The sequence below is a fragment of the Somniosus microcephalus genome, chromosome 27, assembly GCF_052327205.1.
Source record: "Somniosus microcephalus isolate GS21.2 chromosome 27, FLI_Smic_1.0, whole genome shotgun sequence".
NCBI lineage: Eukaryota > Metazoa > Chordata > Chondrichthyes > Squaliformes > Somniosidae > Somniosus > Somniosus microcephalus.
The window spans coordinates 20,097,124-20,163,518 of NC_141013.1; the positions used below are offsets into that span (position 1 = coordinate 20,097,124).

The following is a 66,395-nucleotide window of genomic DNA, read 5'->3' on the forward strand; positions in this document are numbered from 1 at the left end:
ACTGTTCCCTTTGGGGAACTGTATGAAGTGGTGGAAGGATTTCTGGCCGCGATTAACGCTCCTTCCGTGACCGTAACCATCTTCATACCAGCCATTAGGGTGGTTAGTCCTATGGCGGGAGGGTTTTACGGGCTCCCACAACCCATACGAGGTGGGGGGGGGGGGGGGCCACCCACACCCACGGACGCAAGTATCTCGCTGGATGTCAACCCAGAATTTAGAGCCGGAACACCGACTCCAAGGTTAGTGGTTATGTTACTGGACTAGTAATCCAGAGGCCTGAACTAATAATCCAGAGACGTGAGTTCAAATCCCACCATGGCAGTTGGGGAAGTCAAATTCAGTTAATTAAATAAAATCTGAAATAAAAAGCTAGTATCAGTAATGGTAACCATGAAACTACTGGATTGTCGTAAAAACCCATCTGGTTCACTAATGTCCTTTAGGGAAGGAAATCTGCCGCCCTTACCTGGTCTGGCCTATATGTGACTCCAGCCCTACAGCAATGTGGTTGACTCTTAACTGCCTCTCTGAAATGGCCTAGCAAACCACAAGAAACAATAATAAGAATAAAACCGGATGGATCAGTTGGCATTGACCTCGGCACCGGCTTCGGACACAACAACGGCACACCCAGCCCAGTCGACCCTGCAAAGTCCTCCTCACTAACATCTGGGGACTTGTGCCAAAATTGGGAGAGTTGTCCCACAGACTAGTCAAGCAACAGCCTAACAGTCATACTCACAGAATCATACCTTACAGCCAATGTCCCAGACTCCTCCGTCACCATCCCTGGGTATGTCCTGTGCCACCGGCAGGACAGACCCACCAGAGGTGGCGGCACAGTGGTATACAGTCGGGAGGGAGTGGCCCTGGGAGTCCTCACATTGACTCTGGACACCATGAAACCTCATGGCTTCAGGTCAAGCATGGGCAAGGAAACCTCCTGCTGATTACCACTTACTGCCCTCCCTCAGCTGATGAACTCGTATTCCTCCATGTTAAGGAAGCACTGAAGGTAGCAAAGGCACATAATGTATTCTCTAAGGATAAGGGGTAAGCCATTTAGGACTAAGATGAGGAGGAATTTCTTCACCCAGAGAGTGGTGAACCTGTGGAACTCTCTACCACAGAAGGCAGTGGAGGCCAGTTCATTAAATATATTCAAGAAGGAGTTGGATATATTTCTTAAGGCTAAAGGGATCAAGGGATATGGGGAGAAAGCAGGGACCGGGTACTGAGTTTGGATGATTAGCCATGATCGCATTGAATGGCGGAGCAGGCTCGAGGGGCCGAATGGCCTACTCCTGCTCCTATCTTCTATGTTTCTGGGTGGGGGACTTCAATGTCCATCACCAAGAATGGCTCAGTAGCATCATTACTGGCCGAGTCCTAAAGGTCATAGCTGCCAGACTGGGCCTGCAACAGGTCATAGAGAACCAACACGAGGGAATTGACCTCGTCCTCACCAATCTACCTGTCGCAGATGCATCTGTCCATGACAGCACTGGTAGCAGTGACCACCGCACAGTCATTGTGGAGACGAAGTCCCGCCTTCACACTGAGGACACCCTCCATCGTGTTGTGTGGCACTACCGCCGTGCTAAATGGGATAGATTCAGAACAGATCTAGCAGTTCAAAACTGGGCGTCCATGAGGCGCTGTGGGCCATCAACAGCAGCAGAATTGTATTCCACCACAATTTGTAACCTCAGTGCCCGGCATATCCCTTACTCTAGCATTACCACCAAGCCAAGGGACCAACCCTGGTTCAATAAGGAGTGTAGAAGAGCATGCCGGGAGCAGCACCAGGCGTACCTAAAAATGAGGTGCCAACCTGGGGAAGCTGCAACACAGGACCACATGCATGCTAAAAAGCAGAAGAAGCATGCTATAGACAGGGCTAAGCGATCCCACAATTAACAGATCAGATCAAAGCTCAGCAGTTCTGCCACATCCAGTCATGAATGGTGGTGGACCATTAAACAACTAACGGGAGGAGGAGGCTCCATGAATATCCCCATCATCAATGATGGTGGAGCCCAGCACGTGAGTGCAAAAGACAAGCGTTTGCAACCATCTTCAGCCAGTAGTACCGAGTGGATGATCCATATCGGCCTACTCCTGAGGTCCCCATCATCACAGAAGCCAGTCTTCAGCCAATTCGATTCACTCCACGTGATATCAAGAAACGGCTGAGCGCACTGGATACAGCAAAGGCTATGGGCCCCGACAACATCCCGGCTATCGTGCTGAAGACTTGTGCTCCAGATCTAGCTGCGCCTTCTGCCAAGCTGTTCCAGTGCAGATACAACACTAGCATCTATCTGACAATGTGGAAAACTGCCCAGGTATGTCCTGTCCACAAAAAGCAGGACAAATCCAACCCGGACAATTATCGCCCCATCAGTCTACTTTCAATCATCAGCAAAGTGATGGAAGGTGTCATCGACGGTGCTATCAAGCAGCACTTACTCACCAATAACCTGCTCACTGATGCTCAGTTTGGGTTCCGCCAAGACCATTCAGCTCCAGATCACATCACAACCTTGGTCCAAACATGGACAAAGGAGCTGAATTCCAGAGGTGAGGTGAGAGTGACTGCCCTTGACATCAAGGCAGCATTTGACCAAGTGTGGCATCAAGGAGCCCTAGTAAAACTGAAGTCAATGGGAATCGGGGGGAAAATGCTCCACTGGCTGGAGTCATACCTAGCAAAAAGGAAGATGGTTGTGGTGATTGAAGGTCAATTATCACAGCCCCAGGACATCGCTGCAGGAGTTCCTCAGGGCAGTGTCCTAGGCCCAACCATCTTCAGCTGCTTCATCAATGACCTTCCCTCCAACATAAGGTCAGAAATGGGGATGTTCGCTGATGACTGCACAGAGTTCCGTGCCATTCACTACTCTTCAGTTAATGAAGTAGTCCCTGCCCGCATGCAACAAGACCTGGACAACATTCAGGCTTGGGCTGATAAGTGGCAGGTAACATTCGCGCCACAGAAGTGCCAGGCAATGACTATCTCCAACAAGCGAGAGTCTAACCACCTCCCCTTGACATTCAACGGCATTACCATCTCTGAATCCCCCACCATCAACTTCCTGGGGGTCACCATTGACCAGAACCTTAACTGGATCAGCCACATAAATACTGTGGCAATAAGAGCAGGTCAGAGGCTAGGTATTCTGTGGCGAGTGTCTCATCTCCTGACTCCCCAAAGCCTTTCCACCATCTACAAGGCACAAGTAAGGAGTGTGATGGAATACTCTCCACTTGCCTGGATGAGTGCAGCTCCAACATCACTCAAGAAGGTTGAGCCTATACTCATTGGAGTTTAGAAGAATGAGAGGGGATCTTATTGAAACATATAAGATTCTGAAGGGGCTTGACAGGGTAGATGCAGAGAGGATGTTTCCCCTCATGGGAGAATCTAGAACTAGGGGACATAATTTCAGAATAAGGGGGCACCCATTTAAAAAGGAAATGAGGAATTTCTTCTCTCAGAGGGTCGTGAATCTTTGGAATTCTCTTCCCCAGAGAGCTGTGGAGGCTGGGTCATTGAATATATTTAAGGTGGAGTTAGACAGATTTTTGAATGGTAAGGAAATCAAGGGTTATGGGGAGCGGGCAGGGAAGTGGAGTTGAGGCCAAGATCAGATCAGCCATGATCTTATTGATTGGCGGAGCAGGCTCGAGGGGCCAAATGACCTACTCCTGCTCCTACATCTTATGTTCTTATGTAAGAAGCTTGACACCATCCAGGACAAAGCAGCCCGCTTGATTGGCACCCCATCCACCACCTTAAACATTCACTCCCTCCACCACTGGCACACTTTGGCTGCAGTGTGTACCATCTACAAAATGCACTGCAGCAACTCGCCAAGGCTTCTTCGACAGCACCTCCCAAACCCGTGACCTCTACCACCTAGAAGGACAAGGGCAGCAGGCGCATGGGAACACCATCACCTCCAAGTTCCCTTCCAAGTCACACACCATCCTGACTTGGAAATATATCGCCGTTCCTTCATAGTCGCTGGGTCAAAATCCTGGAACTCCCTCTCTAACAGCACTGTGGGAGTACCCTCACCACACGGACTGCAGCGGTTCAAGGAAGGCGGCTCACCACCACCTTCTCAAGGGCAATTAGGGATGGACAATAAATGCTGGCCTTGCCAGAGACACCCACATCCCAGGAACAAATTTTTAAAAATGTCCTGCATCAAATTCTAATCGGATTCCTTTTTCAGTTAAATGCCAGCTTGGTGCTATTAGTAACATTCTCAGCCCTGAGTCAGAAGGTTGTGAACTTTAAGGCCCACTATGGACTTGAACACATCATTTAAGCTGATACTTCAGTGCAGCATCTGAGAGACGTGCAGCCTTTTGGATGAGATATTAAACTGCCTTTTCAGATGGACGTAAAAGATCCCATGGCTCCATTTGAAAATGAGCAAGGAATTCTCGTGGTCTGGCCAACATTCCTCCCTTAACCAATTCCACCAAAAACAGTTGATCTGGTAATTCATTCATTTATGGTTTTTGAGACCGTATAAGTACATGAACTGTCTTAGGTTGTGATGTTCAACTACTCTATATTGTTCTCGAGACTTACCTCAACTCTAACCTCAGATGAACACCCCTTTTTACATTAGCATGATGTTTCAAATTAGGCTACGTTAACATGGTACAGCTCTGCCACAGAATGATATGTCAGTTCTGAAACTGAGAGTCAACCACAGGAATTTCTTGGTCACAACTAGAAATATATGGTTAGCACAACAGAGGGGGAAAAAATCCTCTGTGAGAAGCAAAGAAAATTGGAAGGTGGCATTGGCTTGCATCTCCTAATTAGATTCCCAGGAGCTGGTCCTTGAGCAGCAAAGGTAGTATTTTGGAATTTGTCAATGTCTGCCTTCTCATTGAGAGTTGGGTGCCCGGATTGGGAGCTTAACACCGGGCAGAAAATGAATAAAAACTAGGAGAAAGAAAGCAAAAACCTGCAGCTTGTAAGTCTCCCCAGAGGATTTCAGATCAACTGTGTCAGCTCCTGATCACTGATATTGCAGACACACCCCACAATTGCAGTGCCCCAGGACAATGGAGCAGTACAGCAAGGAGTTTTGCTGAAATACTGAGAGCTGGGATCCGAGGGCTTCCTGGATAGTTCAGGCGTCTTGGAAAGTCCTCATTAAAAGCTATTCGGAAGGAGAAACCTTTACCACCACCCCTCTCCCCACTCCTCGTGTCTAAACTTTAAGACTAATGTATGGAAAGCTAATGATCTAAGGAGTGTACTGATGGAGTGACATCTACTTTTGTGGAAATTATAATGTGTATTACTGTAATAAGGAGATTGTGCATTAAAACCAAGATTACTACTTTCAGTCCGTGTGTGTTAGTGTCTTCCAGTGCTTAGGGCAATTCCAGCACCAGTCAATACACAGAACAGTTGCAGTTTTACTTTAAGGTATTGCACACTATTTGCCAATATTTATCACTCAATCAACATCACTAAAACAGATTATCTGGTCACATTGCTGCTTGTGGGAGCTTACTGCGCGCAAATTGGCTGCCGCGTTTTCCACATTACAACAGTGACTACACTCCAAAAAAGTACTTCATTGGCTGTAAAGCGCTTTTTTGAGACGTCCGGTGGTCGTGAACGGCGCTATAGAAATGTAAGTCTTTCTTTTCTTTTCCGAGCAGTGGACTGGAAGAATTGACGGCAAATTGCTGGTTTACCCTGAGGAAGTTCGGGGTGGATAATAAATGGCGGGCGCCAGTGTGCTGAAATGCTTCGAGCGCCCACTCCCCGTATTATCAGCGCACGGAAGCCGAAGAGTAACAACACGCCCAAGGTGCAAACACACCCCAGTGTGGGCGGGGAGCCTGCGCACCAGCTGTGTGCTGGTTTCATTAGGCTCTCAATTTGAATAGAAATTAGCTGGCCACCACTCGGGCGGCCATGAAAAGATTTTCTTCAAAAAATTAGATCACCCCATGTATTGGCGCTCTTTTTTTTGAGTCAAACATATTTATTTAAATATGATTGTACCTGTTACAACTCATCAATTACGTAATAAATCCATTACATTCATTAGCCGCAATAAAACAAAGCCTTGAGAACAGCTTTAAGGTTAACAGTATAAATGCAGTGATAAATTTTACAGATAAATCAATAATATTAACAGTACAGGTACCCTTAGAGAAAAAACAATTTTACGCCAGTCCTATTGCAATCTAGCAACTCCTCGCTTTTACTTGGTATTATCTAACCATGTAATATCATAGTCCTTATACACAGTCTTCAGCTTTTCCACGGAAAAGGAGCCATCCACTTTCTCAAAACCCATGGAAACACCGAATACTCGAATTTGTATTGGCGCTCTTCGCACATCTGCCTTGTTGCCTGGTATCTTCCAGCACCATTCCCCAATAGCCAGGGAGCTAGCAGCCTTTGTCGGCTATTGACACCTGACATTGTGGCCCTGACACATCATCAGAGACACACCCAGAGTGCCGCGGCATAATCTAAATGGGATTGCACGATATTATCTAGTGAGGTCATCTTATTTGTTGTGTAGCTACACGCAACACCCCCACTGCATCAGCAGCTCAGGGGCTTATTATCTGCCGAGGTGTAAAGTGTGGGGGAATTATGTTGAAACATACTTACTGAAAAGTCACTTGAAATCTAAGGTCCACTGCCAAAAATTCTACAGAAGTTTAGCAATCCAAAAAAGCAGAATGTAACAAAATATACAAAAGGCCAGAGAAGATACCTTCAATGCTATTAACATATTAGAAAGACCGGTTTTACTGTCAGCTCCAAAGTGCAGGATTTTCAGCCAGGTCCCATGGATTGGCAAAAGAATCATTGACGTTGTTTCCAACTTCACCCTCAACCCACTATCTTTCGTTCTGAGAAGAATAGAGTCGCATGGTGAAAAAGTGGAGCTGCTGAATACAATATTTGCTGCAATCCAAAACAACGCATGTCCAATTAAATGTAGGAACCCAATCAGCAAGTCAAGATCAGGCACAAGAAAGTCAGAAAAGCACTTTGAAGTGCCTGGTCCAGAATGGCGTAAGTTCTGCCTGAGGAATTTGTTGCTCCCCAATCAGGTCCATGTAACACAGTGAGCAAAGAGTTAAACCCAGGATTTTTAACCTGCACACCCGTGTCAGTCGACCGAAAATGAATCCAGTATATAAGGGCTTACTCCAACCAGTTAGGTGAGTTCAGTTCAAGGAATGTTGTACGGGTAAGCAATAATTATTTGGCCATTTGCAATGTGCTTAAACTGTAAACAGCTAACCAAGAAGGAGCTGCTGCCAATGTTTTATTTACAGCAATGTAGGATCTGGATGTCCATTTGCCTTCACAGTACATTTGCTTTTATTGGCCAATTTGTGTGTTAATCAAGATAAAGGATTTTCTCTGTACTAGGCTGAGTGGTGGCGAAACCCACTACTACCAGGATAACTGCAAGCACCCATGGAATGAGGACACCAATAAAGGGTCATCGACCTGAAACGTTAACTCTGTTTCTCTCTCCACAGATGCTGCCTGGCCTGCTGAGTATTTCCAGCATTTTCTGTTTTTATTTCAGATTTCCAGTAGTAAAAATTTTAAATGATGATTTTGAAATTTGGGTCAATAAAGCGGATGGTGTCCTAAAGTGCCCAGCAGTCATATAAAACTTCAGGTGAACTGTGTGGTTATGTTTCATGGTCATGTGGGCACTCACCAAAGTTCCAAACATGGGTAAGCAGCCAGAGAGACCCTCTCCTGACAATCTTATGCAGCCTGATTAAAAGGTCTCAGATAAGTGGGAGGCTTAAGAAGATAAGTGGCCTTTCCCCCGCCCGCCCATCCCACAGAAAGCCACTGTGTCCTTGGGGCTGGAGGTCTTCTAGCTGCTTTTTTAAGGCAGCAGCAATAAGGCCTGGCAGTAGGCCCTTGTCAGAGGGTGGACCTGCAGAGCAGGCATGTCGGAGCCATGCTGATGACCTGAACCCACAAACCTAGGCTCGCACCCTGGTGTGGGAATATCTGGACCATTCTCTTTTTCCCCAGATGTAGGTATCTACTCGGGTTGCCAACTCTGGTTCAATATATTCATCACATGACCTCCTGCCTCCAATCACCACTCCCCCATTGGTTGTCCAACATGTCCATCCTCACGGCGCTCCACCTTCCCACGGCCAATTGGAAAGCGAAAAGACTCTTTGTTACCCAATTAGATGATTCTTGGCTGTCAGTCAAACAGCCTTTCTTCCCACCTCCAATATTTTTAGAACTAATAAGCAAAAGTATTCAAAGAAAATGATAAAAACACACTTTGTTTTTAATGCCCCGATGATTTTTCTCCTGGGTTGTTCACAGCCGTGTCCTGGAGATTAATCCTCAACTCCTGAAGACTCCAGGCCAATCCTGGCGGGTTGGCAACCCTCGTGTCTACACTGCTGTCTGAGCATAGCTGAACCCTTGAACAGCATTCACATTTAAGGATTTTGTTTCCACCATAACTGTCACTGGTTCTATGCACTTTGCACTGCTCTAACAATCGTATACTGCCACAGGGACCCGTACTGCACAGAAGATGTGAATTTGTTGAGCAAGACACCAGTTCAGTCTGCCTCTGGCTGCATCTCTGCCCATGCTGCATAGCCAGGGGTCATAGCTGAACTCTCCCACCCTTAGAAGTCATTTTGCATAGGATAAGATCACCCTGTTGTCTAGAGACACATGGGATTTGCATAGGTTGTGTCTCTGTGGTCATGTAAAAGTTAAATGGGTAGAGTGCGTCCTTGAGCTATTTAACAGCAATGTCTCTCTGCTTTAAAAAAAAACCAATTTTCTCTACAGTTTCCCAGGGGTGCGTCTGCAGAGGCAGCCACAGAGTTTGGGGAAAATCCTAAATAATCCAGTGTATATCCAAATCTATAATACTCAGTCTTTGTTCTAAGTGCGGGCTAAGCACGATGCTGAACATATATTAAAATAAGCAGCATGTTAAACGTAGATTAGAATGTTGGGGGAAAAATTCAGTTGTTTGCGCCTCCCGTTAGCGCCTTAAGAGGGCGCTAATGGGGCGCAAAGCAACTAGCGCCCGGGTGCGGCGATGTTTCTGCTGCTCGCGAAATTAACTAGGCATTTTGCGGCGGTGCTAAACACTACCGCCACGATCTCCTGCGCCGGCAGATCGTGACGTCAGTCGAGTGCACAACGCCCCGGTAGCGCCCCGGACCAGATATTGAATGGCGCCCCCTGCCTTACCGCCTGCCGCTAGCAACGACAGGTTGAGGGGAGCGTTTTGCAGTCAGAAAGGGACTGGGGGAGCGCTATTTAAAGGTGACCACTTCCTGCCTTTTTTTGTTGGTGACATTTTTGCACCACGCATTCTGAGAGAGAGAGAGAGACTTCTGGAGCGATTCAACGCTGTGTGAAGGAGTTTTGAGTACTGAGCAGCACTTTGCAGGTTTATTTTGATTTGCCCTTCCTTGCTTCACCAGCGCTCTGAGGTAGCGCCTCGCTCCTCAGACTTTGCGCCTTAAGACAGGTGTGAAGCGCCTGATTTAGCGCTCCAATCACCTCCAGGGGCGATAAAAGCCAAGTTTGCCGTCAGAGGCGATAATTAGCGCCAGGCGCTAAACTTTGCGCACGGCTGATAACGGCGTCCCAAACGGGGAGATACTGAATTTTTTGTTCTAAATGCGGGCTAAGCACCATGCTAAACATATATTAAAATAAGCAGCATGTTAAACGTAGATTAGAATGTTGGTGTTTTATAAGAAATAGCCAACAATTGACCGTGTGATTTTCCGTTTCAGCTCTCCTGGCACACCTGGAAAGCATAGCGGGAAATGTTCTGCCCCCGGCAGATTACTTTCCAAAAATTAACGTTTGGAAAATCATGGGCAGGTGAGGCAGGATTTGCCAATATGCTTTCCTGGTATGTACCAAGAGTATTGAGGTGGAAAATGCAGGCCAATCCATCACAGTCAGCTAAACAGATGCACTCACATCGAGTAGTCCCAAAACTGTTGCTAGCCACGCTGTTTGTATTGCATTGTCGACCCCGCAAGGAGAAAAGCTGAAGAATTAACCAATCAATGTGATTTAGTGCAGTGTAACCTGGTAACAGAATGGTTAAGATACCCATTCAGTTCATTTGCCAGACACTAGGGTTTACCGAGGAGGTGCAGTGTCTCGCCTCAGTGCGACAGGAATAAGTAATACTTTAGTGTACATACAATTGAACCGTCTCTCTCTCTCTGTCTCAGCTTGTTCTCTTTATAATGAGTAGTTTTTATTTCGGTAGGTTTTGTAGTGCGCAGTCAGCATTTAAGCAGAAGATCAATGGCTCCAATTCTCAACTTTGAAAGTGCTCTTCAATTAAATCTTCATCTGAATGGTTTAATTCAATGCTTCATTGTTCAGCAACAAGTGTTATCTAGCTAGGATGAGTCAGTTTTTCTTGAAACAGCCTTATGTTCACCCATTATACCATTGAAGCGAAACTGAATTTTGTTTCTAATTAAACACACAAAAAGCCTGTTACTGTGAGGCTACAGGAATTTTCCAGTTGTTTTCCCCCTTAATTGGCCTGTGTTTTATCTTTGTTTCGCCCCTCTCAAGAGATTACATGGCTTTCGGATGGGGTGGAGTGTGGAGTGCATACTAATACTACTACTACTTTCGTATGACGGGGATGTCTAGTTTGGCTCTCCATTCGATGGCCTCCTGAGATGCTGAGTGGCGAAATGAGGTGCCTCCCGCAACAGATCTCAGTGGGCAGGTTGATGTGATGTGTTCCACGGTCTGGGACTCGTGGCCACAGTCGCACGTCGGGTCGTCCCTCACCTTCCACTTGTGGAGCAGGTGGCCACATCGACCATGGCCTGTGTGGATTCAGTTGAGTGCATATATTGTGATGTACAAGGCATTGCAGCTGTGTGGGACAGACTGGATGGACCAGAGGGTCTTTTCCTACCAACAATTGAAGCTGGGTAGTAGTTTAACTAATACAACCCCACAAATGGTATAGGAGTTACTGGACAAGTACATAGGAAAGAACATAAGAACAGGAGTAGTCCATTCAGCCCCTTGTGCCTGTTCCGCCTTTCAATTAGACCATGGCTGATCTGTATCTTAACTCCATTTACCCGCCTTGGTTCCATATCCCTTAATGCCTTTAGCCAACAAGAATCAATCAATAGTACGATAGCAAAATACTGCAGATGCTGGAAATCCGAAATAACAACAGAAAATGCTGGAAAAACTCAGCAGGCCAGGCAACATCCGTGGAGAGAGAAATAGGGGGTGATTTTCATTCCGAAGTCGGGAAGGAGGCGGGACTACAACTTTTGGGGTTGTAGTCCCGCCTCCATCGAGATGCGGCCAATCCACGCGGTTTTAACTTGATTGACCTTGTTGAGCCCGCCCAGCAGGCTCAGCAGGTCAATTAAGGGCCACCCGGCAACAGGTGACATCACACAGACTGAAATTTCATCTGTCAAGACGTTTTGACAGATGAAATGTCAGTGTTTCACAGCTGTTTGAAGCTGTCAAACACTGACACTCATGCCCCCATCACTCACCTGAACACCGACATCTCGACCCCTCCAAGCCCTTCAACCCGACTGCCCGACTCCTCTAACTCGGCGTGGTTTGGAGCCGTCGGGAATCCCACACTTCAAGCTTTAAAATAGGGATTAGGCTAAAAACTGCCTGTTAACTACCTGTTAACAGGCAGTTAATTGGCACTAATCCCTTCCCGCCTCGGGTAGGCGGGTCCCAGTGCGGGGCGGGTACCCGCCTCCTTTGAAACTTACATGGAGGTGGGTTGGGGGGCGGGATGGTGTCGGGACCCCCGAATTTGGGACTTTAACCCCCCGCACGCCTCCAATCCCGACTCCACGGGTCAATGAAAATCGACCCCTGACGAAGGGTTTCGACCTGAAACATTGACTCTGTTTCTCTCTCCACGGATGTTGCCTGGCCTGCTGAGTTTTTCCAGCTTTTTCTGTTGTTATTTCGGATTTCCAGCATCCGCAGTATTTTGCTATTGTCTCTAACTTCATGCTGGGCATCAAGAGAACTGCTACATTGTAAGACTGTGATAGATAATGTCAGAAGTCAAATTATTTCACCTGAGGCCAAATTAATAGCAGGTGGCAGTGACTGAATGATGCCAACAGCTTCTACAATTTAGAGGATCTTTAACAAGATTAGCAAAGTTATTTAAGAATCAATCAATGGCAGTTTTGAAATTTTCAATTGACCTAAACTCAACAGCTTTTCTGGGGCAAGAGTTCCAGATTTCCACTACCCTTTGTGTGAAGAAGTGTTTCCTGACATCATCCCAGAACGGCTTAGCTCTAATTTTAAAGTTATGCCCCCTTATTCTGGACTCCCCATCCAGAGGAAATAGTTTCTCTCTAGAGGTCATAAATATAAGATTGTCACTAATAAATCCAATAGGGAATTCAGGAGAAATTTCTTTACTCAGAGTGTGGTCAGAATGTGGAACACGCTACCATAAAGAGTAGTTGAGGCAAATAACATAGATGCGTTTAAGGAGAAGCTAGATAAGCACTTGAGGGAGAATGGAATAGAAGGATATGCTGATAGGGTTAGATGAAGAGGGTGGGAGGAGGCTCGTGTGGAGCATAGATCAGTTGGGCCGAATAGCCTGTTTCTGTGCTGTAGACTTGATGATGTAACTCCATGCACCCTATCATATCTTTTAATCATCTTGTCAAAGTTCTGATGACAGGTTCGACCCGAAATGTTGACTCTGTTTCTCTTCTCTTCGATGCTGCCTGAACTGCTGAGTGTTCCCAGCACTTTCTGTTGTTGTTTCGGATTTCCATCATCTGCAGTATTTTGCGATATGATTCACTCTTAACTGCCCTCTGAAGTGACCACTAGCAAGCCACTCAGTTGTGTTAAACCACTTGAAGAAGGCCCACTACCTCCTTCTTACAGCAACTAGGGATGGGCAATAAATACAGGCCTTGCCAGCAATGCTAGGGTTGAAAACCCTCCAGAATTATCCCGGTGTCTCCAGGACTTAAAGATCAATCTCCTGGGCACTACTGCATTAAGACAATGGTGTGTTTTTTCTTTCATTTTCTTTGAACAGTTTCGTTTATTAGTTATAAAAAATATTGGAGATAGGAAAAAAGGCTGTTTGATTGGGCGGTTGGAGGCGGAACAGAGTTGACACATCCCGAGAATGAATTTTTAAAAAGTAGGCTAGGGAAAACATGTTACGAGAAACATGACTGGTAGCCAATTGGCTCATCTTTTGACAAATAATAGACACAAGTGCAGGAGTGAAATTTGTCATGTCCCTCTGTTTTCGTACCTTATGAACCTATCATGACATAATAGAGGTTAACATACCACATGGGCATCACACATCTAGCTAACAGCTAGCTGAATCAATGGCACATGGTAGAAAACACAACTGACAACTTTAGTCAAGCCTATGTGGCCACCAAAGCTCAGCAGTGTGACTGATGCATCGTGCTGGAGTGTCATTAGGGTGTTCTTTTGACAGGACATTACCAGTAATGATAGCTACAGGTTATGTTGACTGTAATTTTAAACCCACATCATGGTTAAATGTGTGAGACTGTGGCACATCAATTATGCACCAGTTATAGATAATGCGATGCACAGTCCAACCCGCACGGCAGTGAATGTCAGCAGAATTTAGAAAAGATAATTAAGAGAGTCACACATCCTACATGTGAGGTCCCCAGGATGCAGCAAGGACAAAAGGTCCCCTAAACATCAATAACTTCTTTGTGCAGATTAGGCAGCATAACAGTAATATTCACCCAGAGCCAACTGTAATAAGGTCAGATGTCTCCTATACCTGAGACTTTAACCCTGGTGTTTGCACAGGAAGAATAGAGAGATTATATATGGGCTAAAGAGCAGGACAGATTGATAAAGCACTTGTAAATGATAAAAGAAATATAATTATAAGTTTTGTATAAAATTCAGATTGAACTTATGTTAAGAATATGAGCGATGCTATTAGTACATTACTCCTGCTTCTGAGTTTCCATAAGCTGCTAACTATTTAACGCATAATGTTTTCCATTTTCCCAAGGTTGTTTCAGAGCAAAAATGAATGAATGCACTTTAGTTGCCTTCATTTCCAATCCTGGGGATAATGACCATTGGCATAACGAGGAAGCCAAGCACAGACTGCAGTGGCTATACAGACTGCTCCAGGGCGATGGGGCTGGCACACAGACAAGCTCTGCTCTTTTGCATTTCACAGTTTAAAAAAAAAGGCAAATTAATATTTTTTAAAAACTCAAAGCACAGTTTAGTTCTTTTGCACATTGTTAATGGTAGAATGACAAACAATGAGATGTTGGAAGGGGTGCTCCTCCGTCCAGGCTCAGCTACACGGCTATAAACTCCCTAAACTGATTGTAATAACCGCACTTGTGCAAATTAAGTAAAATACTGGTATTTCGAGAGGGCTATTCGGCTATTGCGCAGAACCGTGTAAAAGCCATAAGTAAATTGACGTAAATGCAGATTGCACCACTTTGCACATTTTATTTGGCTTTTCCTTAATAGCTTAAGAGCTTTATCATCCCTCTGGACTCTTGTCCCCTCAGTTAGATCTGTATAAGGTGATTAAATCCAAATAAGCTCAGTGTATAAGTATATAAGTACAATAAACTGCATTTACAAGCATAAAGCAGTCTGCAAACTTGTAGGCCTAGAAATTCAGTAGGCTTAGCGCCCCATTTGGGGCGCTGGAGGGCCTAGCGCCGGAGTTATGGCCAGTTGGCAAATTCAGTGGGGCCCTTCCGTCGGCGTTACACCGGTTGCGCTGCACCGGCACCGATGACGTCATCGGTGTGCGCAGCGTCCCAGTTGCCGTGGTGATGGGCCCCAGCGCCGAAATTGAGTTGCAGCCGCCTCGCCCGTGGCAGCCGCAACTAAGACTTTGGCAACCGAGTCTTGCAGGAGTTAGCGCCGGCGCATTAAGGTCGCGCGGCGGCCGGCCGCTTTCCCGCCGGCCGCCTGCCCGCACCTCCCTCCCCGGACTCCTCCACCGCCCCCCCGCGGAACAGATGCGTCTGGCCTGCAAGCCCAGCACTTGTCCGAGGTGCCGGGCTCATTTTTCTGAACATTTGAACGGCCAGCGGGCGGGTGCAGGCAGCTCCTCCTTAACTGAAGGAGGAGGCCTGCACTTCCCCAGCCTGCCGCACCGCATCGGGTGCCGCAGCGCCGGAATTGCGCCGCAATGCGGCACTCAGCGCCCATTTCGAGGCGCTGACACCCTCTAGTAGCGCTGGCAGCCGTTTGGGCGCGGCGCTACTGAATTTTTGGCGCGCGCAGGGGGACTTAGCGCCGGCGCTAAATTTCCGGTGCTAAAGCCCTGGCGAACCCACAACCGAATTTCTAGGCCGTAATGTTTTAATGCCACTACTTGATTTGCAGTCTGAATAGAGCAAACAGAGCATGAAACCTACAACTAAGAGCAAATGAATGTGTGTGTGCTTTTATTGCACTTTATTAAAAGTCTGTTTTTGAGTGGAATTTAATGTCCTCAGGTCAGAGGCTGGGTATTCTGCGGCGAGTGTCTCACCTCCTGACTCCCCAAAGCCTTTCCAACATCTACAAGGCACAAGTAAGGAGTGTGATGGAATACTCTCCACTTGCCTGGATGAGTGCAGCTCCAACAACACTCAAGAAGCTCGCCACCATCCAGGACAAAGCAGCCCGCTTGATTGGCACCCCATCCACCACCTTAAACATTCACTCCCTCCACCACCGGCGCACCGTGGCTGCAGTGTGTACCATCTACAAGATGCACTGCAGCAACTCGCCAAGGCTTCTTCGGCAGCACCTCACAAACCCGCGACCTCTTCCACCTAGGACAAGGGCAGCAGGCGCATGGGAACACCACCACCTCCAAGTTCCCCTCCAAGTCACACACCATCCTGACTTAGAAATATATCGCCGATCCTTCATCGTCGCTGGGTCAAAATCCTGGAACTCCCTCCCTAACAGCACTGTGGGAGTTCCATCACCACATGGACTGCAGCGGTTCAAGAAGGCGGCTCACCACCACCTTCTCAAGGGCTACTAGGGATGGGCAATAAATGCTGGCCTTGCCAGCGACGCCCACATCCCATAAATGAATTTAAAAAATGTTTTTTAATTCTGCTATTCACTGATAATCAATGTAATTATTAATGGGTCCCTGACAGAGAGGATTGTATATGGTGCTGTTCCTCAGCACGTCAGTCAAAGCCAAGAGCATTCAGCAAATCTAAGCACAGTTGACAAGAAGTGGCTTGTGAATTTCCTCCCTTGTACTCGTAAGTACTGGAACACTCTAACGTGACACATTCAGCTTGTAGTGTAAGGTATAAGGTAGTGTAGTGCAAATTAATGTGTTGTAGAGAACCACCAACGATATATATTTTAATGTATGACTTTGACTCCTGTCTAAAAGTTGGTAATTCCGAGTCTTTTTCTTATCAGTTTTATTTTCTTTCTGAATTCTTCTTCATTTGATGATATCTAAACCACAGGGGCTGCGTTAGGACCATGCATCCCGTGCAATTGCACAGGGTCCTGAGCCGATCGGGGGCCTTGAGAGGATGCCTACAAGGGGACATCGACAGGCTAAGTAAGTGGGCAGAGATTTGGCAGATGGAATACAATACTGGAAAGTGTGAGGTTATGCACTTTGGCAGGAAAAATCGTAGAGCAAGTTATTATCTTAATGGCAAGAAACTGGAAAGTACTGAAGTACAAAGGGATCTGGGGGTCCTGGTGCACGAAACTCAAAAGGTTAGTATGCAGGTGCAGCAAGTGATTAAGAAGGCCAATGGAATGTTGGCTTTCATTGCTAGGGGGATAGAATATAAAAATAGGGAGGTATTGCTTCAGTTGTACAAGGTATTGGTGAGGCTGCACCTGGAATACTGCGTACAGTTTTGGTGTCCATACTTAAGAAAGGACATACTTGCTCTCGAGTCAGTACAAAGAAGGTTCACTCGGTTAATCCCGGGGATGAGGGGATGGACATATGAGGAGAGGTTGAGTAGATTGGGACTCTACTCATTGGAGTTCAGAAGAATGAGAGGCGATCTTATTGAAACATATAAGATTGTGAAGGGGTTGGATCGGGTGGATGCAGGGAAGATGTTCCCGATGATGGGTGAAACTAGAACTAGGGGGCATAGTCTTAGAATAAGGGGCTGCTCTTTCAAAACTGAGATGAGGAGGAACTACTTCACTCAGAGGGTGGTAGGTCCATGGAATATGCTGCCCCAAAAAGCTGTAGAAGCTACATCATTACATAAATTTAAAACAGAAATAGACAGTTTCCTAGAAGTAAAGGGAATTAAGGGTTACGGGGAGCGGGCAGGAATTTGGACATGAGTCTAGGTTCGGATCGGTCATGGCCCTGTGGGTAGCGGAGCGGGCCCAGGGGCCGTGTAGCCTGATCCTGCTCCTATTTCGTGTGTCTAATTCTGTTAGATTCAGGAGATGGTTCTGTGATAGTGGATTGGCGGTTAGGATCAGATCAGCCATGATCTTATTGAATGGCGGAGCAGGCTCGAGGGGCCGATTGGCCTACTCCTGCTCCAATTTCTTATGTTCTTATGTTCTTATGATGCAGTAAAGGGTCTCTCCGCAATGGTAATAGCTGATCCCTGATCATTTTGTCAATTATTTTTTACATTACCTGTTGTAAAACATGCCGTCTGACGATCGTACATGTGCGGGTCTGACACCCGATGTAGGATCCCTGCAAGGCAAACTCTGCTCCTGCTTATATAAGGTGATTAAATCCGAATCATTGCTGAGTGCAGTAAGCTGCAGTGTTGATGGGTAGCTACACTTAGCGTGGGAATGTTACTGAAGCTCCCTCTGCTTTTACTGCCCCTTTCCTTTCATGCCTTGCAACTTTTTAAGAAGTGTTTCTTGTAGTTTATTTTGTCAATCAAACTTTTTTCTCCCCCCACAATGTTAACAGGTCATATATACTCACTTGGCCCAAGTGGATTCTGAATCATTACTGTTACATTTCACTTACAAACAGTGCCCAAGCCTTTTGCCTTTGTTGGCTGCTGCGATGCGTAGCATGCAGCCTCGTAGAAAGTTTAAATCAATGTTTCCTTTAATGTTCATATATCTCAAGCTAATGACGCTAACCGATCTTGGTGTTCTGATTCAGGATTTATCTATCCATGACATAACGGTGTTAACCCTTTGCAAACCTCTGGGCTCAGGAATTCCAAACCGTGCAAACCTGTGATTAAGTAATAGAAACAGGAGTACAAAAGCAAAATACTGCGGATGCTGGAAATCTGAAATAAAAACAGAAAATGCTGTAAATACTCAGCGGGTCAGGCAGCATCTGTGGAGAGAGAAACAGAGTTAACGTTTCAGGTCGATGACCTTTCATCAGAACTGGAAAAAGTTAGAGAGGGAACAGGTTTTAAGCAAGTGTAGGGGTAGGGAAAGGGGGGAGGGGAGGAAAGAACAAAAGGGAAGGTCTGTGATAGGCTGGAAGGCAGGAGAGATTAAATGACAAAAGGGATGATGGTGCAAGGCAAAAGGAGATGGTAATGGGACAAGTAAAGAAACAAAAGATGAGTCTAGAAGAGGTGTAAATGAGAATGACAGAATCATCAACAGCTGCTATGTGAAAAAATAGGGGCCGAGGTTATGGTCTGAAACTGTTGAACTCTATGTTATGCCCAGAAGGCTGTAAAGTGTCTAATCAAAAGATGAGGTGCTGTTCCTCGAGCTTACGTTGAGCTTCATTGGAACAGTGTAAGAGGCCGAGGATGGAGAGGTCAGAGTGGGAATGGAGCGGAGAATTAAAGTGACAGGTGACCGGAAGCTTGGGGTCCCCCTTATGGACTGAACGGAGGTGTTCCACAAAGCGGTCACCCAATCTCCGTTTAGTCTCCCCAATGTAGAGGAGACCGCATCGTGAGCAGTGAATACAGTATACTAAATTGCAAGAAGTACAAGTAAATTGTTGTTTCACCTGGAAGGAGTGTTTGGGGCCCTGGACAGTGGGAAGGGAGGAAGTAAAAGGGCAGGTGTTGCATCTCCTGCGCTTGCATGGGAAGGTGCTGTGGGAAGGGGAGGGGGTGTTGGGGTAATTGCGGAGTGGACCAGGATGTCGCAGAGGGAGCAGTCCCTTTGGAATGCTGAAAGGGGAGGGGAAGATGTATTTGGTGGTGGGATCACACTGGAGGTGGCGGAAATGGCGGAGGATGATCCGTTGAATGTGGAGGCTGGTGGGGTGAAAGGTGAGGACAAGGGGAACCCTATCGTGGTTCTGGGAGGGAGGGGAATGGGTGTGAGCAGAAGTACGGGAAATAGAATGGACACAGCCAAGGACCATGTCAACCATGGTAGAGGGGAATCCTCGGTTGAGGAAAAAGGAAGACATGTCGGAAGCACTAGTATGGAAGGTGGCATCGTCAGAGCAGATGCGATGGAGACAGAGAAACTGGGAGGACCAGGTAGGCCATTCAGCCCCTCGAGCCTGCTACACCACTCAATTAGATCCTGGTTGATCTGTCTCTTAACTCCATTTACCCACCTTGATTCCATATCTCTTAATACCCGTACCTAAAAATAAACGGTAAATCTAGCGCGGTTCCACGCACCTCTTACACGCAGCCAGCGTCTGTCAGAAAGTCACAGCTCTGTTACCACTTGCTTTCCAACCCGATGGTAAAATTTACCCTTAGAGGCACAAATAGAACTGAGGTAACTGGGCCTCGTGGGCTGGGTTGCCAGGAGTTTATGTGGTCCATAGGCTGTGGTTTAGACCTCCCTGTTTTAGAGCATCATCCTTTTAGAGCCTCCCATTTTGTTTGGCTTCCTTTCTAATTTATGTGCTTTGGAACATAAGCACATAAGAAATAGGAGCCATTCGGCCCTCTGAGCTGGCTCCGCCATTCAATAAGATCATGGATGATCTTCTACTTCAACTCCACCTTCCCCTTGGAAGTATTGTCCTTCCAGTTCCAGGTAATGCACGTAGAGCTGTACCAGTCTATTTTCACTTGAAAATAATAATGCCTATGGGGGTAATGCCCCTGCTCCATCATTTAAATGTCAGTTCAGGGAGCCCTCTGCACCGATCCAGTTAGGCTGCAAACAAACAACACTTTTGTATTATTGTTACAGACACTAAATCAAATAATTCACAAAAAGCAGATGCATTTATTTAAACGTAAATTCTTATTTAGCTTATCAACAACAAGAATAGTAATATGCATATCCTCTGAAAAGCTTTGATCCCAAATAATACAAGTCTAATTAAGCTTGCTAAACATTGGTGAGACCTGCTGAAAGAAATGTCAATTCGCAAATATCACTACAAAGATTTTTATTTTTAAATCAGATTTTGAGCTTCACTGGAAGAAAATGAAACTGATTTTGAGAGTCTGAGCGTACAATTTAGTCAGTCTGATGGCAATCTTATTTAATTGCTCGCAGTAGTTCCAAGGTACAGAACAGCTTTGTTTTTGTTCCCTCTGCTACTGTCCCGCTGCAAATAATGGCAGGTTTTTGTCTGGTCCTACATGCTAATCACACTACCGTGACTGTTTAGTGAGTTCATGCAGCGCGACTCAAATCCTTTAATAACTGCGATGCATTTTACAATGCAGAGCTCTGTACATTGAAGACTTTTAGAACGCCGTAGCACACTTGTAAAGAGGCCAAACCAACCTACTGCCAACAACAACAGAAAATGCTGGAAACACTCAGCAGGTCAGGCAGCATCGTGGAGAGAGAAACAGAGTTAACGTTTCAGGTCGATGACCCTTCGTCAGAACTGGAAAAAGTTGGAGAAGTTACAGATTTTCAAGCAAGTGTAGGGGCCGGGAAAGGGGGGGAGGGAGGAAAGAACAAAAAGGGAAGGTCTGTGATAGGATGGAAGGCAGGAGAGATTAAAAGACAAAAGGGATGATGGTGCAAGGCAAAAGGAGATGGTAATGGGACAAGTTAAGAAACAAAAGATGACTCTAGATGAGGTGTAAATGGCAATGGCAGAATCATCAACAGCTGCCAGGTGAGAGAAAAAAGAAAACATGGGGGCCGGGGTTATAGTCTGAAATTGTTGAACTGTATGTTGAGTCCAGACGGCTGTGACCTATTGCCAGATACCTGCTGGTATTATTAAACAGTGGGATCTCTTGCGCCCAAAATACCACCAGACTGTACTTTCTGTCTGCCCCCATTAACATGCTACATTAAAGGCGCTATATAAATGCAAGTTGTTGTTGTTTATTAAATAGCAGGCGCACTGCAGAAACCAGAACTTTGAATTGCAACCCCCTCAGGAAGGTACCATATAAGCATCCAAAGCAACTTTCCCCTTTTCTAGATAATTGCAGCAAGGCTCCTGTGCACGATTTTTGGCACAGCACACAACTGGCTTACACTGTGGCATTTAAGTGTTGAACGGTCTGCTAAAATCCCCAGCACTGTCTCCATTACCTACATTAGGCAGTTAAGAAGGCAAATGGTATGTCTCGTGCGTGCTTTCAAGAAAAAGACTGCTCACAACCGCCAGGAGTGAATATGGACTGGTGGGGAGCACCATAGGTGAAGCAGCTAACCCAACATGGGGAGACCTATTTAGCCCTGAGTGAATGGAGGGAGTAGCGGAGGGAGAGTTCGGAGGAGTACGGCCCCAATCCAGCAGGTATCATCCTCTTTCTTTCATTTTCCATCTTCAGCACTTTCTTTGCTGCAAGTTATTTTGAAGCAACAATCAGCGATATTGTGGGAAAAAGTGTAGTAAACAAGCAGTGTTAAGATGCAAAATTATCATCATCCACAGCAAGGGAATCTAACACAGACGGCAAAATGCAAGTAAATATGAAGGATTTTTTAAATATATTAAACTTTGAGGACAAAGACCTAACTATAAGAATCCAACTCTAGCAGGACAGGCCATGGAGCACTGAGAGCAGAGAATCCCTAAACAATGGGAATTTCAAGCCAACTGGCACTGACCCATGGCGAGACCACCTCTTGCCAGCTGAGCTCCTCAGTTTTGGGACAATCTTAAAGCCCAGCAACAGCAGCAAGAAAAAAAAAACCCACAATAGCTGCTCAATATTGTTGGGTTTTGCTTGGGGGGTGGGGGGGGGGCAGTCTATTCATTGTGTCCGCGTGTTCACTTCCCAGTGACCACTTACAGCAAATGAAAAAAAAATAATTCAACACAAATGCAAACTATAGCTTTAAAAATGATGGCACATTTATTTATTGCTTCACTACCCCAGATCTACCCATGTGATGATTCCATCACTCTGCCATAATCCTCCTTTGTCAGGAGGTTGGACAGAGATGACAGATCGGTGAATACGTGCCAGCTATTATGAATGAAGAGATGGCTGATGGCTATCTTTCTGAATGCACAGAGCTGCTTATAGAGGGGCAACATCAGCAGGAGCACAGCTATCAGGAGACTTGCAGCGCAGACATTTGGATAGCTGAGAATGAGTTTCAGATGCACTACTGGCTTTGCTGATATGCTACAGCGCAATTCTCCAAATGCCTGCCATATCTTCCTGCTTTGAACTATAGGCTTTGAGACAAGGAGGCCTGGAGGGGGAAAAAAAAGCTTAGTGGGAATTGCATTTTAAAAGTGTCCTTTGCGAAGGGGGCACAATAATTCCCATTCTTTTTAATTCCTTGTGAACATGTTTCCCTCCTTAGGCACCTAAAGCTGTGGGAAATCCAGCTGCTTATAACACATTAAGTAAAACAGTACGGCTGCATAGCCCATAAACCTCACAGTTGGTAGTAACCAGATGCCGCTGTGTACTCGGGGGAAATCACCCTTCCAGATAACAATGACCATCTTTATTGTTTGTTTAAACCTGTTAAGAAGGGAGAGCAGACTGGAAATGAATGCTGGGAAGATAGGACTTTGGAAACGTGTGGTTAAACAAATTATGACATTCTTGTAACAAGCGTAATACAGTAATCATGGGGGACTTTAATCTACATATAGACTGGGCAAATCAAATTTGCAGTGATAGTGTGGAGGACAAATTCATGAAATGTATGCAAGATAGTTTATTATATGCTATTTTAGATCTAGTATTGTGCAATGAGAAAGGGTTAATTAATAACTTGTAGTGAAGGGCCTTTAGGGAAGAGTGACCATAATATGATGGAATTTTATATTGAGTTTGAAAGTGGTTTAGTTAAATCCAAAATTAGGGTCTTAAATCTAAGCAAAGCAAACTATGTAAGTATGAGGGACGAGTTGGTTAAGGTAGATTGGGAAACTACATTAAAAGGTATGATGGTAGAGAAGTAATGGCTAGCATTTAAAGAATTAATACATAATTTACAACAAATATACATTCCTTTTAAAGTACAAAAACCCCACAGGAAAAGTGGTCCAACTGTGGCTAACAAGCGATAGTATTAGATCAAAGGAAGAGGCTTATAATGTTGCCAAAAAGAGTAGTAAGCCTGAGGATTGGGAGGATTTTAGAATTCAGCAAAGGAGGATCAAGAAATTGATAAAGAAAGGGAAAATAGAATATGAGAGTAAACTAGCAAGGGACATAAAAACGGATTGTAAAATCTTCTATAGGTATGTAAAAAGGAAAAGATTAGTGAAGGTAAATGTGGGTCCCTTACAGGCTGAGACAGGAGGAATTATAATGGGGAATAAGGAAATGGCAGAGAAATTAAATAAATACTTTGGACTGGATTTTGCCAGCCAAGACAAGTTGGGGGCGGGACTGCTGCCTTCCGGGTTCTAGCCCCGCCCCCAGCGACGTCTGATGAACCCACGTTATTTTCCCTTGATTGGCATTGTACTGACCAATTAAGAGAAAGCCGGTGACAGAAGATGTCAGTGTATGACACTTCATCATTCGCAAATGTTTTGACAAATGAATTGTCAGCGTTTAACAGCTTTGAGAAGCTGTCAAACACTGACAATCTCTGTTCTAAGGTGAGCCCTTGCACAAAGGCTCACCAACACCTCACTCCTCAGCAGAAAGCATCTGAGAATGCAGCAGCCATTCTATCATCTCTGCCGTTGAGGTGGGGCACCTCCGGATCCTCAACAGTTGAAGCCTGCAGAAAGAAGCAAAGGTAAAGAAACTTTTTCAAACACTTTACACTCACCTCTCATAATTACCTGTCCACACTTGCACCCATCACTTACCTCTACAGCTGACATATCCCCTCACCACTGCAGACTCACTGCTCACCTCGCTGACCCTGGCGAGGTTCGCAGCCATCAGGAAGCCCACAATTGCAGGCGTAAAATGGGGATAAGCCTCAAAACTGCCTGTTAACAGGCAGTTAATTGGCTCTAATCCCCTTCCTGCCTCGAGGACATGGGTCCCTGCACAACTCAGGGACCCGCCTCCCGGGAAGATGGCACAGAGGCGGGTTGGGGGCGGGTTCGGTACCCGCTCCCAGTTTCTGCCATTTTCCCGGCAGACCCACCTCCTCAGGGCTGGGAAAATTCCCCCCGTTGTGTCTGTGTTCATGGAAGAAGACACAAAAAACTGAAATAGCGGATGTTGTAAACCACTTTTATCGTTCACTACCGTTACACTATGGTTATCACTGTTATATCGTTACACTATGGTTATCACTGTTTACACTGTTGTATCACTACACGAGGTCGCCTCTTGTCACGCTGTTATACCTGGGCTGACCACTGCTGACTCCGCCCATGGCTCCACCTACTTGCCCAGGTATAAAGGTGGTCGACTGGCTGGTATTCCCCCTTTGTTGGATCCGATCACCCACGAGGGTGGGCTCTGTTATTTAGCCAATAAAAACCTATAGTTACTGTCTTAACTCGTCGCTTTTCATTGGATGAATTGATAGGTATATCAGTGGAGAACCAAGGGTCCAGCGAGAATGAGGAACTGAAAGAAATTAGTATTAGTAAAAAAATAGTACTGCTGAAATTAATGGGACTGAAAGCTAATAAATGCCCTGGACCTGATGGCCTACATCCTAGGATTTTGAAAGAGGTGGCTATAGACATAGTGGCCTAGAAATTCAGTATAGCCACTTTTGGGGCAGTAAAGTCGGGCGGGCGCTAAAGTTAGCGCCCGCCGGAAAGTGGAGGCCACTTCGCCAAAATTCAGTAGCTTTGGCCAAGGAGTTTGGGCGAGCGCTGAAACTGGCGTTGCACTCCTATCTTTAGGCGCTAAGCCGGCGGTGCGGACTGATAACGCCGAGGCCGGGCGCAGCGCAGGTGCGGTCATGTTTTGATTGACAGCAGACACCCTGACGCCGGCCAGCTCTTAAAGGGGGAAGGGTCGACTTTGTCTGCAGCCACGCCCTGGATAGTGGAGCCCTGCAGCTAGGCCTGAACACTGCTGGTGGACCCAAATAGCGCCTGAAGCCATGCAGAAGGCCCGTGAACGAGCGCAGCGCTTCTCAGAGCATGCTTTGAGGGTGCTGCTTAGGGGGTTGGAAAAGAACAGAGAGATCTTGTGCCCGGACAGTGGCAAGAAGGCTCCCAGGAGGCAGTACAGGAGAGCCTGGAGGGAAATCGCCCTGAGGGTGTCAGCCAACAGCGATGTCCCCAGGACTGCTGACCAATGCCGCAAGAAGTACAACGACCTCAGTCGGTTGGTCAGGGGGAGTACCCTTTCCAGTGTCCTCCTCATCCTTGCATGTGCACCTCACATTATGGGCAAAGGGACCTCAAAGGCCTAATGGCCAGCCCTCCTCCCGCAGCTATGGCACTGGCATGATCATCAATAGCACTCTCTGCACTTAACACACTGGCCAAGCTATTCGACCATGGGATGCAGTGCACACAACAACAGGGCACCACACTGTACTTAGAGGCCGTCCTTTCTCTTGCAGGCCAAGCTGGCGTGGAATTTGAAGAGCCAGACTGTCACCGGGGGAGGCCGTCCCCAGTTCCAGCAGCTCAGTCAGCTGGAGGAGAGCGTGGCTCGACTCGTGCGTGGCCGGGTGACTGGCCCCGTTGCTATTGGAGATGCCGACCCTGTGCTGGGACCCAATGGTAAGGACATGACCGTTTGGACCTCTCTGGTTCCCCTTGCGCTTCAGATCTACATCCTTTGCCACTGTCCCACCAATGCGCATAATGGCACCACTCATGCCTCCCTCGCTGACGCCCTGTCCTCACTCTAAAGCTACTCTTGTGCCTTCCTGCTTTCAGCTGGTGAGGAGAAGGGTCGGGCAGCACGGCGGCCTTCTCCCCAGAGGGGGGAAGTGTTGCAGGGGAGGGCAGTTGCTGGGCCCAGTTGCGTCCAGGCACGCGGGAAGGGTCGGGCAGCTCGGCGGCCTTCTCCCCAGAGGGAGAGTCCGCCCTCCAGTCCGGAGACGGTCTTCACCCAGGAGGTGCGCCTCCTTGATGAAATGTCCGCGGCCTCGGAGCGGCGCCACAACGAGTTCATGGGGGTTGTGGGACAGTTGCCTCAGGCCATTGAGTCCCTGGCTCATAGTGTGGCCAATTTCGGGGACTCACAGGCCAGGGGTGTCGAGCAACTCGCGGCAGCACAGGCCAGGGGTGTCGAGCAACTCGCGGCAGCACAGGACGCGAGTCGCGAGTTCATGAGTGGTGCCGTCCAGACACTGGCTGATCTGATGCGGGCACAGACCAGGGCAGTTCGCGCACTCACTTCTGCCACACTCGCTGTGTCACGGAAGCATCGCCAGGGCACCCGCCGCCCTGCTGCAGCACAGCGGTCTGGCCTTCACCAGATTGCAGCGCTTGCTGCAGTGCCAGGCCGGCCGAGTGCCAGTGTCTCTGGCGACCAGCGAGCGCCTGGCATCAGCCAGCTTGCCCCCATTGCTGCAGCTGCCACTGCCACTCCCCCAGCCAAGGTGTGACGAGCTGCTGGAGAGACTGATGCTGGCCAGCCACAGCTGCAGCAGTCAGCAGCCCGCCCCTCCAGGGCCGGACCTCGTCTAGGCCGACCCCCAAGGGCATCTGCCGTCACGCATTGTGCCCCTCAGGAGCCTTCCCCCAGCCTTGCAACACCCACAGGGCCCAGGTTGAGGCGGAGCAACAGGTCGGGCAGGGGCCGGAGAAGCCTGCACAAGGACTCGCCCTCTCGGCACACCAAGTAGAGTGTGTTGCCAACTGTTTTTTTTATATGGGGGTGTTTGTGTTCTGGAGGGGGGGGCTTATTTTGGTAAGGCCGAAGATGAAGGCAAATGTTTTTTTATATGGGGGTGTTTGTGTTCTGGAGGGGGGGGCTTATTTTGGTAAGGCCGAGGATGAAGGCCAATTGGAAGGACAATTTTTGTTATTCCTCCCCAGGTTGTGGGAGTGAGATATGTTTTTGACTGTTTTTTGGGGGTCTTGTCTGTTTTTCTGTTTCATGTGGGAAGGGCCCTGAGTTTGTTAAATAAAGCTTTTTATTTATTCAGCTTGTCCAGGTGTCATGTTTCAAGTGGTTGTTGCGTTAACCGGCTGAGGGCTTGCGGAGCGGCTGCATTCAGGTGCGTTCATTGCCACAAGCCATTCCCTGACAGGGGGCCTAGAAGTGTCGTTCAATAAGCCGCCGGCGGACGGCCCTTGGACCTTGTGGCTCCCTCCTGGGCTGGTACTCCTCCTCCTCCTCCTCCTCCTCATGGTCCTCCTGCTCGTCCTCCTGAGGTGGTGGTCCAACGCGAGGTGGCAGTGCCTGAGTCCTGCGGCTAGCCAGGTTGTGCAGCATGCAGCAAACGACGACGAGCTGGGAGACTCTATCCGGCGAATACTGTAGAGATCCGCCGGAACGATCCAGGCAGCGGAACCGTTGCTTGAGGACGCCAATCGTTTGCTCTATGATGTTCCTTGTGGCTTGATGGCTTTCGTTGTATGCCTCCTCCGCAGGGGTCCTGGGCGCGCGGAGTGGGGTCATGAGCCATGTACACAAAGGGTAGCCCTTGTCCCCAATAAGCCATCCCCTTGGTGGAGGCTGTGCCTCGAACATGTCAGCCACAGTAGTCTGGCGCAGGATAAATGCATCGTGGCTGCTTCCTGGAAAGCAGGCATTGACAGCTAGGATGCGCTGCCTGTGGCCACACACCAGCTGTACATTGAGGGAATGGTAGCCCTTCCGGTTGCGGTAATCCTCGGCATTGTCGATAGGTGCCCGCATAGCCACATGCATGCAGTCAATGGCGCCCTGCACCATGGGGAAGTCGGCGATCCTGGCAAATCCGACTGCACGCTGCTCCTGCCTCTCTAGGGTCATGGGGAAGGAGATGAATTGGTGTCTCCTTGCGAAAAGGGCATCGGTGACCTGCCGGATGCAGCGATGCACGGCGAACTGGGAGATGTTCGCTATGTCCCCAGCAGCGGCTTGGAAGGAGCCGCTTACATAAAAGTTCAGAGCCACCGTGACCTTCACTTCCACCGACAGAGACGTCCTGCACATCAGCTGTGGACGCAGATCTCTGTGAAGCAGCTGGCAGATCTCTGCAACCAGCTCCCTTCTGAAGTGCAGCCTCTTAACACAATGCGCGGCAGTCATGGTGAGATAGGACACCTGCTGCCGGTATTCCCTGAGTGGGTAAGGCCTACGTTGCCGACGCCTGATGGCCCCTCTGCGTCTAGGCATGGCTGGCCCTCTCACACAGCGTCTGCGAGCCCTTCGCACATAATGCTGGAACTGAGGGTTGGAACCCCATGCAGCCCCCATAATAAACTTGCAAACAGTGAAATCACAATGAGTCTAATTTCCAAGCTCTGGCCAGAAGCCAAAAACACCTCTCCTATGTTGTCCCAAATCAGTAAGGTCTGTTCCTTGGTCTCTGTCCAGAAATCCAAAGCACTAAAGTCATTGCAGCAAAATGGCTGGCCTTTATAGTTCAGTCTAAGTGCCCTTTAATTAGCGCTCCCCGAGGCCCGCAGGGCCTCTGCTGCGTTCCAGTTCACAGTTCTTAACAGCGCCACACCCACATTGGGCGGGCGCCACTGAATTTCCGGTTTGGGGCGCACAAACAGCGTTGCACGACGAAATGACGTCATAAGCTGCGCGCGCAGCAGAGCGGGCGCAAACACTTTGCGCCGGCGCTAAATGTCAACTGAAGTTGGGCATAGGCGCAGATCGGACTGTGCCCGGGCGCTAAGTGCCTAGCGCTGGAAATCTACCCCTCTTAAAGCGTTAACGGCTGGCGAACGCTACTGAATTTCTAGGCCAGTGGATGCATTGGCTGTCATCTTCCAAAATTCCATAGATTTTAGAATGATTCCTGTGGATTGGAAGGTAGCAAATGTAACCACACTATTTAAGAAAGGAGGGAGAGAGGAAACGGGGAACTACAGACCAGTTAGCCTGACATCAGTAGTAGGGAAAATGCTAGAATCTATTATTAAGGATGTGGTAACAGTACACTTAGAAAATAATAGTAGGATTGGGCAGGGTCAACACGGATTTATGAAAGGGAAATCATGTTTGAGGAATCTTTTAGAGTTTTTTGAGGTTGTAACTAGCAGAATAGATAAGGGTGAACCAGTGGATGTGGTGTATTTGGATTTTCAGAAGGCATTCGATAAGGTGCCACACAAGAGGTTATTAAACAAAATGAGGGCTCATGGGATTGGGGGTAATATACTAGCATGGACTGAGGATTGGTTAACGGACAGAAAACAGAGAGTAGGAATAAACGGGTCATTTTCGGGTTGGCAGGCTGTAACTCGTGGGGTACCGCAAGGATCAGTGCTTGGGCCTCAGCTATTCACAATCTATATCAATGATTTGGATGAGGGGACCAAATGTAATATATCCAAGTTTGCTGATAATACAAAGCTGGCTGGGAATATAAGTTGTGAAGAGGATGCAAAGAGGCTTCAAGGGGATATGGACAAGGCAAGAACATGACAAATGGAATATAATGTGGAGAAATGTGAAGTTATCCACTTTGGTAGGAAAAATAGAAAAGCAGAGTATTTTTTAAATGGTGAGAGATTGGGAAATGTTGGTGATCAGGGGGACCTGGGTGCCCTTATATGCGAATCACTGGAAGTTAACATGCAGGTACAGCAAGTAATTAGGAAAGCAAATGGTATGTGGGCATTTATTACAAAAGGATTTGAGTCTAAGAGTAAAGACATCTTACTGCAATTATATAGGGCCCTGGTGAGACCACACCTGGAATATTCTGTACAGTTTTGGTCTCCTTACCTAATGAAGGATATACTTGCCATAGAGGGAGTGCAACGAAGGTTCACCAGACTGATTCCTGGGATGGGGGGATTGTCCTATGAGGGGAGATTGAGTAGGCTTGGCCTATATTCTCTAGAGTTTAGAAGAATGAGCGATGATCCCATTGAAACATACAAAATTCTTACAGGGCTTGACAGGGTAGATGCAGGGAGGATGTTTCCCCTGGCTGGGGAGTCTAGAACCAGGGGTCACTGTCTCAGAATAAGGGGTCGGCCATTTAGGACTGAGATGAGGAGAAATTTCTTCACTCAGAGGGTGGTGAATCTTTGGAATTCTCTATTGCAGAGGGCGGTGGAGGCTCAGTCATGGAGTATATTCAAGACAGAGATCGATAGATATTCGGATATTAAGGGCATCAAGGGATATGGGGATAGTGCAGGAAAGTGGAGTTGAGGTTGAAGATCAGCCATGATCTTATTGAATGGCGGAGCAGGCTCGAGGGGCCGAATGGCCGACTCCTGCTCCTATTTCTTATGTTCTTGCAAATAAATTTACCAATAATTACAGTGACCGTGCATGAACCCCCACCTCCCCAACACCCCCCCACCCCGTCCCCTTCATAACTATTTCAGAGTGGAATTGCTTTTAAATGTTATAGCCAGATTTATTTTTTTTGTATTCTCTCTCGCTCGTGCTCTCTTTCTCGTTTCCTTGCTATTGGACACAGCACCTTACAAAATTGCCCCATGTCCACAGCAGCTTTTAATGTAAGGCAGAACCAAGCTATGCCCAAGGGGCAATTTGGTCTCCACAGAATGCCATTGTTCCAGCTTTCCTGACAGGACGCCTCAGGATAAATTTTCTGCCTGCACAGTCCTAGTACACAGCCTTGTCCCCACCCCCGGCGTATAGGGAAATTACATGTGTGCCGTCCATGAGAGTTTATGTGTAATGAATTAACAAGTGGAAAATCGTGGGCCACGTTACTTCCTGATTATCTACTGCCGACGGGCATGGCTCCGAGGCAGGGTTATGAAAGTGGAAAATGTACCCTTTCATGCCAGTAAAATACTTCCTGTTATCCTCCTAAACATACGATAGAGCATAAATCTTCCCAGTAATCATGTCCTCGGGTTTTCAACTGGAACGTTTTCAACCTTTTCATAGTGCCTTTCATACACAGAAAGACATCGCAAAGTACTTTAGAGTGAGGGGAGAACGTGCATTCCAGAAAGAACAGAAAAGGAGATGGAGAGTTAGGCCGATGGCACATTTGAAGAGAAGGGTTTTTAAAAGCAGCGACATAGGTGGCAAGGTAGAGATGTTTAGGGTTGGAGTTCCAGATACGAGGCATGTAATGACTTAAAGAGTGATTGTTGATGGTGGAGCAGAAGGAGTTTGAGACAAGGAGTAGAACGGTGTCAGAAGAATGGAGGGTGCTTGCCAGAGATCACTGGGGTATGGAGGACAAGGCCATGGAGGGATTTGAAAATGAGAAAGAGGATCTTAAAATCGCAAAAACCCAGTGGAACTTAACAAGGTCCAGGGTCCTGGGAGCGTAGAATTTGTGTGGATGAGGACATGGGCAGCAACATTGTAAATGAGTTGTAATCTGTGCAGGGTAGAGCTGGTGAGGCTGGCTGGAAGACCATGTGAGATGAGGGCATGGGTTAGAGTTTCAGCAGCAGTGGGAGAAGAACATGTTCCTAGTTGAATAATAATGTTCATTTTACATACTTCTTTAGCAAAGAATTCAGTTTCTTTCTTAGTGAAGCACTTCTGGAGCTTATTACCCTGGTCACCGAGCAGTTATTCTTCATTCCACTGACAATGTAGAATACATCCACTTAAACGTGGCCTTGTGTCTCATCTGTGTATGTTATTCATTCACACAAAAGGCCAAGTCATGCAAAAACTCCGCAGATGGCAATATCACCTGAGCACATTGGAACATTGTGTCATAAAGGGCTGGTGATACTGCAAAAGGCTTCCTGTCCACTTCTCAGTACTTTGGAACTTATTATCCTGTTCTGCTAAAATGCCATTCCTATATGCCTTAAATTGTTAGGTCATTTCTATGTAGTTAGAGGGGGTCATTTTGACTTTGTGTGATAGTGTAAAATGGGTAATAGTGAATCGGCTGCCCATTTGACATCTCTCCCGATTTTTATTTCTATTGATTTCACTGGATAGGTTTTCATTGATTGAGGAATGATTTTATTTGTTTGAAAGATAACTGAAAGACAATAAAGGAGTGAGTTTATAAGTCTCTGGTAACTGGAACAGCTCATTCAACTCTCTGTGTAATAGATTTTAAAAAAAACATGAATGCTGAAAATATGAAATAAGAACACAAAATGTTGAAAATACACAACAGGTCAATCAGCATCTTGAACGAGGAAAATGCTTAATGTTTCATTTTGGGGGTCTTCATCCAGACGACTTTCTCTTGCAGATCCCGGCGGGCTTGCGTGCATTTTCAGCATTTTTCGGATAATATCCTATTTGTCCAGTTTCTTCTCTGAAGGGTAAAATTGAAATTCAGCCAAGCATTTAACAGTTAAATACCAGAGGAGATCTAAAGCTACTCATAGCTAATTTCCATCTGATCTGAAAGCTGATATTTATTTGGACTGCAATAAAATATTACTGGGCTGCCCAGTGAAAATATCTCCCAGGGACACAGATTAAAGCACCTTTTCACTTGCAGAGACTTGCACTCCATTCTAATTCCATTCTATTAAATCGTAGAGGAAGGAGCTTTCCGACTCAGTGCTGTTGAACTCTGTAATGCAATCTGAACTCGGTATTACAACTTTGCCACAGGAGTCCACGTAACGTTTACACATGAGTGATTAAATGAGTGTGTTATTTTGGTCTGCTTTAAGCTACTTAATCTCTATTATGTGTTGAACTACCAGCCCTGGTAACCTTCAAATGGCAGCCTCATACTCTGTTCTGGTGAGCCAGTTGCCTGAGCCGTTTAAATGAAGCACAGTTCGAAGATGGTAAAAGGTACATGTTATTTGTGTCAGACATGGAGATTTCTAGACTCTGGACTCTGAATTGTAAATAATCTTCCTCTAAAAGTTAAATTGCAGTGTCCCTTTTTAAATGATTCAGACTCAACCATATGCGAGAACTCTGTACACTTAGGCCCCAAACCATCTGCAGCCGGGCGGGCAGATAGCAGAACCCAGTTACGCTGGGATTTCTCCACATTTTGTACTGCTCCTTTAAGAGAGGTAGAGAAGGCCATGGGCTGACCCCATCCACCCACCTGCCACACCCACTTCAAAAAGATACAGCTGGGAAAGTTCCGCCTATTATGTGCTTGGTAGGCCTGAGTCCATTGAGCCTTTAAGAAAGGCTTCAGGCTTTTCCCAGACTTAGCTAGTCAATCCCAGAGGGGATCAGTTATCTTGTTTAACTGGCACACAGCTCACGACCGGAGCTGAAGCTATTTTCACTTCCCATGGCGCTGCTTAATGCCCCTGCCCTAGTCAGATAAAAGATCCTGCTCCCCGATTTATCAAAATCCATGACAAGGCCTTGGACAACGTGGACCACTTTCCAAACCTCGGGAGCCTACTGTCAACAAGGGCAGACGTCGATGACGAAGTCCAACACCGCCTTCAGTGTGCCAGTGCAGCCTTCGGTCGCCTGAGGAAGAGAGTGTTTGAAGACCAGGACCTCAAACCCGGCATCAAGCTCATGGTCTACAGAGCAGCAGTGATACCCGCCCTGCTGTATGCCTCAGAGACATGGACCATGTACAGCAGGCACCTCAAAACACTGGAGAGGTACCACCAACGCTGCCTCCGCAAGATCCTGCAAATCCATTGGCAGGATAGGCGCACCACCGTCAGTGTTCTCGCTCAGGCCAACATCTCCAGCATCGAAGCTTTGACCACGCTCGATCAGCTCCGATGGACGGGTCACATCGTCTGCATGCCCGATACGAGACTGCCAAAACAAGCGCTCTACTCGGAGCTCCGGCACGGCAAGAGAGCCCCAGGTGGGCAGAGGAAACGCTTCAAGGACACCCTCAAAGCCTCCTTGAAAAAGTGCAACATCCCCACCGACGCCTGGGAATCCCTGGCCCAAGAACGTACAAAGTGGAGGAGAAGCATCCGGGAAGGCGCCGAATACCTCGAGTCTCTTCGCCGGGAGCAAGCGGAAGCCAAGTGCAAACAGCGGAAGGAGCGCACGTCAACCCAAGCACCCCACCCACCCGCCCCTTCAACCACCGTCTGCCCCTCCTGTGACAGAGACTGTAGGTCCCGCATTGGACTCATCAGTCACCTGCGAACTCATTTTTAATGTGGAAACAAGTCATCTTCGGTTCCGAGGGACTGCCTAAGAAGAGAAGTCAGATAAAAGATCCCAGCCCTGGGATTTGGGACAGAGTCTCTGGCTTATGTTAGGATGGACAGGGTTCCGCATTGGTGGAGTGGACACCTGAGCTTCACGGCCTTAAAAGCCAAGGGCCCAGGTAGTCTGTGCTTTTGTACCCCACTCTGTAAACACGTGGATCTGCCACACACCACGCATGCCCTGCCCATTGGCACACAAAGGTGCCAGGTCCTACCTTAATAAAGCTCCTACGTGTTTCAGGAGAGAGCACTAGCACCCCAGTTTCGAGACCTACCTGCAAATAGCATCAAGTGGGCAATGGGTGGGCAATTTCTTTTTCAATTTTTAACTGCCAGCTGCCCTGTTTCCCAGCGTAAATGTGACGGCGTCAGTTGAAAATCAACCTCATGGCCCAAAACTGGTTTAGAAACGGCAGACTCAATTTACCCACTGTTCCCTTTAAATGAACTATTATTCACTGCCGATTCCCTAGCAAGCCTGGACCCCCATTATTTATGGTTGAGCCTGTTTCAGGCAGGTGCTTCCTGCTCCCACTTCCCTGGCCCAGAAATGCGCACGATCTGCAAAGTGCGTGGAGACCTGCCAATCCAGATCTCCAGCCACAGAAACAATTGTAACATCCGGGCTACAGTGTTTAAAGGCTATGAAGTAGCTTCTTGGGTCACCTGCACTAATTGTAAAGGTGCAGAACGTGTGCACGGGATCAGAAAATTGAAGAATCAGGCATCAGACAAATTTTGACTCCACATCGCCCTTGGGCCCTAAAGTGGGTCCACTAACAGCACAATATCATTTGGGGGAAAAAAGCAGCTCAATACTTTCAGAAAAGCCTGGAACAGATGCTCCAAGGCCATGCCTTATGATGCCAACCAACATGACATTGATGAAGACATTAAATAGAATGAGCAACGGTTTTTCAAAGGAGTTCGGTGCAGTTAGACTCTCTTGCACTCTTACACCGATCTTTGAGCTGAAGTACACATCCTGGAAGAAATCCAAGAATTGGCCTGGCCCTCCAAATTCTTCATGACAATTACATGGTGTGCTAAGTTGAAAGCCTTAGGGGGAAAAATTCTGTTGTTTGCGCCTCCCGTTAGCGCCTTAAGAGGGCGCTAATGGGGTACAAAGCAACTAGCGCCCGGGCGCAGCGATGTTTACGCCGCTCGCGAAATTAACTAGACATTTTGCGGTGGCGCAAAACACTGCCGCCACGATCTCTTGCGCCGGCAGATCGTGACGTCAGTCGAGTGCGCAACGCCCCAGTAGCGCCCCAGACCGGATATTGAGTGGCGCCCCCTGCCTTACCGCCTGCCGCTAGCAACGACAGGTAGAGGGGAGCATTTTGCTGTCAGAAAGGGACTGGGGGAGCGCTATTTAAAGGCGACCGCTTCCTGCCTATTTTTGTTGGTGATATTTGTGCACCACGCATTCTGAGAGAGAGAGAGAGAGGCTTCTGGAGAGATTCAACACTGTGTGAAGGAGCTTTGCATACTGAGCAGTAATTTGCAGGTTTATTTTGATTTGCCCTTCCTTGTATCGATTTAGAAGAGACTGTGGGGGCTGCACTCTGAGCTCTTTCCCTGGGTCTCTCCATTGTTCTTGCCAGCAGATTTGATGTACAGGTCTCTCCAGGCTGAGATTCAAGGCTGCAATGAGCAGGATGTGGATGGAGAGCAAGATCGACCCTTCCCTTTAAGATAAAAACAGAAAATGCTGGAGAAACTCAGCAGGTCAGGCAGCATCTGTGAAGAAAGAAACAGAGTTAACGTTTCAGGTCGATGACCATTCGTCAGAACTCTCCTTTAAGAACTGGCCGGCGCCAGTGTGTCTGTGTTCCATTGCTGACTGACATCACATGAGCTTCGCCAGCGCTCTGAGGTAGCGCCTCGCTCCTCGGCCTTTGCGCCTTAAGACAGGTGTGTAGCGCCTGATTTAGCGCTCCAATCACCTCCAGGGGCGATAGAAGCCAAGTTTGCTGTCGGAGGCGATAATTAGCGCCAGGCGCTAAACTTTGCGCACGGCCGATAATGGCGCCCCAAACGGGGCGATACCGAATTTTTCCCCCTTAAAGTCAATGAAAGCACCATCAGTTGATGATTTCCCCTGAGCTTTACAATACTTTGTAATCTCATATAAAGCTGCAACCTGTCCTACACATGCCTTGTGAGAATAAAATCCACCCTTTTCCTTTCTGCTGACTCTTGCTGACCATCAATGCATGCGATATGTATGCTGTGACTGCCTGCTTTAAGAGTCACTGATGCATGTAAGATTTCTCCATAGTTTTCAGGTTCATTAGATGAAGATAAAAAGCATAACTGCACTCTGCAACACCAAGGGTATGCATGCCTCAAACCTATCTGGCTCACTTTAGGTGAAGGGGTGATTGAATTGAGCTGTTTAAGATGATCAAAGGAGTTGATCAGGTGGATAGAGAGAAAAGCTATTTCCTCTTGTGGGGGAGTTCAGAACAAGGGGGCATAGCCTTAAAATTAGAGCTGGGCCATTCGAGGGTGATGTCAGGAAGCACTTCGTCACGCAAAGGGTAGTGAAAATCTGGAACTGTCTCCCGCAAAAAGCGGTCAAGGCTGGGAGGGGCAATTGAAAATTTCAAAACTGATATTGATAGATTTTTGTTCGGCAAGGTTATTAAGGGTTACAGAACCAAGGCGGGTAAGATGGAGTTAAGATACAGATCAGCCATGATCTAATTGAATGGCAGAACAGACTCGAGGGGCTGAATAGCCTACTCCTGTTCCTATGTTTCTAAGTTCACCAGTGAAATTTGGGAGTGGGATTCTCCCCGTTCACTTCCACATAGGGCATTCATTGGGAAGATTATCAGGTAGGGTGATCCTGGCTGGTCAAGTAGTAGTCTTGTGCTGGTAAGCTGTACAGGTTTAGCTGGTTAAGTGCCAGCAGTACCCATGTGTATATTTGAGAGCCCCTGAGCCTTGGCTCCGCCTACCTGTGCCTAGGCTCCCTGGACTTGAGTAAGTGGCGAGAGAGTGTGCGCTCTACATATGTGGATCTCTTCAGTAGTTTGATTGGAGGCCTTTAAACAAGACGATGGGTTTTTGCAAATGTCAAACATCATGCTGCCCAAAACAAACTCCACAAATACTGGCAGCCTTCCTTCAACTCGTGCAAATGGTTACAGTTCACAAGTGAGCCTCAGCAGTGAGTGTCAACAGGCTATTGCGCCATGAAGGCATGATTGATTCCTGGGATGAGAGGGTTGTCCAATGAGGAGAGATTGAGTAGATTGGGCCTATACTCTCTGGAGTTTAGAAGAATTAGAGATGATCTCACGATTCTGAGGGGGATTGACAGGATAGATGCTGAGAGATTGTTTCCCCTAGGGGGCATAGTCTCAGGATAAGGGGTCACCTTTTTAAGACTGAGATGAGGAGGAATTTCTTCACTCAGAGGGTTGTGAATCTTTGGAATTCCCTGCCTCAAAGGGCAGTCTTTGAGTACATTCAAGGCTGAGATCGATAGATTTTTGGACTCTAAGGGAATCAAGGGATATGGGGATATGGCAGGAAAGTGGAGTTGAGGTCGAAGATCAGCCATGATCTTATTGAAAGGTGGAGCAGGCTCGAGGGGTTGTATGGCCTACTCCTTCTCCTATTTCTTATGTTCTTATTACATCCAAGGCAATCCTGTCCTCACACATGTTCATTTCCACAGGGGTCACTTTTAGTCATCAAGTGAAGAAATCCTGTCTGTGTTTTCCCCTCCCTCCCTAGCCCATTTATGTTGAAGACAACTGCAGCATCTCTACTACTGCCCAGGCTGACTCAGGGATCAAACTGTTTGATCAGTACCACAGCCTCAGCTTTTTTCTCAAAGGGACAGGCACGCCCTTCTTAATCCAGCAAAAGAGTCAAAAGCCTCTTTAAAATAACTTGTTTTTTTGTGGTACAAAACAAACCAGCAAGCATAATTAGTATAAAAGAAAAATACTGCGGATGCTGGAAATCTAAAATTAATTCTCCGCTCCACTCCCACTCTGACCTCTCTATCCTCGGCCTCTTACACTGTTCCAACGAAGCTCAATATAAACTCGAGGAACAGTACCTCATCTTTCAATTAGGGACTTTACAGCCTTCTGGACTCAACATCGAATTCAACAATTTCAGATCCTAACCTCTGCCCCCATTTTTCTCCAGACGGTGGCTGTTGGTGATTCTGCTATTCCCATTTACTCCTTTTCTAGACCCATCTTTTGTTTCTTTACTTGTCCCATTACCATCTCCTTTTGCTTTGTACAATCATACCTTTTGTCATTTAATCTCGCCTGCCTTCCACCCTATCACAGACCTTCCCTTTTGTTCTTTCCTCCCCTCCCCTCCCCTCCCCCTTGCCCGGCCTCTGTACTTGCTTTAAACCTATTATACCTCTAACTCACTCCAGTATCTCTGTTTCTCTCTGCATAGATGTTGCCTGACCTGCTGAGTATTTCCAGCATTTTCTGTTTTTAAAAGCATAATTAGTAGCTGTCACCACTCAAGAAAGCTATAAATAAAAGGCAGAGAGAGAAGCCACAACATTTACCTCAGTTACATGTGCAAATATTACATTTAATGACAAGTGCAGACCGACCATCTGAGAAATCGGGAGATTTCCCTAGTGCCCAGTGGAAGGGCCCATAGCGCTGTAATATTGGTGCCCTCTTTTCCATGAGAATCCTGAAGAATCCCACCAACATTCGGGGGAACCAGCCCTTCCGCATCTCCCCCCCCCCCCGTTTAATGAGACACTTCAGTAATGCCTCCGTGTGGGGTGAAGTGGGGAGGCACTGGGGCAGGCTGGATGGACCAGCAGATTTTTTCCAGCCTGTCATTTTCATATGTTCGTAATGTGACTGACTTTTCTTCTGTCCCAACCAATAATCTATATCTATATCAATGATTTGGTTGAGGGGACCAAATGTAATATATCCAAGTTTGCTGATGATACAAAGCTAGGTGGGAATGTAAGTTGTGAGGAGGAGGCAAAGAGGCTTCAAGGAGATATAGACAAGTTAAGTCAGTGGGCAAGAACATGACAAATGGAATATAATGTGGAGAAATGTGAAGTTATCCACTTTAGTAGGAAAAATAGAAAACCAGAATATTTTTTAAATGGTGAGAGATTGGGAAATGTTGGTGTTCAGAGGGACCTGGGTGTCCTTATGCATGAATCACTGAAAGTTAACATGCAGGTACAGCAAGCAATTAGGAAAGCAAATGGTATGTTGGCCTTTATTACAAGAGGATTTGAGTAGATGTCTTACTGCAATTATATAGGGCCCTGGTGAGACTACACCTGGAGTATTGTGTACAGTTTTGGTCTCCTTACCTAATGAAGGATATACTTGCCATAGAGGGAGTGCAACGAAGGTTCACCAGACTGATTCCTGGGATAGGGGGATTGTCCTTTGAGGAGGGATTGAGTAAACTAAGCCTATATTCTCTGGAGTTTAGAAGAATGAGAGGTGATCTGATTGAAACATACAAAATTCTTACAGGACTTGACAGGGTAGATGCAGGGAGGATGTTTCCCCTGGCTGGGGAGTCTAGAACCAGGGGTCACAGTCTCAGCATAAGGGGTCGGCCATTTTGGTCTGAGATGAGGAGAAATTTCTTCACTCAGAGGGCGGTGAATCTTTGGAATTCTCTACCCCAGAGGGCTGTGGAGGCTCAGTCGTTAAGTATATTCAAGACAGAGATTGATAGATTTTTGGATATTAAGGGAATCAAGGGATATGGGGATAGTGCAGGAAAGTGAAGATGAGGAAGAAGATCAATCATGATCTTATTGAATGGCGGAGCAGGCTGGAGGGGCCAAATGGCCGACTCCTGCTCCTATTTCTTATGTTCTTATGTTCTTATGAAAGGCTTGAAGTGCCGATTGAGGTTTTAGTGTGCCGTGTTAGCATGTGATTAACTTATAACGATGTTGACAACATTTTGAGAGCTCCAGGATACTATCAGTCGGAATACCAAATCTGCCTATTTTTAGTATAATTACAGGCATGCAAGTAAAGAGTTGCTCTCAGGACCTGTGAGTTGCTGAGCTGCATTTAGCATTAGAAATGGATGGAGTGTTATTTTGATAAGAAGGGGCATAAGGCAGATGAATGGTACAAGGAGATCCAGAACTCAAAGTACTTGCTGTAGTTAAAGGATTTATTTCTTTTCACTTCGCAGAGCAGTTTTCAGGTGGTTCAGTACCTGACGGAGCCAAGAACAGTCCGTTCTGAAAGTTCCCTTTAAAAATATAATTGTTAGCTGGCGAGGAACATTTGTGCTGTTGTAGGTGTGAGTTTCAGGCTATTTTTATGCATGGCATAATTTGAACAAAAAAAATGAAGCATTTTTAATGGAAGGGGTAATCTTTGACTCAGTTACACATCTGGGCTGCCACTCGTGTGTCAAATTGGAGTACAGTGCAACAGGACAACTTCCCAGGTGACATGGCCCTTTAGAAAGATCAACGTTTTATGTCTTGGAAGATAAGAGTAAATTTACAAGCTCTGTGCGGTGACAGGGTCTTACGCACAGCCAGTGCAGATCAATGGGTGGAAAATCATGGGTAGTGTGCCAGTGATTTTCAGATAGAGAATCATAAAGTAGAATCTTTTACAAATATTTATCTAGTTCCCCTTTAAAAGCTATTATAGATTCTACGTACAGCACTGTTTACAGCAGTCCATGTCCTAACAACCAAAAAAAATGCTGCTAATCTCTCTATCGACCTCTGTCTTGAATATACTCAATGACTGATCCTCCACAGCCCTCTGGGGTAGAGAATTCCAAAGATTCACCACCCTCTGAGTGAAGGAATTTCTCCTCATCTCAGTCCTAAATGGCCGACCCCTTATCCTGAGACTGTGACCCCTGGCTCTAGACTCCCCAGCCAGGAGAAACATCCTCCCTGCATCTATCCTGTCAAGTCCTGTAAAAATTTTGTATGTTTCAATCAGATCACCTCTCATTCTTCTAAACTCCAGAGAATATAGGCTTAGTTTACTTAATCTCTCCTCTTGGTGATCATTTTAAATTTATGCCCTATCGTTACTGACTAACCTACCAGTAGAAATGCTTTTTCTGTAGGAACGGAGGTTCCTATCGAAAAGACTGAGTTCGACTCAGGCAATCAAAACAATGAACTTTAATGGAACAAAACAGGTTTTAACTAGAAACTGCTGGAATACATCGAATACAGGTCTGCTCTCCTTGAAGGCTCCACGAGGACTGATCCTCTGGTCTGAAAGCTGACATCATGACATAATCACGTTCTTCCCGCCATTGGGGAATCACGTGACCAACGGCATGACGTCATCACGTTGAAACCGCACTGTAAAGGTAACTAGACATTGTACAGTCAAACAGTGTAATTAAAGGTACAGACACAGACTGTAACTACATTGCTGTTAAAGGAATTATGTACAACCGCTCTGAGTCCTTTGGTGGCTCCGCCACATGCGCCCCCCCAGAATTGTCTTTAACAGAAAAAGTGAGACGAGGGGGAGGTCTGACAAGTCTGTCTGATCGACTTCGATAACCTGGCAGAGGAAGTTGATGACTGGTGGTCGAGCTGGCAGGCGATTGTGCTTGAGCAGGCGCGGCGAGCGTGGTCGAGTTGGCGGGCAGCTTTGGTTGATCTGGCACGGTGGCTGCGGGCGGTCGGCCACATTTCGGCGGTTGAGCGACGACGACTGGGTGGTCCAGGTCCAGGTGAGCCGGCTTCAATCGGTCCACCGAAATGTGATCCGGCTTTCCTCCGATGTCGACCGAAAAGGATTTGTCTCCTGGTTCGATGACGCGGAATGGACCGGTGTAAGGGGGCTTGAGCGGATCCCGGTGAGCGTCGTGGCAGATGAATACATACTCAGCATTCTTCAGTTCCGCTAGCACGTGGGAGTTCTGTAAGCCGTGATTTGATGTAGGCGAAGCATCTGGCCGCCTCCTGGTGGCTAACAAGTTGCTGGGAGGCAGACCATGGCTCTGTAGGAGAAGGGAGGAAATCCCCATGTACTCGGAGAGGCTGGCCGTAGACGAGTTCAGCTGAGGACGATTGCAGGTCTTCTTTGGGCGCCGTACGAAGACCCAAAAGGACCCATGGAAGTCTGTCCACCCATCCTGCACCTTGAAGACTGGCCCGAAGGGCGGCTTTAAGCGACCTGTGGAATCGCTCGCAAAGGCCGTTCGCCTGTGGATGATAGGCGGTGGTGCGATGAAGTTTGGTGCCGAGCCCCTGAGCTACAGCGTTCCAAAGCTCCGAGGAAAATTGTGGCCCACGGTCAGAAGAGATGTCCGCCAGTACCCCGAAACGGGCAACCCAACAGGAGATGAAAGCTCTAGCGACGTCTGCCGAAGTGGTGGAAACCAAAGGAATTGCCTCTGGCCACCTAGTGGTGCGGTCCACCATGGTGAGGAGATGAGTATAACCCTGAGAAGGCGGAAGTGGCCCCACAAGGTCCACATGCACATGGTCGAAACGACGCTCCGGAACAGCGAACGTAGCCACTGGAGCTTTAACATGACGCTGGACTTTGGCCTTCTGGCAGACTATGCAGGTATTAGCCCAGTCACAGACATCGAGGTGCATACCTTTCCAGACGAACTTCATCGACATAAGCCGTTGTGAAGCCTTCATCCCAGGGTGTGACAACCCATGTATGGCATCAAACACCTTCCGGCGCCGTGCGACTGGCACGATAGGTCGGGGAACGCCCATGGAGATGTCGCAAAGGAGCGTGGCGCTTGTGGCCTGGAAAGTGACGTCGGTCGCTTGGAAACTAGAGGGGACGGTTCTGTATGATTGGACCTCAGTGTCCGAGGCCTGATCTGCAGCCATGAGGGCGTAGTCGATCCCCAGGTGAACCGCGTGGACCGTCGTACGGGAGAGGCAATCCGCCACCAGGTTGTCCTTACCAGACACATGTTGAATGTCCGTGGTAAATTCGGAAATAAACGTCAAGTGACGTTGTTGATGAGCGGACCACGGTTCAGCGGTCTTGGCCATGGCGAACGTTAGAGGTTTGTGGTCGACAAAAGCTGTGAAGGGACGTCCTTCCAATAAGAACCGGAAATGGCGAATGGCTAGGAAAAGGGCCAGTAGCTCCCGATCGAAGGTGCTGTATTTTTTTTCATTTTTCCGTAGTTGACGGCTGAAAAACGCCAGCGGTTGCCACGTGCCGTTGACCCACTGCTCTTGCACTGCGCCGATGGCGTAGTCTGACGCATCCGTGGTAAGGGCGATGGTGGCACCTGGAAGTGGGTGCGCTAGCATGGTTGCGTTGGCCAAAGCGCTCTTGGTGTTGACGAACACCTGGTCCATCTCAGCTGTCCAGCTGATTGGATCCTTACCGGACTTGCCCTTGAGGGCCCCGTACAAGGGTTGCATAAGCTGAGCCGCCTTAGGGACAAAACGGTGATAGAAGTTGACCATCCCCAGGAACTCTTGCAAGGGCCTGACGGTTGGCGGGCGCGGGAAAGAGGTAACCGCTTCCACCTTCGTCATTAAGGGGACGGCGCCGTCCGATGTTATGCGGTGTCCCAAGAAATCGATCTGCTGCAGGCCGAACTGGCACTTGGCTGGGTTGATGATTAAACCGTGCTGGCTGAGGCACGTAAAGAGGGTACGCAAATGGGAGATGTGCTCTTCCTTGCTAGCACTGGCGATGAGAATGTCGTCAAGGTAGACGAAGATGAAGCGTAGGTCTCGGAGCACGGAGTCCATTAAGCGCTGGAACGCCTGTGCTGCGTTCTTCAAGCCAAACGGCATCCGCAGGAACTCAAAAAGGCCGAAAGGGGTGATGACTGCGGTTTTCGGGACGTCTTGCGGGTGTACGGGAACCTGGTGATACCCCCGGACGAGGTCGACTTTAGAAAAGATAGAATTTCCCGCCAAATGGGCCGAGAAATCCTGAATATGCGGAATCGGGTACCGATCAGGAGTGGTGGCGTCGTTCAGGCGTCGGTAGTCACCGCCTGGCCGCCAGCCACCGCCCGGTTTCGGAACAATGTGGAGAGGCGAAGACCAGGGACTATTGGATCGGCGAATAATCCCGAGCTGCTCCATCGTGTCGAACTCCGCTTTCGCAGCCGCGAGCTTGCCGGGTTCGAGCCTTCTAGCCCGCGCATAAACCGGGGAGCCAGTAGTGGTGATATGATGTTCAACACCATGCTTCGTGGCCGAGGAGGAGAAAGTGGGCCTTGTCAGCTCCGGAAACTCTCCGAGGAGCTGAATGAAGTCATCTGGAGGAGGGAAGGCGCAGGCAATAGAGCGTGCCACGGTGGTACCGTGGTAGTACGGAATCGAGTGGAAGGTGGCCGCGTTGATCAACCGGCGGTGCCAGACATCGACGAGGAGGCTGTTGGCACACAGAAAATCCGCCCCTAGGATGGCCTGTGAGACTGTGGCCGTGACGAATTCCCAACAGAAGCGCTGACCGCCGAAACTGACTTGGACCTGCCGCTTTCGGAAAGTTCGAACTGCTGCGCCATTAGCTGCTACGAGGGAAAAACCGTGGTTCCCAGCCTGCATATCGAGCTTCGATGCAGGTAGAATGCTACACTGCGCCCCGGTGTCACAAAGGAAACGTCGACCCGATAGGGAATTGGTGATATAAAGACGTTTCCCTGTAGATCCGACTGCCATCGCAACCGCGGAGCGCCCGTTAGACCCAGTCCTCCTTCGCCAGGAACACTGCAGGAGCTTTGTTGGGTTTTTTTGGGGCGAAAAAGTGCAGGGGGAGCGGCAGCATCGTGCTTTCGTGCCAAAACGGGTGTGGTAGGAGCACCAGCCCGCTGCAGGAGGAGCTGGAACCACGTCTGTGGGGGATGGGCACCTCGTGGCCGCGCAGCACTGCTGAGTTACCGTGAAAATCTTATCAGCTTCGGCCGCAAGCTCGGCGCAGTCTGTAATGTCGGATTTGGCTAGGGCAGCCTGTACCTGCTCCGGCATTTGGTAGAGGAAAAACTCCCGGAAGAGGAAGCATTCCGGTTCGGCACCCAAAAGCGTGAGCATTTGGCTCATGAGCTCAGACGGTTTGGAGTCCCCGAGGCCAGGCATCATGATGAGCCGGCGAGCGCGCTCTGACTTTGAGAGCCCGAAGACCTGAAGCAACCGCGCCTTAATCGTATCATACTTGCTGTCAGTAGGAGGACTACCAAGGAGGCTGATGATCCGTGAGGCAGTTGCGCTGTCGAGGGCGGAGACCACGTAATAATAATGGGTCTGATCCGCAACGATGTTCCTGATGGCGAACTGGGCTTCAGCCTGGATAAACCAGGCGTCTGGTTGTTGCTCCCAGAACTGTGGCACGGCGTTCGTGTCCATGATGAATCTTCCACGAAAATTGTTCGTAGAAGTCGGGGTCACCAATGTAGGAATGGAGGTTCCTATCGAAAAGACTGAGTTCGACTCAGGCAATCAAAACAATGAACTTTAATGGAACAAAACAGGTTTTAACTAGAAACTGCTGGAATACATCGAATACAGGTCTGCTCTCCTTGAAGGCTCCACGAGGACTGATCCTCTGGTCTGAAAGCTGACGTCATGACGTCATCACGTTCTTCCCGCCATTGGGGAATCACGTGACCAACAGCATGCTGTCATCACATTGAAACCGCGCTGTAAAGGTAACTAGACATTGTACAGTCAAACAGTGTAATTAAATGTACAGACACAGACAGTAACTACATTGCTGTTAAAGGAATTATGTACAACCGCTCTGAGTCCTTTGGTGGCTCTGCCACATTTCCTTATTTACCTTATCATAATTTTGAACACCTTTGCTAGGCCTCTTAACCTTCTGTGTTTTACTGAGAAACTGTAGTTCTTTTCTATTCTCTCCTCATACCCAAATACTGTCATCCCAGTGAATCTCTTCTGCACACTTTCCATGGCCTTGATAATTTTCCTAAAGTATGGCACCCAAAAAAATGGACACTACATTCTAACTGTGGCCTAACCAAAGATTGGTGTAGGTTTAGAATCACCTCTTCGCTTTTATATTCTATGCCATTATTTGTAAAGGCGAGGATCCCATTTGCTTTTCTTTTACAGCTTTATCAACTTTTCCTCCTACTTTTATACAGTTGCTGTCTGAATGTGAGGCCCCAGCAGTAGCATAAGATTTCACAAAATTTACCCAATACTGTTTATTGCATTATTTTTCATTGCTAGTTTTTTGAACAGATTTTCTCTCCAGCTGGGCTGAGGTCTACAGTACCTCATCCAAATTGCCATTCTTGATATATGAATCTGGATCATGAGTATTGCCAAGCTGTTTGACAAAGGAAGGCATCACAATCAAGCCTGATCTTCTCGCTTTCCAGCAGGGGTCATTACATAACGATTAGAAGTAGGAGCTTCTCCAACAAGCGAGAGTCTATCCACCTCCCCTTGACATTATCATCGCCAAATCCCCCACCATCAACATCCTGGGGGGTCGCCAGTGACCAGAATCTTAACTGGACCAGCCACATAAATACTGTGGCAACAAGAGCAGGTCAGAGGCTGGGTATTCTGTGGCGAGTGTCTCACCTCCTCACTCCCCAAAGCCTTTCCACCATCTACAAGGCACAAATAAGGAGTGTGATGGAATACTCGCCACTTGTCTGGATGAGTGCAGCTCCAACAACACTCGAGAAGCTCGACATCATCCAGGTCAAAGCGGCCCGCTTGATTGGCACCCCATCCACCACCTTAAACATTCACGCCCTCCATCACCGGTGTACCGTGGCTGCAGTGTGTACCATCTACAAGATGCACTGCAGCAACTCGCCAAGGCTTCTTCGGCAGCACCTCCCAAACCCGCGACCTCTTCCACCTAGGACAAGGGCAGCAGGCGCATGGGAACACCACCACCTCCAAGTTCTTTTCCAAGTCACACACCATCCTGACTTAGAAGTATATCGCCGATCCTTGATCGTCGCTGGGACAAAATCCTGGAACTCCCTATCTAACAGCACTGTGGGAGTACCTTCACCACACGGACTGCAGCGGTTCAAGAAGGCGGCTCACCACCACCTTCTCAAGGGCAATTAGGGATGAGCAATAAATGCTGGCCTTGCCAAGGGGCCCACATCCCATGAATGAATTAAAAAAAAGTAAACCTGGCTGTTTTGTTCCTTGACCTGGTGACTAAGAGATCAACTGTAGTGCCTCACTGTAGCCTTAAGCTAAGTTCAAGGAGCTCTGCACAAACCAGGAATTGAATGTGGGATCTTCCTGATCTGCTTGGCTCAGTACCATGTAAGCATTGCATTTATCCACTGAGCCAGGGAATCTTAAACTAAAGCCTGGATTTTCCTTTTTGCTTACTATTGGCATTGTTGGCAAGTTTTGTAAGAAGGAGTGAGACATAGTGAGAGAAAGTGTGTGACAAGCATACAAGCAGATTGGCAAACATACAGCAGAGAAAGAGAGACTGACAGAGAGAAAGACAGTCAGAAAGATACAGAGATAACAAGAGAAAGACGCACACCCACACACAGTAAGGAGACACAAACAGCGCAAGGCAAACTGAACCAAGGAGCAGGATAGAACTAGAGAATGTGAAAGCGGCCTGGTGAGGCGGGACTTCCAGCCGTGAGTCTGCCCCATCCCTGACCCTGCTCCAAATCGGAGGCATGGGTTCATTGGCATAAAGGGAGTGTATGCCCACTCCAGTTACAGCACTCCCGTTTATGGCACTACCCTCGGGAGCTAGGAGGTGCGGAGTGGCCACTCCGTTTGGGAGCAAGGCTAGCCAGTCCAGCCAAAAATCAAGGAATGTACAAAAAACAATCAATTTGGTCGTAGCCGCTTTCCTAACAGTAAGGAAACTGGCATTACGGGCCCCACTACCGTCACCATACCTTGGCAACAGTAGGGTGCTTGTTGCATGCAGGTATGGCGTTCATTGAGAGCTGAGAAGGTGAAATGGGTGGGGGGTTTCTGGTGAGCAATATCATCCTGCCAATCCCCACTCCTCTTCTGAAGTCAGGATAGGTTGGGGGCGGGCGGGGGTGGGGGTGGGGAGGGGTGCAGGCTAGTTTTCCCTATTGCAACACCCTCCCATGGGCCAAGAATTTCAGGGTCAATTTTTAAATACGATGTCCATGAGCAAAGCCACAGGGGATCAGCCATTCTAATAATATTATTCAGGTCAGCAGCTCTTGAGGCAGTCCTATGGCCAGCCCACTTGACCCCCGACCCCCGACCTCAGTGAGGCAATAATGTGACAATCACTGGAGTTCCTTTTACAGCCAAAATCCTAAACACCGAATAGCTCAGATTACAGCCTTTTGCCCAGCACTGATGCACTGCGGGTGTGGCTGAGTTGGCAGATACTCTGTTTGTTTTACTGTAAACTGTTCAGTCAACAGAAGGAAAAGTTAATCTCCACAATTAGATTTACATTCAAGTTCCAAGTGCTTCGAGTGAACCGTTCTGTTCCATTTATATCTGACACATAGCAACTGTATCCATAATCTGATCCATTTTTATGTAAATATTAAAGCCTGTGTCTCTTTTGCAAGATTTGTGTGTATGTAATACTTGCACTTAATTGATTAATGGATTAACAAGACTGCCTTCTTCAGTTCTTATCTGTATTTGTGTAGATCCAGCTGATGTTCCTCCATCACTCTATCTTTGCCACATCGTAAACGTAGTCAGTGGTTACTCCACCCAAGTCTACGTTGCCCATAAGAACACGGATCAAAATAAACCCTATAAATCAACCCAACCACTGTGCCTTAAAGGGGCTGCTGCTGTCTGATGGTGTCTTGCCAAATCCCTGTAACAGAGGAACATGCTGTGATGCAGTTTGTGACATTGGCAATGTCAATGTGTTACTCATTACATGTACCACTTTAAACATTCTGATGTTGAGTGGAAACCATTGGTAAAACCACACTGGAACAAGTTTATGCTGCCTCAGTGAGGAAAATGTCCCCAAGTTTATTCCTAGCTGTCCCACAAACTCAACCTGACTGCACCCTTTCCTGTGTGATTGTACGCCTTACGTGACTTGTAATCTATCTGATCAACACTGAATGCAGGTGAGTGCCTTGGGAAATTCTGAGTAGAATCCATTTATATCTAGGGCTCTCTTCCAGGTAGGAATGAAGAGCAGAGAAAGATAAAGTGCATTGGAAAGTTTCATTCTCAATCTACTTATCCAAGTAGGTGAAGAAGAAGGCAGATGCTTTCTCGTTCTGGCGATGACAATTTGAACAGACGGAAGGGGAGAGGTTGTCTATATATTGGCATTCCTTGTTCCTTCACTTCACTGAAAGTGGCTGATGCTGCTCTCTTTAGAAATGTAGTCATTTTATTCATAGAATACTTTTATTGTTAGGCTTTTTCAAAATTTCAATTTCCCCTCCTCTCCTGAAGGAGGTGACTAATTGATGGGTTCGTTTATTTCCATGAGCACTTGCAGTGTCTTGCCCAAGCGGTGATTCTTCATGTGCATGCCTAGACAGTGAGACCCCGATAACTCCCTCCGCCTGCCGGAAACCGGGCGGGGAGGGTCGGTTAAAATGACGGAAACGATTTACCCCTTCCGATCCTGCTGCCTTCCCGATGGTCCCGAATATTAACCTGTTCTTTTGAGCAGGCGAGCAGGACACCTATCCCAGGCTGGCAGGTCCTCTTTAGATATGCAGATTGGGGCCTGATGACATAATCGGAACTCGATCTGCTACTTTAGTCTGTGGCCTGAGGGGGGGAAGTGGGGGAGAGCAGCGACGCCTTCCCCGTCAGGTCCAACCTATCAGGCAGTGGATCGTGGGCCAGAACAGGTCCTGGAGCTAAGTCGTTGAATTTGGGTGTCAGCTGTGGCTCAGTGGGTAGCACCCTCGCTTCTGAGTCAGAAGGTTGTGGGTTCACGTCCCACTCCAGGGACTTGAACACAAACATCTAGGCTGACACTCTAGTGCAGTACTGAGGGAGTGCCGTGCTGTTGAAGGTGCCATCTCTCAGATGTGACGTTAAACCAAGGCCCTGTCTGCCCTCTCAGGTGGATGTAAAAGGTCCTGTGGTGCTATTTCGAAGAAGAGCAGCGGAGATATTCCTGGCCAATATTTATCCCTCAATCAACATAACAAGAACAGATTATCTGGTCATTATCACGTCACTGTTTGTGGGAGCTTGCTGTGCGCAACTTGGCTGCCACGTTTCCCACATTACAACAGTGACTACACTCCAAAAAGTACTTCATTGGTTGTAAAGCGCTTTGGGCCGTCCGGTGGTCGTGAAAGGTGCTATATAAATGCAAGTCTTTTCTTTTTTTCTTTTAGGTTTCCTTGTGGGCCAAGAAGTTTTGAGGCTCCCTTGCCCCAGCCTTCCCCAATCACCTTGACACCGCACCACCCCCCCCCCAACCCATGACCCCACCTCTCTACCACTTACCAGACTGCTGGGGACCGGTCCCGCAGATCGCTGTCCTCCTGCCTATGATCTTCCGCTCCTGCCTACCAGCCAGCCAGCCAGCCAGCCAGCATCTGTCCTGGATCAGGCAGGACTCCGGTGAAAGTTATGCTAATGAAGCCCAGCCGTTAAGATTGGCCGGGCCTCCACGACCCCAGACTCCTCAAGGCTTGCGCGCACCGAACGGCACAACGCCCCCCCCCCCCATTAAAATCGGTCCTGAGTGTCACTCGGCTATTCCTCTGTGAATGATGTCATTCTTCCCTTACCCAATACATACTTCCAACAGATGTCTGTAGGTAGTGACCAAGAGTAAGGAAAACAGGCAGAGAAAGAAGTTGCTTTTATATAAAAAAATAACTTGTATTTCTACAGCACCTTTCACAACCTCAGGATGTCTGAAAGTGTTTTACAATCAATGAAGTACTTTTTAAAGCGTAGTCACTGTTGTAATGTAGGAAACGTGGCAGCCAATTTGCGCACAGCAAGCTCCCACAAACCGCAATGAGATAATGATTTTTTTTTTAGTGACGTTGGTTGAGGCATTAAATGCTAGCCAGGACACTGGGGAGAACTCCCCTCAGTAACATTTTATCACAACTCTCAGGACATACCAAAGTGCTTCATATCCAATTAACTGCTTTTTGGAGTGAAGTCATTTTTTTGTTATTTAGATAAATGTGGCATTTAATTTGGGCACAGCAAAATCCCCAAGGAGAAATGAATGGCCAGTTGATCTCTTTCTGTTGGAATTGATTGAGGGAGAACCGTTGACCAGGACACCAGAACTCCTACTCATTGAATACCGGATTGTCATAAAAACCCATCTGGTTCACTAAAGTCCTTCAGCGAAGGAAATCTGCCGCCCTTACCCGGTCTGGCCTATATGTGACTCCAGACCTACAGCAATGTGGTTGACTCTAAACTGCCCTCTGTGGTTCAAAAAGGCGGCTCATCACCACCTTCAAGGGCAATTAGGGATGGGCAATAAATGCCGGCCTTGCCAGCGACGCCCACATCCCATGAACGAATAATAAATGTAAGTGTCAGTTGTGGCTCAGTGGGTAGCACCCTTGCCTCTGAGTCAGAAGGTTGTGGGCTCAAAGTCCCACGCCAGAGACTTGAGCACAAAAATATAGGCTGACGCTCAGAGGTGCCGTCTTTCAGAGGAGACATTAAACCGAGGCCCCGTCTGCTCTCTCAGGTGGATGTAAAAGATCCCATGGCAGTATTTTGAAGACGAGCAGAGGAGTTATCCACAGTGTCCTGGCCAATATTTATCCCTCAATCAACATAACAAAAATAAGATTATCTAGTCATTATCACATTGCTGTTTGTGGGAGCTTGCTGTGCGCAAATTGGCTGTCGCGTTTCCTACATTACAACAGTGACTACACTTCAAAAAGTACTTCATTGGCTGTAAAGCACTTGAGGTGTCCGGTGGTCGTGAAAGGCAAGTCTTTCTTTCTTTGGTTTAATGACTCATCTGAGTTCAGTGCCTCTGATAATGTGGCACTCCTGCAGTACTACACTTCAGTGCTCAGGTCCCAGACTGTGGTTTGAAACCACAACCTTCTGACTCAGAGGCAAGAGTGCTATCAAGTCTGAGTCAAGCTGAGATCACCTAAATTAGCAAAGACTGGGAATAAAACATGGAATATTGTAAAGTTTTAAATTACAAGCTACCTATTAGCATAGAATTTCAAAACACCAAATCACTTGCTATTGCTTTACATTTAGCTTTCCCAATCTATGCAATGTTCCCTGTCTAACAGGCTAGGCAGGCTACCCGAGTCCAGCCTCCTGTCCTGTGGGGAAGTGAGAGCCCAGTCTCCAGTTGGTGTCACCTGCTGATAGCCCGCTAAATCATGAGTTCATTGTGCAGAAGAATTTGAGATTGAACTGAATCGAACTGCTCTGTGGTACAGTGTGTCACTACACAGGGTACTGCTTATTTTTTATTAATCAGATTGATGCTATTTAATACATTACATCTCATCTATGTAGCTAGCAAACGGGCTTGGATAGTAAGTCATAATGTGACATACTGCAAAGTGAGCAAAAAGTAATAAAGCAGCAGATAGATATAATAATGCAATTATAATTCATTCTGTAGCATGAACAAAATCTCAACAATGGATCTCAACAACACTTCTATGCTGAAGGGAATACTAATTCCCTGACCTCATCAAAACGACTTTCAATGTAGTCATGCTTACCCTGAATGTTCTTTTCAAGATCTCACCAAATTATAATGGAGGTTAAGTCTCTATGCAGGTTAACCCTGGTAGTTTTGTCAACACTCTGTTACCTTGATGCTTGCACTATGCACCAAAGAACTTGAAAAAGATCATTTGGCCCACATGTACAATTTACCTTACAATGAATTCAACCTCATCTATTTAATTTTCTACAGCAACATGCGGCATAAATATCCCTGATCCCCAGATGAAGTCAGGGGAAAAAACGCTGTGTATTTAACCATCTCCATTGTCTAACCCTGGCTTCCACTGATAACTGCCTCTCCCTTTCCCTGCTCGTGTGGTTCAACAGTGGCCACTGTGTTTTAAATCAATCAGAGGAGGGGTAGCAGCAAACTGCTGAAAACTGACCTCATGTCCCTCATTCTCCAAGCACTGCTCACCACAGTCTGAACTGACAGCTGGGCTGCTACAGTTTTGCAGCAACCACAACCAGATTCCGCACTGTGAGACTGTCGGTTCTGTGGTAAGTCAGTCCAGGGTTTGGGATTCATCTCAATCAATTATAATAAAATACGGTGTATAATTAGTGCCACACTGGTGGATTTTGTGTAGAAAACTTGCTGATTTTTAAACTTTTTTTGGTAGCAACATGCTCTACACATTTAAAATGGTTAAATATTCCTTCACTTTCTCCAATGCTCAAAACCAACTTGATACACATTAACAGACAGGACATATGGTTTGAATGTTTTATTACAGGACTGTTTCACATCTTTGTAAAAGAAAGCCAGGACTTTTCCCCCTGTATGTTTTCGCTGGACCTCTTCATGGTCCATGGTGCCAGAGATCGTTATGACGAGGTAGGCAAACTGACAGGAAGGCAGTAGGTCCTTTTACCGCCTTTCTAGTTCCTTTACTTGAACTTCAAATCTGGGGCTAACGTTCAGTCCTGTGGGATTAACAACAATTTTTCCACCCCTGTGGTCAACAATAATCTCAAACTCTCCAATATAGCCATGCTTGATCATTACTGTCAGGGATCTCACAATCACTTTCGAGCATGGCCAAATGAGAACCCAGCACTTTCCACATTTCTCTGCATTGTTGATGTTTAGGAACTTCGGAACAGGAGGAGGCCATTCAGTCCCTCGAGCCTGATCCGCCAGTCAATTAGATCATGGCTGATCTGTACCTCAACTCCGTTCGTCCGCCTTAGCTCCATATCCCTTGAAACCCCTTACCCAACAAAAATGAATCGATCTCTGTCTTGAAAGCTCCAATTGTCCCAGCATCCACAGGCTTTTTGGGGGAAGAGAGTTCCAGATTTCTATTACCCTTTGTGTGAAAAAATGCTTCCAGATTTTCCTCCTAAATGGCCTATTTTTAAGCTTATGTTCCCTCGTTCTGGATTCCCCCCACCAGGGGCAATAGTTGCTCCATATTTACCCTATTGAATCCTTTTAAACACCTCGATCGGATTACCCCTCAATCTTCTAAACTCAAGAAAATGCGGCAAGTTTATGCAACCTGTCCTCATAATTTAACCCTCTAAGCCCCGGTATCATTCTAATATGGTGGGTAGGTGGGGTCAAGGCTAATGCTGAGTAGGTGGGGTCAAGGCTAATGCTGAGTAGGTGGGGGTCAAGGGATATGGTGGGTGACATGAATCAGTCATTCATGAAAGAAAGACTTATGAAATAATACTGAGCGGCCTGCAGTTGGCGCTGTCCAGGGAGAGTATAAATACTCGGGCACGGGCCCAGCTTGCGCAGGACATTCTTAACAGGAACTAGTGAAGGACACAACTAGACCTCCATGTTGTAAAACAGTTGATTAAAGCTTTGTTTAACACTTCGACCAAGTGCCTAGTAGTTTTCTTACATCAGTGGGTAAGTGGGGTTGAGAGATATGGTGGGTGCCTAAATGAGGGTCAAGGGGGTATGGTGAGCAAACAGGTAGGTAGGGTTGACCTATGAAAATGACAGGCTTGTGAGCCTATTTGCTCTTACAGCAATTTTCTATTTCAAGTCCCTCCCATTCGTGTGTTGGGAAAACGAGGTGGGTTGTTTGAGTACAGGAAGAATTGGGCTCCATTGGGACGTGGCTAAGGATTACATTTTGGTCAGCAATCTTCTGCTACAAAAAAGAGTTACAACATTTTGGAGAATCTGCCCTGCACCCCCCTCCGAGGCCAATATATCCTTCCTGAGGTGTGGTGCCCAAACCTGAATGCAGTGCTCTCGATGGGGTCTGACCAAGGCTCTGTATAACTGAAGCATCACTTCTCCTCCTTTGTAATCCAGTCCCTTTGAGATAAAGGAGGCTGTTTGTAAGGGCATTAGCAAAAACATTCATGCAAACTTCTTCAGTCCGCAGTAATAGCTGCCACTTATCACGTAGCTTTCTCCCCTGATAGAGGATCAGCCATGATCATATTGAATGGTGGAGCAGGCTCGAAGGGCCAAATGGCCGACTCCTGCTCCTATTTTTCTATGTTTTTTCTATGTTTCTATGTCACAAAGCAGCTGTGGCAGATGAGTATTAGGTAGTAGGCAGCCAATACCTAGTATATTTTTCCAGTTCTGACAATGGGTCATCGGCCTGAAACGTTAACTCTGTTTCTCTCTCTACAGATGCTGCCTGACCTGCTGAGTATTCCCAGCATTTTTTGTTTTTATTTAAGCTTTCCAGCCTCTGCAGTGTTTTGCTTTTGTCCTAGTATATCAATATCTGGTACTCTGAATCAGAATGTTGTGAATGGACAGCAGTCTTCTAATCTTCATTGATTTACAACTCATTAATCGCCATGGTTTTCACACCTTGCTCAGTTGCCTTCTAAACTGGACTCAGTGTTACTGATTAAGGAACTGAAATCAAGGGGGGTATTTACATTTCTCACCGTGCACATTTCAGATGTAGACACTTTACAACCTTCCAGACTTAACACTGATTTCAATAACTTCAGATCATAACCACTGCTCCTATTTTTTCAGACAGCAGGTGTTGATAATGGTTCTGTTGTTGCCATTTACAGCTCCTCTAGACCCATCTTTTGTTTCTTTACTTGTCCCATTATCACCCCCTTTTGCCTCACACCATCATCGCCTGTCATTTAATCACTCCTGCCTTCCACCCTATCACAGACCTTCCCTACTGTTCTTTCCTCCCCTCCCCCCCCCCCCCCCCACCATTTCCCTGCCTCTGTACTTGCTTAAAAACTGTTACATCTCTAACTTCTCCCAGTTCTGACGAAAGGTCATCAGCCTGAAATGTTAACTGTTTCACTCTCCACAGATCTGCTGAGATCTGCCTGACCTGCTGAGTATTTCCAACATTTTCTGTTTTTATTTCAGATTTCCAGCATCTGCAGTATTTTGCCTTTGTTCAGACGTAGGCTTATTGTGCAAGATATGAAATGCATGGAAATGTACAATAATTATGTCCTGACACCACTCTGATTCAGAACACTAGGTATCGGGTCCAATACAGTCGTAAAGGGGAAAACTGGGCAAGAAAAACAAGGGGAAATCAGCGGCTGCAAGTGGAAACTCTGTGGCAGGTGCTAAGGTCTATGACAGTGGAATCATGGAGCATTAGTGGCCTTAATAATAATTCCTAAACCTTTTCACCAATCTTTGCCACTGAGTCTTCTAAACAGTCCTAAAAGAGTTTTTTTTTAATTCATTCATGGGATGTGGGTGTCACTAGCAAAGCCAGCATTTATTGCCCATCCCTAATTGCCCTTGAGAAGGTGGTGGTGAGTCGCCCTCTTGAACCAGTGCAGTCCGTGTGGTGAAGGTACTCCCACGGTGCTGTTAGGGAGGGACTTCCAGGATTTTGACCCAGCGACTGTGAAGGTAACATGATATATTTCCAACTCAGGATGGTGTGTGACTTGGAGGAGAACTTGGAGGTGATGGTGTTCCCATACGCCTGTTACCTTATCCTAGGTGGTAGAGGTCGGGGGTTTGGGAGGTGCTGTCGAAGAAGCCTTGGCGAGTTGCTGCAGTGCATCTTTTAGATGGTACAAGAACTTTTGCCAGCCAAAGTGATGTAGTGATCCCAGTCTCCTGGTCCAGTTTTACTAATGTAAGAAGTCACACAACACCAGGTTATAGTCCAACAGTTTTATTTGAAATCACAAGCTTTCGGAGCGCTGCTCCTTCGTCAGGTGAAGTGGAGAGATGCATAAAGACACAGCTTATATAGTCAGAGAATAATGCCAGATGATTACAGGTAATCTTTCTAACTGCCATTTATCACACCTCGGCAGAGAGATAATCACAGCAATCAAAGGTGTGAATGGTGTCCAAACAGGTCAGTCAGGAAAACATTACATCAAAGAACAATGAGGTGGGGTCACAAGGGGTCAAATGTTGCAGATGCTGGGGTCTGTATGAAAAACAAAAAACAGACAAAAAAACATTTTTTTTGCTGGAAATCACAGCAGATCCGGCCGCATCTGTGTAGAGAGAGCAAGCCAACGACGACTCGAGTCTGGATGACCCTACATCAGGTGGGGTTACCTGTAATCATCTGGCAGTGTTCTCTGACTATATAAGCTGTGTCTTTATGCATCTCTCCACTTCACCTGACGAAGGAGCAGCGCTCCGAAAGCTTGTGATTTCAAATAAAGCTGTTGGACTATAACCTGGTGTTGTGTGACTTCTTACATTTGTCCACCCCAGTCCAACACCGGCATCTCCACACCAGTTTTACTAAAGCTGCTGACATCATTTATTTACCTGAGGTATACTATCATCTTCAGACAATCTTCAGGCTAACAAATGAAAGCAGAAATATTTTTAACAGGGACTAATGCTCAAAAATGCGTTAATGTTAAATCAATTATAAAATGAACGGAATAAATAAATGTTCCTCAGTGATTTACCTGGACATATTTTAATTGTCTTACAATGAAGCAAAACTCTGTTTTCTTGAGTGATGCAGTCTGCAGAAGAACATACGTCCTGAGGTAATTCAAAGCATTGGTAGGACTCGTTTCAAGAGACCTAGGTTTATTTGTATTCCTCCCCGCAGTCTTCCTGTCCTGAAGCAGCGACTTGTACTGGGGTACAGTTCACTCAGAGGGTTGTGAATCTTTGGAATTCTCTACCCGAGGGCTGTGGATGCTCAGTCGTTGAGTATATTCAAGGCTGAGATCGATAAATTTTTGGACTCTAGGGGAATCAAGGGATATGGGGATAGGGCAGGAAAGTGGCATTGATGATGTTAAAGTTCAGCCATGATCTTATTAAATGGCGGAGCAGGCTCGAAGGGCCGTATGGCCTACTCCTGCTCCTATTTCTTATGTTTCTTAAGTGACAGCGGCTCTTCGATACCAATTTGCCATAGTCAATACTGGAGTGTGGACAGTGACTGGCAAGATACTCAAAGTTAAGACCAGTCCTGTGCTCATCTGCCATGCACACATATGCCTTCCAACAGAAGTATCTGGATAATAATCGGGCACAGCAATCATGACCCACTTTTTTTCTCTCATCCTTGGCCCAGAAACACCAAGACCAATTATATTGCCCTGTTGCCACCCTAGATACGATCACTTAAATCAACACAGACCAGCAATTGATCTTGGCATCTACCTGGTCAGAATTGTTCAGTGCCATACTACGTGGCACATTTGCCCATTCAGCATTCATGAAGGTGCTGTGAATTGTATTTCTGTTGAAATTTTGACAATGTTAAAGCAATTCCTCCGAATGTGATACTTGATTTCTTTTGTAGGAGAAGGAATGAACAATTCCATGACCGAACTTAGGAATCTGTGAATGTTGAATCCATGAAGTGGGGTCAAATCTGCATTTAATTCTGGAAAGCAGTGTGTTTAAAAGCACATCCTGGAGCTGCCTGCTTGTTTTGAGAGACAGATTTCTTTGTTCCTATAGCCAAGCGTACATATCTGTGGTAACATTTTAAAACGCTGTGCATAATTGCTGTAATTAAGAGACAATTTACTCAACTATAACATTCTACTGTTTGAATTGCATGTCTAACTTAATATTTGCTCTTGTATATCATCAGTAATTCTGCTTTTACTCACCATGGAACCCTTCGCATGTATGCTTTCTAGAAGTCTTTGAGAAATAAGTGGAAAAGGTGACCATGTGATGTTAAAATCAGCATCTTACTTACAGTGCAATTCTAAACCCAAATAATCTCCTCGCTGGACTTTGGCGTTGGCACCATCCCTAACTGCTGTGTCAAATAGAATTCTTGTTAATGTATCTAGTATTTAGTCTATTCCTTAGAGTAAAAGTGCACACCAAATACAATGTGATGGACAAGGGTCGCAGAAATCATTAAGGCAGTTAATCCGTTGGTGATATTTAACCTTTAGAGGACAATGGAACACTTTCTGACAAAAATAGATAGCAAAGACAGTTGCAATCATAGCTTGATAGGTTGATGCTTTGAGTGTAGCCCTTTGTCATGTTGACGAACTGTTCTGATGATCAGGCAGACTTCAAACATTAACCTTATTTTTCTTTCCCTGAGGCGTATCAGCCTGCTGTGACATTCCAGCATTTTTGTTTTTTGTTGCAGATTTTCAACAGCTTTTCTTTTACTCGCAATGTTGGAGCAGCCAAATGCTGTGATTTTTCAGATTTCTCGAATTCTATCTTATATAATGCTAGTCAGTTGTTGAAACTTAAATAAATTCACAGTGTGAGATGTTGTGCTGTAAAAAACGGATTCATTCACGAATCTGTGGCATTTCTCTTTAAAAAAAACACATTATAAAGCCAGGGTTTGTAGAACCTTCTCCACAAGCAACAGTTATAGCATTTAGTAATTACTCTCTATTTCTGGTACACAGATCTGTGGCAGTACAGAGAAGGTGAGATTGGATGAGTGTTTAGACTGCATCGGGTGTAATTGCATATCTGAGTCCTGACAGCAGATCCAGATGTCTGTGGTAAGTAGATGATGAATATTGGCTTCTGCAAATGTAACTGTGTTTGTTGTAAATTAATTAAAATCCTAATCCCTCCTTTTGAACGGTCAAGAATTTAGATTTACTGCAGGAGAAATCGTTTTTCACCCACTTCAGTGAATGCAGTATTGATGAGTGCCTGTTCTCACTGACATTCAAAGTTTAAACTAGGGTCAACACAGCCTTTTCTATAATATATACACAAGAGAAAGTTCGAAAGCCAAGTTTTAATGTAGTTTAATATGCAAATTTCTAAATTCTTTAAGGCGGCAGGTCATTTAACACTTTGTTCCTATTAAAGATATGTCACTTTAATAAAGAATACTAAAGGATGACTAGGTCAGCTTGTTGATTGCAAGCTGAAACATGTGGAATCTCAGTTCTGTGTGTATTAAATGGGTGGGTTTTACACCTGCTTTTAATAGGATAGAGGGCATCATACAGAAAACAGTTCTTTTAATCAGTAGCCAAACCAAAATGTAATTAAATGATTTAATAAAAGTAAAAATACAAAATCACATAACAAAACTTCACACTGCACTAGGTGTCGTGTCTGCTGCAGTGTTAACTTGCCCACGTTTAATATTTTGGGTGCAAAATAATCACAAGTACACTGGCAGCCTCAGCCATCTGCTGCTGAAACCAACATCCATTCTTTTGTTACCTCCAGACTTGAATGCTCTCCCATCTTCCACCCACCATCCCAAACTCTGCTGCCCACATCCTATCTCACACCAAGTCTCATTCACCCACAACCCCAGTGCTCACCGACCTACATTGGCTTCCGGTCGACCAACACCTCGATTTTAAAATTCTCATCCTCCTGCTCAAATCCCTCTGACATGAATCTTGTCATTCATGTGGAAATGACTTAGGAAATGATACTGGGCGGCCTGCTGGTGGCGCTGTCCAGGGAGAGTATAAATACTCGGGCATGGGTCCAGCTTGCTCAGGACATTCTTTAACAGGAACTAGTGAAGGACACAATTGGATCTCCATGTTGAAAAACAGTTGATTAGAGCCTTGTTTAATACTTAGACCAAGTGCCTAGTAGTTTCCTTACATCAATTTAATCAACTGCAACCCGCTCCACGCTCTGAGTGATTTGGGAACAGACAGCTATGATTCAAACTGGAGAAGGGAACTCGGATGTAGTAATCAATCCATCATGGAGAAACTACTCAGATCCACCTGTCTTGACCTGGACCCGAATTCACTTACAGCTGCTAAGGTATGGCAATGCTGGTATTGTACCTTCAGCAACTTTCTCGAGGAGTGTGGTGAGAATGTTCCTAATAAGTTACAAATGCTTGCCAATTATGTATCCCCTCATGTGCTTGACTATATTGAAGACTATGTAGACTATGACTCCACTATCCAAACAACTGCGTCTATTCTTAGTCCGATTAATTCGGTAGAAGGAAGCTGCCGGACTTCCAATCATTCAGGCGGGAAGAATGACATGAATCTTGTCATTCATGTGGAAATGACTTAGGAAATAATACTGGGCGGCCTGCTGGTGGCGCTGTCCAGGGAGAGTATAAATACTCGGGCATGGGCCCAGCTTGCTCAGGACATTCTTTAACAGGAACTAGTGAAGGACACAACTAGATCTCCATGTTGAAAAACAGTTGATTAAAGCTTTGTTTAATGCTTAGACAAAGTGCCTAGTAGTTTTCTTACATCACCCTCAATAGTCTCGCCCCTCCCTATATCTGTAACCTCCTCCAGCCCTACAACCCTCCGAGATCTCTACGCTCCTCCAACACTGGCCTCTGGTGCATCCCCTACTTTCTTTGCCATACCTTTGGCAGCCGTTTAGGGCTGAAGCTCTGGAATTCCCTCCCAAAACCTCTTTGCCTCTCTACCTCCCCCTCCTCCTTTAAGATGCTGCTTAAAATTTACATCTTTGACTAAGCATTTGGTAACCTGCCCTAGTGTCTCATTTGGTTCTGTGTCAATTTATGTCTGACTACACTCCTGTGAAGCACCTTGGGACATCTTACTACGTTAAAGGTGCTATATAAATGCAAGTTGTTGCTGATTTACTGAATGAAAAGCAAAGTTACAGTCACACTGAAAGAACTTCAGATAACCTGGCTCCAACCACTCACTCACTGTTCATATGCGCTATTTAAAAAAGGCAGTACTGCACACTGTAACCTTAACCACAAACTGCCGTCTGACACCCAACACTGTGGCTTTAGTGTTGATTTTTCAGAGCAGTCAGTACCCTGTCTATTCAAGAATTGAATCAACCTGAAAGGTGATCCTGTTCCTTTTAAACATAAGGGCTGTGAAAATCTGGCAGCCTGGGAGGGTGGTTTTGCAGCACAATATCTGCGGAGAGGAGAGGTGTGGCTTTGGGATGGAAACCTGACCTGGCATGGCGCTATTGCTTTTCAGTCCCGTTGAAAATCCCAGCCTTTTTGGGGCAAGCCGATAACACGCCTGCCCAAAAATGGGTGGCCATATTATATTCTAACTTAAATAGAAATATGTCATATGAAATATTTCCCTCATTTACACCCTTAGCAACACTGGATGCCAGGGACGCCCATGAGTCCCGAAGATCAGGCATTGTTCAGGCCATGGGTTTGAGGGGAGCGATTCTACAGTCACAGCCAGTTTTGGGAGTGCTACGCATCTCTCCCTCACGGGCATGGGCAACGCCTAAGATTTGGCCTGGCACATGCCCATTTTTTGTTGTTGCTGGGATCAGAAAATCAGGCCCTCATGGTGTGCTCGATGATAATCAATTTCACCTTAGCACCATCAGCATTAAATATAAGGTACATGACTCCGGTAATTGTGTGATACAGATCAGCCCTCGCTTAATCACATGTTTCCTGAACAATGGAAACTTGCTGTGGGGTGAAAGTTGGGTCTTAGCGTTATAGTACTGAAGATGTGTGTTTGTCGTTAATCTCATTGCCAACGTAATCGCTGAAGATCACAGTGCACCATATTTCAGGTGTAACCCAAATCTACAATGTTCAATGTCCTTCTCCTACATTTTCATACTCCATTCTTTTTATACCATTCAATACTATCTTATGCTGGGCTCCTGATCTTTTGTAAACAATGGCAAATAAATACACAGCAAAATGTTTAAATCAATTGCAACCCATTTATTTCATTCATTGTATGTGACATCTAACCAACTGCTGGTTCTCTTTTGCAAGGATTATGTATGCTGGCGGCTGTAAGATTACACCGGCCGTCTGCTGGGATTCTGGCCCCTTTGGCTTAACGTTGTGAGGGCTCTCTGCTTGTTAGCTATGTCCCAAGACTGATTGGTGCTGCTGGCTTCCTGCTGCCACCTCCCATGCCTGCTGTACCTGAGGCTTATAAAGGGCCAGCCAATAAGGAGTCCCTGATTCCTTGCAATGGGGTTTCCAGTCCCTAGACTGTAAAACTGGCTAAGCACACTCTAACATCCCATTCTTAAGCAAAATTTTGCTCAATTAACAGCTATCTTGGACTTTCAGCTTTAAATGCCTCCAAATTTCAGTTCAAAGCTGACTGTAGCTTTTTTTTTTCATTGGTTGCCCTGCTGTGCAGGAGTTAAAGTTAACCTTTTGGCCCTAGTAGTAAACATTGTGTGTTAAGAAGGTTTCTTTGTAACCTTCAACAGTAACCCTCAGTTAACTCCTCAATGGAAACCTGTTGCAAACACCCCAACACAAGTGGTTCCCCCATAGCGTTGTGTGTCTGTGCTGCTTGCTAGCAGTTTGTAAACCTCGATTCATAATGGCAGATCTCTAAAGCACCTCATTAAATTACTACCAGCACTATGAAATAAATACTGCACCAGCAGCAATCCAGACTGCAATTCCTTGGTATAATGTACCCGGTTGTAATGAATCCCCATCTACAAGGAACAGTTTGAAATATCCTGATTCAAATGTGTTATAATTCTATAATAATATAATATCGCTTGAACAAATGATTCAAATGTATGTCAGCAGGTTCATTGTATAATTTGGAAAATTACACTGCTCAATCTCCGGAGAGATCCTCCACCAGCTGTATTGTCTGCTTCCTGGCTGCTCGTCCTCCATGGATTGCAGTGATTGCACCTCCATGATATGGGAACAAACCAGTCCTGTGAACACAGATAACTTATCCTGTGTTCCAGCATCTCATTAGGTTCTGCTAGCGAGAGAGAGCGTCAGACCTCCAACATAACCCCCCCCCCCCCCCACCCCACCTTCCTCCAGGGCTTTGTCAGAATTCACTTTGTTAAAGGTCACCCTGCTTTTGAACAAGACCCCGATATAAAATGCACTTTTAGCACTGGGGAAATTGGCGCTCATTACATGTGGGGTCCGCTATAATGGGAAAACTGAAGGAAGGTTTTCCTTCAGTGAACAGTTGCACTGCTTCTTTGCTAGATACACCACAACGGTGTGCTACTGGAGTAGGAGGAAAAGCTGGTCGCACCTTCTTGCCCACAGATGTACACCTTCTGTCAGCAGCTCCTGATGTGGAATTACCAGTAATGCGGAGAAACAGTTCAGACAGCTTCGCCTTGTGAAGTGCGGTGACAGGACGCGGCAGTCGGGGCGGAGGAGAGTCTAGATTTTTCTTTGAAAGACAAAGTGAATGTGCCGCTTTAGTTTTTTTTATATAAGTCATAAATTAAATAGAGCAAAAATATTTGTTTTCAAACACTAATCTTTGATTTGTAAGCTAGGAACAATGAACGGTTACATCTGGGCAGCTGATGTGGCCATGAAGTCAAAGCAATATTTGAACTGGGGAAGTAAAGCTAGGACCACCCGCATTTTGAAGACAAGACTGAATAAGACAAAAAAAAACAAGTTTGTTGGGAAACAGCATTTGAGTCATTATTATGGCTCGCACTGTGTTAAACAAAGCTTGTAGGTGCAACTTCCATCCACCGCAGGATAAAGACAACTGTGGTACTCAACTTGAGCCCAATGATAGCTACCCAATTAAACACAATATGGGTACAAGGTAGAAAAGCACTGAAGCTGCATGTAAATCAGGAACAAATGTGGCTTATGTTGTATCCAGTACCACTGACTTTATCCCCCAACCAGATGATTATAGGTTTGACTACCATTTAGTTGTCTACCAATCAACTACGCCTGCCAATGTTGGATCAGATTATGTCATTTGCTGAAGTGTCTCATGGTGGTTCAGTGTTATATGGTGGTTCAGTGTTATATGGTGCGTCAGTTGTGGCTCAGTTAGAAAGCACACTCGCGTCTGAGTCAGAAGGTTGTGGGTTCAAAGCCCCGCTCCAGTGACTTGAGCACATAAAGCTAGGCTGACGCTCCAGTGCAGTGCTGAGGGAGTGCTGCACTGTCGAAGGTGCCGTCTTTCAGATGAGATGTTAAACTGAGGCCCCGTCTGCTCTCAGGTGGACGTAAAAGATCCCATGGCACTATTTCGAAGAAGAGTAGGGGAGTTATCCCCGGTGTCTTGGGGCCAATATTTATCCTTCAACCAACATCACAAAACCGATTATCTGGTCATTATCACATTGCTGTTTGTGGGAGCTTGCTGTGCACAAATTGGCTGCCACATTTCCCACATTACAACAGTGACTCCACTTCAAAAGTACTTCATTGGCTGTAAAGCGCTTTGAGACGTCCGGTGGTCGTGAAAGGCGCTATATAAATGCAAGTCTTTCTTTCTTTATACCTCAAGGAGGGAAGGAACTGCAATAGCTCATTAATTATGCAATGCCATTAACAGGTAAGGTGACCTTTCAGAATATAAAATAAACTACACAAGGGCGGAAGGCATTTACCTGGGTCCACAGCTTTTCCAGCCATCAGAAATACATTCTCCTCCAATGTCCCAACTGGTGCTGCTACTCCTTGGTGGCCATAAATTCATCTACTAGTGATTGAAGCCAATCCCTACACTAGACTACACACAGGCAGGGATGGAATACAAAGGTTGCCACTCCCTCCCTATCCACTGAGCCCTGCTGGAAGTGACCATGTGTGGACATTGGCCGAGGACAATGCGATGCCCCCACAGTCAAACAGCCTACTGACACACAGAAATAACAGCCACTTAAGTTAAATAGCCCTGCGGGAGTCAATACCTCCAGGAAAGAAGAGGGGAGGAAATAAAAAGTGGGACGGAGTGGATAGGGAGGAATGTTGATAAATAAAGGCACCATATCGGAATGCCTCAAAATGATGGGATGCAGGTTTACACACCGCCTTCCAATTCCCTATATGATGAGGACCTGACGTTGGCTCAGCCAT

At 46.6% G+C, this 66,395-nt stretch overlaps 1 long non-coding RNA gene across 1 annotated transcript; it reads right to left on the bottom strand.

Moving 5' to 3' along the window:
- Window positions 1-32,377: 32,377 nt before the first annotated feature.
- LOC147100041 (uncharacterized) lies at window positions 32,378-59,364 on the bottom strand. The gene is made up of 2 exons (XR_015073819.1): window positions 59,248-59,364; window positions 32,378-32,704 (listed from the first exon to the last, which is right to left on the bottom strand). It is a non-coding gene; the product is annotated as an uncharacterized LOC147100041 (long non-coding RNA).
- Between the last annotated feature and the right edge of the window lie 7,031 nt (window positions 59,365-66,395).